Source organism: Melanostigma gelatinosum (genome assembly GCF_949748355.1).
Source record: "Melanostigma gelatinosum genome assembly, contig: SUPER_4_unloc_1, whole genome shotgun sequence".
NCBI classification, from domain to species: domain Eukaryota; kingdom Metazoa; phylum Chordata; class Actinopteri; order Perciformes; family Zoarcidae; genus Melanostigma; species Melanostigma gelatinosum.
Genome location: NW_027635325.1, coordinates 74,858 through 146,946, shown reverse-complemented (window position 1 = coordinate 146,946; position 72,089 = coordinate 74,858). Strand labels below are relative to the sequence as shown.

At 42.7% G+C, this 72,089-nt stretch overlaps 2 protein-coding genes across 2 annotated transcripts; both read right to left on the bottom strand.

Annotated features, from left to right (window-relative positions):
• Positions 1-43,171: 43,171 nt before the first annotated feature.
• On the bottom strand, positions 43,172-54,617 carry LOC306777071 (ceruloplasmin-like; the record flags this gene model as incomplete). The annotated part of the gene is made up of 24 exons (XM_079297304.1): positions 43,172-43,272; positions 43,374-43,479; positions 44,007-44,063; positions 44,164-44,303; positions 44,440-44,531; positions 44,992-45,063; positions 45,225-45,280; positions 45,420-45,526; positions 45,741-45,869; positions 46,008-46,147; positions 47,305-47,509; positions 47,971-48,183; positions 48,312-48,468; positions 48,732-48,946; positions 49,037-49,081; positions 49,199-49,339; positions 49,927-50,066; positions 50,325-50,463; positions 50,583-50,770; positions 52,294-52,369; positions 52,451-52,624; positions 53,094-53,306; positions 53,381-53,625; positions 54,457-54,617. 24 exons carry the CDS (start codon positions 54,615-54,617, stop codon positions 43,247-43,249), a joined length of 3,237 nt encoding a protein of 1,078 aa, XP_079153430.1. The 3' UTR covers positions 43,172-43,246.
• A 1,242-nt stretch (positions 54,618-55,859) lies between these two features.
• On the bottom strand, positions 55,860-58,738 carry LOC306777067 (transmembrane 4 L6 family member 1-like; the record flags this gene model as incomplete). Its single annotated transcript, XM_079297300.1, has 4 exons — positions 55,860-57,185; positions 57,612-57,754; positions 58,354-58,422; positions 58,697-58,738. 4 exons carry the CDS (start codon positions 58,736-58,738, stop codon positions 56,987-56,989), a joined length of 453 nt encoding a protein of 150 aa, XP_079153426.1. The 3' UTR covers positions 55,860-56,986.
• Positions 58,739-72,089: the final 13,351 nt, after the last annotated feature.

Here is a 72,089-nt window from a genome sequence, read left to right as displayed (position 1 = left end):
GGCAGGGGCGGACTGGCGGGAGTCGTAACTAAGGAGATCGTGACGTCGGTGAGAGAATGCTGGATGAAACTGGAACACAGCAGAGAATGTTGAGGTGTCATCTTGTGAAGGTCTGTCATTTGACAAATTGGCAGATGAACTTGCAAGCTTTTCAACCTCACTTCAGGCTTCCGGTGTCCGATGTCGGCTGCTGTGGTAATATACTCTCACCAAACTCCTGTTGTGTGAACCAGCAGCATATCTGACCTGTAACTTTGGATTCAGAATAGACTTTGACTGCTACCACTTTTCAAAATTTGGCTCACGATGTTTGGTGCCACTAGGAGGGATATATTGAAATATAGTATTTACAATCATACAGTTGTAAAATAATGAACTAACTGTGTAAAATGTTGGGATTTCCTCTAACCTCCTACATTAGGACAGAGTCTTTATGCTATCATTCACGCGCAGGTTTGTTTGGATCATATCTATTATCTGGCACCGGATTGCTGGACCTGCCGCTGTTGTGGCACATGTGCTAGTCAGCGTGAGTGTTCTCCCCGTGTCCGATGTAGTGTGATGGGGTAATATACCCTCACCAAACTCCTGTCGTGTGAACCAGTAGCATGTCTGACCTGTCACTTTGGATTCAGAATAGATTTAGTCCGTTTGCACTTTTCGTAATTTAGCTTGGTATGTTTGGTGCCACCATAATAATTTAAGGATTACCAAATCCCTCCTTGAATATCAAATTGTTAGCATTGATTCTTCACTGAGAGTTAAGTACAGTACAACGTAGAGAGCTTTGCTTATAGGAGGGATATATTGAAATATAGTATTTACAATCATACAGTTGTAAAATAATGAACTAACTGTGTAAAATGTTGGGATTTCCTCTAACCTCCTACATTAGGACAGAGTCTTTATGCTATCATTCACGCGCAGGTTTGTTTGGATCATATCTATTATCTGGCACCGGATTGCTGGACCTGCCGCTGTTGTGGCACATGTGCTAGTCAGCGTGAGTGTTCTCCCCGTGTCCGATGTAGTGTGATGGGGTAATATACCCTCACCAAACTCCTGTCGTGTGAACCAGTAGCATGTCTGACCTGTCACTTTGGATTCAGAATAGATTTTGTCCGTTTGCACTTTTCGTAATTTAGCTTGGTATGTTTGGTGCCACCATAATAATTTATGGATTACCAAATCCCTCCTTGAATATCAAATTTTTAGCATTGATTCTTCACTGAGAGTTAAGTACAGTACAACGTAGAGAGCTTTGCTTATAGGAGGGATATATTGAAATATAGTATTTACAATCATACAGTTGTAAAATAATGAACTAACTGTGTAAAATGTTGGGATTTCCTCTCACCTCCTACATTAGGACAGAGTCTTTATGCTATCATTCACGCGCAGGTTTGTTTGGATCATATCTATTATCTGGCACCGGATTGCTGGACCTGCCGCTGTTGTGGCACATGTGCTAGTCAGCGTGAGTGTTCTCCCCGTGTCCGATGTAGTGTGATGGGGTAATATACCCTCACCAAACTCCTGTCGTGTGAACCAGTAGCATGTCTGACCTGTCACTTTGGATTCAGAATAGATTTTGTCCGTTTGCACTTTTCGTAATTTAGCTTGGTATGTTTGGTGCCACCATAATAATTTATGGATTACCAAATCCCTCCTTGAATATCAAATTGTTAGCATTGATTCTTCACTGAGAGTTAAGTACAGTACAACGTAGAGAGCTTTGCTTATAGGAGGGATATATTGAAATATAGTATTTACAATCATACAGTTGTAAAATAATGAACTAACTGTGTAAAATGTTGGGATTTCCTCTCACCTCCTACATTAGGACAGAGTCTTTATGCTATCATTCACGCGCAGGTTTGTTTGGATCATATCTATTATCTGGCACCGGATTGCTGGACCTGCCGCTGTTGTGGCACATGTGCTAGTCAGCGTGAGTGTTCTCCCCGTGTCCGATGTAGTGTGATGGGGTAATATACCCTCACCAAACTCCTGTCGTGTGAACCAGTAGCATGTCTGACCTGTCACTTTGGATTCAGAATAGATTTTGTCCGTTTGCACTTTTCGTAATTTAGCTTGGTATGTTTGGTGCCACCATAATAATTTATGGATTACCAAATCCCTCCTTGAATATCAAATTGTTAGCATTGATTCTTCACTGAGAGTTAAGTACAGTACAACGTAGAGAGCTTTGCTTATAGGAGGGATATATTGAAATATAGTATTTACAATCATACAGTTGTAAAATAATGAACTAACTGTGTAAAATGTTGGGATTTCCTCTCACCTCCTACATTAGGACAGAGTCTTTATGCTATCATTCACGCGCAGGTTTGTTTGGATCATATCTATTATCTGGCACCGGATTGCTGGACCTGCCGCTGTTGTGGCACATGTGCTAGTCAGCGTGAGTGTTCTCCCCGTGTCCGATGTAGTGTGATGGGGTAATATACCCTCACCAAACTCCTGTCGTGTGAACCAGTAGCATGTCTGACCTGTCACTTTGGATTCAGAATAGATTTTGTCCGTTTGCACTTTTCGTAATTTAGCTTGGTATGTTTGGTGCCACCATAATAATTTAAGGATTACCAAATCCCTCCTTGAATATCAAATTGTTAGCATTGATTCTTCACTGAGAGTTAAGTACAGTACAACGTAGAGAGCTTTGCTTATAATTGAAGGATTACAAAATCCCTCCTTGAATATCAAATTGATAGCATTGATTATTTACTGAGCGTAAAGTACAGTAAAACTTAGAGAGCTTTGCTTAGAGGAGTGATATTTTGAAATATAGTATTTATAATCATACAGTTGTAAAATAATGAACTAACTGTGTAAAATGTTGGGATTTACTCTAACCTCCTACATTAGGACAGTGTTTTCATGCTGTCATTCACTCACTCTCTGTGCTTTCTCTCCTCACACGTTTCTATGGATCATTGTTATATCTGGACACTGGTCTTGCCTCTAACGTAGTTGTGACACATGCAAGAGTAACTTCCCTGGTTGCCCTGATCGTGACAGTGAGCGTGTACTGTCGGGGAGAGGCAGTCACGTATCTCCTGAGTGAGAGTCCTGAACGGTGACATGTCACTGTGTTGGGCTGCTGTTTCAGTAGTATCAAACAAGGGGATGGCCAGTCTTCAAATCATGTGCCAACATGCGTTTGGGTACTTCCGGTGTCCGATGTACGATGATGGGGTAATATACTCTCACCAAACTCCTGTCGTGTGAACCAGCAGCATATCTGACCTGTAACTTTGGATTCAGAATAGATTTTGTCCATTCGCACTTTTCTTAATTTGGCTTAGTATGTTTGGTGCCACTATAATAATTTAAGGATTACCAAATCCCTCCTTGAATATCAAATTGTTAGCATTGATTATTTACTGAGGGTCAAGTACAGTAAAACTTAGAGCTTTGCTCAGAGGAGTGATATTTTGAAAGAATTAATTTACAACTGTATGATTATAAATACTATCACTACCGGTATGTAAAGTTTGAGGATTTACTCTAACTTCCTACATTAGGACAGTCTTGTTATGCTCTCATTCACTCACTCATCTCTCTGGCTCTCGCTCTCTGGCTCCTACTCTATCAGCTGACAGTGGGCGATTTCGCCACGGCCTCCCTCAGCCAATCATATATTTCCTGTCAAACTTTAAAGACCTGTTCTCTTCTGTGCAGTCAGCTGTCATTTCAGTAGAAACCGATGTGACCCTCCTCCCCATTCATCATCACATCGGTGCTCAAGGTTTCTTCCACTGAGGGCAGTCCCACTCCACATGCCATCATCTCGATCTTCAGCCTGCCCCTACTGTCTTCAACAACTCCACAGAAGACACCTGGAAAGCTCTGAGGCAGGCCGCGGAAAAACCACTGGTCATAGCATCTGCACAGTCAGCATGCTGCGTCCGACGACAAAGCATGGCGCTGATGATAAGACAGGGGTACTCGAGGCCCGCGGGCTCCGGCCCGTGGGCTTTGAGTTTGACACCCCTGTCTTAAGAACTGCATTCTGGGAAGACTACGGAGTTACCCAGGTAGTAGCCCTGGCTTCTCGGAGCCAATGCTGACGGTGGGCGTTTGGACTATGGGGAAGACTCAGTCGTGCTCTTAAGCCCTGCATGGTGATAGGTGTCTCTTTGTGGGGCAAGCCAGCGCGGCCCGGAGGACTTGTTCCTCTGGAGCTTGAGTGGCTGCCGTCAGCAGAGTGTAAAGATGGTCGGCCAGTCTTCAATGCTACCAGGGGGCAGGAAGCCTGTGTGCCAGTCTGCCTCAGAGCTCACTTCAGGCTTCCGGTGTGTCCGATGTCGGCTGCTGTGGTAATATACTCTCACCAAACTCCTGTTGTGTGAACCAGCAGCATATCTGACCTGTAACTTTGGATTCAGAATAGATTTTGTCCGTTAGCACTTTTCGGAATTTGGCTTAGTATGTTTGATGCCACTATAATAATTTAAGGATTACCAAATCCCTCCTTGAATATCAAATTGTTAGCATTGATTATTTACTGAGGGTCAAGTACAGTAAAACTTAGAGAGCTTTGCATAGAGGAGGGATATTTTGAAATATAGTATTTATAATCATACAGTTGTAAAATAATTCACAAACTGTGTAAAATGTTGCTCACAAGTTTCTATGGATCATTGTTATATCTGGACACTGGTCTTGCCTCTAACGTAGTTGTGACACATGCAAGAGTAACTTCCCTGGTTGCCCTGATCGTGACAGTGAGCGTGTACTGTCGGGGAGAGGCAGTCACGTATCTCCTGAGTGAGAGTCCTGAACGGTGACATGTCACTGTGTTGGGCTGCTGTTTCAGTAGTATCAAACAAGGGGATGGCCAGTCTTCAAATCATGTGCCAACATGCGTTTGGGTACTTCCGGTGTCCGATGTACGATGATGGGGTAATATACTCTCACCAAACTCCTGTCGTGTGAACCAGCAGCATATCTGACCTGTAACTTTGGATTCAGAATAGATTTTGTCCATTCGCACTTTTCTTAATTTGGCTTAGTATGTTTGGTGCCACTATAATCATTTAAGGATTACCAAATCCCTCCTTGAATATCAAATTGTTAGCATTGATTTTTTACTGAGGGTCAAGTACAGTAAAACTTAGAGCTTTGCTCAGAGGAGTGATATTTTGAAAGAATTAATTTACAACTGTATGATTATAAATACTATCACTACCGGTATGTAAAGTTTGAGGATTTACTCTAACTTCCTACATTAGGACAGTCTTGTTATGCTCTCATTCACTCACTCATCTCTCTGGCTCTCGCTCTCTGGCTCCTACTCTATCAGCTGACAGTGGGCGATTTCGCCACGGCCTCCCTCAGCCAATCATATATTTCCTGTCAAACTTTAAAGACCTGTTCTCTTCTGTGCAGTCAGCTGTCATTTCAGTAGAAACCGATGTGACCCTCCTCCCCATTCATCATCACATCGGTGCTCAAGGTTTCTTCCACTGAGGGCAGTCCCACTCCACATGCCATCATCTCGATCTTCAGCCTGCCCCTACTGTCTTCAACAACTCCACAGAAGACACCTGGAAAGCTCTGAGGCAGGCCGCGGAAAAACCACTGGTCATAGCATCTGCACAGTCAGCATGCTGCGTCCGACGACAAAGCATGGCGCTGATGATAAGACAGGGGTACTCGAGGCCCGCGGGCTCCGGCCCGTGGGCTTTGAGTTTGACACCCCTGTCTTAAGAACTGCATTCTGGGAAGACTACGGAGTTACCCAGGTAGTAGCCCTGGCTTCTCGGAGCCAATGCTGACGGTGGGCGTTTGGACTATGGGGAAGACTCAGTCGTGCTCTTAAGCCCTGCATGGTGATAGGTGTCTCTTTGTGGGGCAAGCCAGCGCGGCCCGGAGGACTTGTTCCTCTGGAGCTTGAGTGGCTGGCGTCAGCAGAGTGTAAAGATGGTCGGCCAGTCTTCAATGCTACCAGGGGGCAGGAAGCCTGTGTGCCAGTCTGCCTCAGAGCTCACTTCAGGCTTCCGGTGTGTCCGATGTCGGCTGCTGTGGTAATATACTCTCACCAAACTCCTGTTGTGTGAACCAGCAGCATATCTGACCTGTAACTTTGGATTCAGAATAGATTTTGTCCGTTAGCACTTTTCGGAATTTGGCTTAGTATGTTTGATGCCACTATAATAATTTAAGGATTACCAAATCCCTCCTTGAATATCAAATTGTTAGCATTGATTATTTACTGAGGGTCAAGTACAGTAAAACTTAGAGAGCTTTGCAAAGAGGAGGGATATTTTGAAATATAGTATTTATAATCATACAGTTGTAAAATAATTCACAAACTGTGTAAAATGTTGCTCACAAGTTTCTATGGATCATTGTTATATCTGGACACTGGTCTTGCCTCTAACGTAGTTGTGACACATGCAAGAGTAACTTCCCTGGTTGCCCTGATCGTGACAGTGAGCGTGTACTGTCGGGGAGAGGCAGTCACGTATCTCCTGAGTGAGAGTCCTGAACGGTGACATGTCACTGTGTTGGGCTGCTGTTTCAGTAGTATCAAACAAGGGGATGGCCAGTCTTCAAATCATGTGCCAACATGCGTTTGGGTACTTCCGGTGTCCGATGTACGATGATGGGGTAATATACTCTCACCAAACTCCTGTCGTGTGAACCAGCAGAATATCTGACCTGTAACTTTGGATTCAGAATAGATTTTGTCCATTCGCACTTTTCTTAATTTGGCTTAGTATGTTTGGTGCCACTATAATCATTTAAGGATTACCAAATCCCTCCTTGAATATCAAATTGTTAGCATTGATTTTTTACTGAGGGTCAAGTACAGTAAAACTTAGAGCTTTGCTCAGAGGAGTGATATTTTGAAAGAATTAATTTACAACTGTATGATTATAAATACTATCACTACCGGTATGTAAAGTTTGAGGATTTACTCTAACTTCCTACATTAGGACAGTCTTGTTATGCTCTCATTCACTCACTCATCTCTCTGGCTCTCGCTCTCTGGCTCCTACTCTATCAGCTGACAGTGGGCGATTTCGCCACGGCCTCCCTCAGCCAATCATATATTTCCTGTCAAACTTTAAAGACCTGTTCTCTTCTGTGCAGTCAGCTGTCATTTCAGTAGAAACCGATGTGACCCTCCTCCCCATTCATCATCACATCGGTGCTCAAGGTTTCTTCCACTGAGGGCAGTCCCACTCCACATGCCATCATCTAGATCTTCAGCCTGCCCCTACTGTCTTCAACAACTCCACAGAAGACACCTGGAAAGCTCTGAGGCAGGCCGCGGAAAAACCACTGGTCATAGCATCTGCACAGTCAGCATGCTGCGTCCGACGACAAAGCATGGCGCTGATGATAAGACAGGGGTACTCGAGGCCCGCGGGCTCCGGCCCGTGGGCTTTGAGTTTGACACCCCTGTCTTAAGAACTGCATTCTGGGAAGACTACGGAGTTACCCAGGTAGTAGCCCTGGCTTCTCGGAGCCAATGCTGACGGTGGGCGTTTGGACTATGGGGAAGACTCAGTCGTGCTCTTAAGCCCTGCATGGTGATAGGTGTCTCTTTGTGGGGCAAGCCAGCGCGGCCCGGAGGACTTGTTCCTCTGGAGCTTGAGTGGCTGCCGTCAGCAGAGTGTAAAGATGGTCGGCCAGTCTTCAATGCTACCAGGGGGCAGGAAGCCTGTGTGCCAGTCTGCCTCAGAGCTCACTTCAGGCTTCCGGTGTGTCCGATGTCGGCTGCTGTGGTAATATACTCTCACCAAACTCCTGTTGTGTGAACCAGCAGCATATCTGACCTGTAACTTTGGATTCAGAATAGATTTTGTCCGTTAGCACTTTTCGGAATTTGGCTTAGTATGTTTGATGCCACTATAATAATTTAAGGATTACCAAATCCCTCCTTGAATATCAAATTGTTAGCATTGATTATTTACTGAGGGTCAAGTACAGTAAAACTTAGAGAGCTTTGCATAGAGGAGGGATATTTTGAAATATAGTATTTATAATCATACAGTTGTAAAATAATTCACAAACTGTGTAAAATGTTGCTCACAAGTTTCTATGGATCATTGTTATATCTGGACACTGGTCTTGCCTCTAACGTAGTTGTGACACATGCAAGAGTAACTTCCCTGGTTGCCCTGATCGTGACAGTGAGCGTGTACTGTCGGGGAGAGGCAGTCACGTATCTCCTGAGTGAGAGTCCTGAACGGTGACATGTCACTGTGTTGGGCTGCTGTTTCAGTAGTATCAAACAAGGGGATGGCCAGTCTTCAAATCATGTGCCAACATGCGTTTGGGTACTTCCGGTGTCCGATGTACGATGATGGGGTAATATACTCTCACCAAACTCCTGTCGTGTGAACCAGCAGAATATCTGACCTGTAACTTTGGATTCAGAATAGATTTTGTCCATTCGCACTTTTCTTAATTTGGCTTAGTATGTTTGGTGCCACTATAATCATTTAAGGATTACCAAATCCCTCCTTGAATATCAAATTGTTAGCATTGATTTTTTACTGAGGGTCAAGTACAGTAAAACTTAGAGCTTTGCTCAGAGGAGTGATATTTTGAAAGAATTAATTTACAACTGTATGATTATAAATACTATCACTACCGGTATGTAAAGTTTGAGGATTTACTCTAACTTCCTACATTAGGACAGTCTTGTTATGCTCTCATTCACTCACTCATCTCTCTGGCTCTCGCTCTCTGGCTCCTACTCTATCAGCTGACAGTGGGCGATTTCGCCACGGCCTCCCTCAGCCAATCATATATTTCCTGTCAAACTTTAAAGACCTGTTCTCTTCTGTGCAGTCAGCTGTCATTTCAGTAGAAACCGATGTGACCCTCCTCCCCATTCATCATCACATCGGTGCTCAAGGTTTCTTCCACTGAGGGCAGTCCCACTCCACATGCCATCATCTCGATCTTCAGCCTGCCCCTACTGTCTTCAACAACTCCACAGAAGACACCTGGAAAGCTCTGAGGCAGGCCGCGGAAAAACCACTGGTCATAGCATCTGCACAGTCAGCATGCTGCGTCCGACGACAAAGCATGGCGCTGATGATAAGACAGGGGTACTCGAGGCCCGCGGGCTCCGGCCCGTGGGCTTTGAGTTTGACACCCCTGTCTTAAGAACTGCATTCTGGGAAGACTACGGAGTTACCCAGGTAGTAGCCCTGGCTTCTCGGAGCCAATGCTGACGGTGGGCGTTTGGACTATGGGGAAGACTCAGTCGTGCTCTTAAGCCCTGCATGGTGATAGGTGTCTCTTTGTGGGGCAAGCCAGCGCGGCCCGGAGGACTTGTTCCTCTGGAGCTTGAGTGGCTGCCGTCAGCAGAGTGTAAAGATGGTTGGCCAGTCTTCAATGCTACCAGGGGGCAGGAAGCCTGTGTGCCAGTCTGCCTCAGAGCTCACTTCAGGCTTCCGGTGTGTCCGATGTCGGCTGCTGTGGTAATATACTCTCACCAAACTCCTGTTGTGTGAACCAGCAGCATATCTGACCTGTAACTTTGGATTCAGAATAGATTTTGTCCGTTAGCACTTTTCGGAATTTGGCTTAGTATGTTTGATGCCACTATAATAATTTAAGGATTACCAAATCCCTCCTTGAATATCAAATTGTTAGCATTGATTATTTACTGAGGGTCAAGTACAGTAAAACTTAGAGAGCTTTGCATAGAGGAGGGATATTTTGAAATATAGTATTTATAATCATACAGTTGTAAAATAATTCACAAACTGTGTAAAATGTTGCTCACAAGTTTCTATGGATCATTGTTATATCTGGACACTGGTCTTGCCTCTAACGTAGTTGTGACACATGCAAGAGTAACTTCCCTGGTTGCCCTGATCGTGACAGTGAGCGTGTACTGTCGGGGAGAGGCAGTCACGTATCTCCTGAGTGAGAGTCCTGAACGGTGACATGTCACTGTGTTGGGCTGCTGTTTCAGTAGTATCAAACAAGGGGATGGCCAGTCTTCAAATCATGTGCCAACATGCGTTTGGGTACTTCCGGTGTCCGATGTACGATGATGGGGTAATATACTCTCACCAAACTCCTGTCGTGTGAACCAGCAGCATATCTGACCTGTAACTTTGGATTCAGAATAGATTTTGTCCATTCGCACTTTTCTTAATTTGGCTTAGTATGTTTGGTGCCACTATAATCATTTAAGGATTACCAAATCCCTCCTTGAATATCAAATTGTTAGCATTGATTTTTTACTGAGGGTCAAGTACAGTAAAACTTAGAGCTTTGCTCAGAGGAGTGATATTTTGAAAGAATTAATTTACAACTGTATGATTATAAATACTATCACTACCGGTATGTAAAGTTTGAGGATTTACTCTAACTTCCTACATTAGGACAGTCTTGTTATGCTCTCATTCACTCACTCATCTCTCTGGCTCTCGCTCTCTGGCTCCTACTCTATCAGCTGACAGTGGGCGATTTCGCCACGGCCTCCCTCAGCCAATCATATATTTCCTGTCAAACTTTAAAGACCTGTTCTCTTCTGTGCAGTCAGCTGTCATTTCAGTAGAAACCGATGTGACCCTCCTCCCCATTCATCATCACATCGGTGCTCAAGGTTTCTTCCACTGAGGGCAGTCCCACTCCACATGCCATCATCTAGATCTTCAGCCTGCCCCTACTGTCTTCAACAACTCCACAGAAGACACCTGGAAAGCTCTGAGGCAGGCCGCGGAAAAACCACTGGTCATAGCATCTGCACAGTCAGCATGCTGCGTCCGACGACAAAGCATGGCGCTGATGATAAGACAGGGGTACTCGAGGCCCGCGGGCTCCGGCCCGTGGGCTTTGAGTTTGACACCCCTGTCTTAAGAACTGCATTCTGGGAAGACTACGGAGTTACCCAGGTAGTAGCCCTGGCTTCTCGGAGCCAATGCTGACGGTGGGCGTTTGGACTATGGGGAAGACTCAGTCGTGCTCTTAAGCCCTGCATGGTGATAGGTGTCTCTTTGTGGGGCAAGCCAGCGCGGCCCGGAGGACTTGTTCCTCTGGAGCTTGAGTGGCTGCCGTCAGCAGAGTGTAAAGATGGTCGGCCAGTCTTCAATGCTACCAGGGGGCAGGAAGCCTGTGTGCCAGTCTGCCTCAGAGCTCACTTCAGGCTTCCGGTGTGTCCGATGTCGGCTGCTGTGGTAATATACTCTCACCAAACTCCTGTTGTGTGAACCAGCAGCATATCTGACCTGTAACTTTGGATTCAGAATAGATTTTGTCCGTTAGCACTTTTCGGAATTTGGCTTAGTATGTTTGATGCCACTATAATAATTTAAGGATTACCAAATCCCTCCTTGAATATCAAATTGTTAGCATTGATTATTTACTGAGGGTCAAGTACAGTAAAACTTAGAGAGCTTTGCATAGAGGAGGGATATTTTGAAATATAGTATTTATAATCATACAGTTGTAAAATAATTCACAAACTGTGTAAAATGTTGCTCACAAGTTTCTATGGATCATTGTTATATCTGGACACTGGTCTTGCCTCTAACGTAGTTGTGACACATGCAAGAGTAACTTCCCTGGTTGCCCTGATCGTGACAGTGAGCGTGTACTGTCGGGGAGAGGCAGTCACGTATCTCCTGAGTGAGAGTCCTGAACGGTGACATGTCACTGTGTTGGGCTGCTGTTTCAGTAGTATCAAACAAGGGGATGGCCAGTCTTCAAATCATGTGCCAACATGCGTTTGGGTACTTCCGGTGTCCGATGTACGATGATGGGGTAATATACTCTCACCAAACTCCTGTCGTGTGAACCAGCAGAATATCTGACCTGTAACTTTGGATTCAGAATAGATTTTGTCCATTCGCACTTTTCTTAATTTGGCTTAGTATGTTTGGTGCCACTATAATCATTTAAGGATTACCAAATCCCTCCTTGAATATCAAATTGTTAGCATTGATTTTTTACTGAGGGTCAAGTACAGTAAAACTTAGAGCTTTGCTCAGAGGAGTGATATTTTGAAAGAATTAATTTACAACTGTATGATTATAAATACTATCACTACCGGTATGTAAAGTTTGAGGATTTACTCTAACTTCCTACATTAGGACAGTCTTGTTATGCTCTCATTCACTCACTCATCTCTCTGGCTCTCGCTCTCTGGCTCCTACTCTATCAGCTGACAGTGGGCGATTTCGCCACGGCCTCCCTCAGCCAATCATATATTTCCTGTCAAACTTTAAAGACCTGTTCTCTTCTGTGCAGTCAGCTGTCATTTCAGTAGAAACTGATGTGACCCTCCTCCCCATTCATCATCACATCGGTGCTCAAGGTTTCTTCCACTGAGGGCAGTCCCACTCCACATGCCATCATCTAGATCTTCAGCCTGCCCCTACTGTCTTCAACAACTCCACAGAAGACACCTGGAAAGCTCTGAGGCAGGCCGCGGAAAAACCACTGGTCATAGCATCTGCACAGTCAGCATGCTGCGTCCGACGACAAAGCATGGCGCTGATGATAAGACAGGGGTACTCGAGGCCCGCGGGCTCCGGCCCGTGGGCTTTGAGTTTGACACCCCTGTCTTAAGAACTGCATTCTGGGAAGACTACGGAGTTACCCAGGTAGTAGCCCTGGCTTCTCGGAGCCAATGCTGACGGTGGGCGTTTGGACTATGGGGAAGACTCAGTCGTGCTCTTAAGCCCTGCATGGTGATAGGTGTCTCTTTGTGGGGCAAGCCAGCGCGGCCCGGAGGACTTGTTCCTCTGGAGCTTGAGTGGCTGCCGTCAGCAGAGTGTAAAGATGGTCGGCCAGTCTTCAATGCTACCAGGGGGCAGGAAGCCTGTGTGCCAGTCTGCCTCAGAGCTCACTTCAGGCTTCCGGTGTGTCCGATGTCGGCTGCTGTGGTAATATACTCTCACCAAACTCCTGTTGTGTGAATGTAAGAAATTTGAGTAAAAAACTGTAGTTAGTAGATATAATAAAAGTGTCTAATAATTCATAATTAATAATTCATAGTTAGTCATAATCATAAGGGTTTTGAGAATGCATAATTAAGATAAACATAAGCATAAACAAACATGCAGAAGCATGAAACATCTGCCAAGTTGCAGAAGTATAAACTTTTATTTTGAAGGATTATTATAGATGGGATTAAAACGTAACTGACAGTCATTGAATGTGATAGTAAACACAGGGCCAGACAAGTGAATACGCACCTGGAAGTTAGCCAATAGCAATTGAGATAGACGGAAGGGGAGGTGTGTCAAACAGGGGTGGGAGGGGTAATTCAAAGTCTTTTTCCTCGCTCTGTCTCACCTGGAGGCTCCCGGACGACAGATGTGGTTAACCGGAGGAGCCGAGCGAGGTTTTTTGCAAATGGGGTTTTATTGTTTTAATATGTCATAGGAGTGTACACTCCATGTATAACTGTAATCGTGCTTACATCAGTGGAATTAAATTCCTTATAATTGTAAACCAGTTTTGGTAGCGTTATTATTGCAGCGTGTGTGTCGACGGCACAAGCCGGCCACATGGCTGGCTCCGGCCTCCCCTTTGTTATGAGGTAAAAATTCTTCCATAACAAATTTGGCGAACCCCAGATGGGACAGTCTTGCCGGCCTCGCTGTGTGTGCTGACGGCGGCATTAGTCAAGCAGACAATCCTGGGCCCACAATATCGGTCGGCAGAGCCGTTTCATGAAATCTGTGAGTTAGCTATTAGGAACCTTAGGGGAATCTCTGCTTGGCTAAGCGCTGCTAACGGCTAACGCTACGTTGCCGGTGGCCATGTTCCACGAGGGAGGCCTCGTTCCACTGAGGTAATGATTTGCAGTCTGAAGTATACTAGCAGGGTGAGCAGAGGGGACTAGTTCAGTGAATACTGAGATTCAGAGCGTTTGGTAAACTGCGAGGACTGGGAGCGCTGAATCGATAAGCGTTGATGGGCGGCAGCCCTGATAGGCCGAACTGCGTGTTCTTTGGGAGTGGCGGACCAACACTGCTCGGTATAGGTAAGAGCCCGATGTCCGCGGATTACCTCGCCGGCCTTACCTAGAGTTTGAGTTTTGGATGGTGTGGTTCAAAATGGAATAAAGACACTGACAAGAAGGAGCTGGTGAGCCAGGACAGCTTCGGTAGCTTTGGAAGCAACCAGGCACTGCTGCCGGGAATCGAGTCTGCAAAAGGTAAGATTGCCGCGGGGTGCTGGGAGGCTTTTGAATGCAAGATATTAAAGGACGTTCGGGTGGGTAAAAGATAAATAAGTCCGGTAACAATTGTGTCTTGTCATGTGCGTGGTTGCCGTGTTGGCGATACGATTGTGAGAACACACTGGGTGAAGGGTTATATACGACGATCGTAGGGTCTGGTTAAACCAGAGGGTTTAAGGAAAAAAACCGGACGATAAGTCCGATAATACGTGTGACTAGTCTGTGTTTTAGCAGCGTGGAAATACGTTTAAAATGATGACTAAATAAGTCCAATAATACGTGTGACTAGTCTGTGTTTTAGCAGCGTGGAAATACGTTTAAAATGATTGATATTGCATGACCGCGCTGTGAGGAGCTAACGCTAGCTACGTGTAGCTCCGGCGTTGCGGCACGCTGTATGTAAAATAAGTGCTTATACAATAAAATAACGGCTGGATTGAGAGAGGAGACAGAAGGCGTATGAGTGGAATTAAAGTGTGGGATTTTGGTGATACTTGTGTGTGCGTACGCTTTATCAGAAGCTCCGTTTTTTCGTTAGCATTGCGGATAGCATATCTGAAAAAAAAAAAGCCGGTTTCATGACAACTTCCGGTTTGGCGCAGAACAACTTCCGGTTCGGCGCAGACGGCAAGGCAAGTTTATTTATATAGCACATTTCAAAGTGCTTCACATAAAACCATTAAAAGCATCAAAACATAAGGCAAAAGAAAAGGAGATTTAAAAACAATTAAACAGAAGAAGGACTAACTGCAGGTAACCGTAAAGAAGTGTTTAGAATCTGAATTTTCAGAGATTCATTGTCTAAGAGCTGTGAGCTCATATCCTGACCTTAGTTTTAATTAAGCATTATAACTTTAGTCGTTGACTTTGGTTTTAGTTCAGCATTTTAACAAAGATTAATGGTTTCAGTTGTGTTTCTTCAATTCTTGAACTTAATTGTGACTCAGTATTGTGCAGACCAGAGTGTAAGTGCAGTTCAACAGTTTGACTTACATTGGTATTTCTGATTGAATATCTTTGAACACAGTTATTGATTTTTAAAGTTGAATTTAATATTTAATTGATTAATTATTCATTGTTTTTTAATTTCATTTTACTTCCAATTTTAAACCTTTCGAATTCTGATTTGGAACTGGATTGTGATTGTGATTCTGATTTAGATGTTGAGTTTGATTTCGGAATTCCAGCTTCAATTTTGGATTCGAGATTCCTTCACATATCCAGTATTGACTAATTTTGGTACATTTACTATTTTACATAGTTCCTAAGAATCAATTTTGACACGGACGGCGCAACATATTTGAGAGATCGTTGACCTCTCTTACACTACAGACGTATGCTAACATTTACTGCTGAACTTTTGGCAGTTCTGTGTTTGTTTTAGTCAAGGTGCATGGTTGAGTGGGTCCAGATCTGGGAAGTGGAGCAGCGGATCCCAGTTTTGGAGTCAGCGGCCACACACCATACAGCACAGAGGGTGAGTTGACTTTGGCTTCAATGACAAGTGTGTACATTTAACACACACATTAGAAACTAGACAAACACCACGCACACCCACATAACACATGCGATTGAAGGATTTAGAAAGTTACAGCAAGTTACGTTAACTATTATGCTAAAGTGTTTAGAATGTCACATGCAGGCTGATTCACTGCACAGCACATTTAGAGCATTTATTGGACAAAATATACTGCTGCTGTCTCTGTTTCTCTGTTCCCCCACAATCTGAGTTGTCAAGGGGGGAGATTCCACACTCGGACTCACTTTACTGACTACAGGAACAACGCAGTTCCGGGCACCTGTGTACAGAATAAAGGGGGGACATGGACGTGGAGACTCCAGGGGGCTGCCAGGACGAAGCAGGTCAAATGGGGTGCAGAGGAAAAAAGATAAAACGGGAGTGGAAGATGGGGAGTGGTGAGTATAAGACAGACGGTTATGTGTTCCCAAAACCCAGAAACAGACAGAGAGCAGCCACAAGTGATGATGACACCCTTGACGACACTGATGAGGACAGAAGAGAAGAGGTAAGTGGAGCAGCCGGAGGTTGTCCACTTCCCAGACGGTTCAACAGGAAAAGGAAGGCACCAGAACGCTGTCGAGAACGTCTTTATCCTGTAAAAGGTGAGATGCCACCATTAGCCCAGACCCAACAGTACCCCTTGCTGGTGAAATACAACGGACAAGCGGAGTATGTGCCATGGGGACATCGAGACATGGACACACTGGAGAAGGCACTGCCACCGCTGGGAGGAGGAGCCAGCCCTTGGATCCGTCTCTTTGAAAAACTCACGGCAGCGGATAAATTGGCACTGGGAGACATACGGGCCATGATTATCCGCACAGAGGGGACAATTAAGTTAAATGCCCTAGAAGCAGGAACGGGAACGGCCCGCAGAGTGGACCAGACCCCATTCGACAACTTCCGAGGAATCTACTGGGAAACTATGAGAAGCATCTGGCCCACGAAGCCAAACATGACTTCCCTCAGTGGATTGAAGCTAAAACCAGAAGAAGAGCTGCATCGGTATCTAAAAAGAGCTGAAGAAGAGTGGCATGAGGCCACAGGGGGGAGACATGACGGCAATGAAGCCACCACTGTAGTATGGCGACACACTGTGCAGAAGGGCCTGCCCCTACCAGTACAGACAGCGCTGGGAGGAGTGGTAGGCTTGAGCAACATGGAAGATGCCATGTGGAGGGAACACCTAACTCACTACAACCAGAGACATCTAACTGAGGAGACAAGAGGACAGGAAGATCTGGAGAGAATGACGCGGCGGCTGCTGAAACTTCAAATAGCGGCGGCCGACAGAGAAATAACTAGAAAACATCTGGCCAAGAAACAGATGGCCGTAGCCAAGGCTCAGGCCCCACAACAGCCCCAATATCCAGCTGCACCCCCGACCTCATACCAACCAAATCCAGCAGTACCAGCCCACACAGTGGTGTACTACCAACCTCCACCACATTACAGAGGCAGAGGACGTGCACGAGCATCTAACAGAGGGAGAGGTAACTACAGAGGAGGTTATGAAAGACCTGTAGGTAGAGGGAAGTGCTACGTATGTGGGAGAGAGGGTCATTGGGTGAGGGATTGTCCACATAAAAGGAGAGGAAGACAGATCAGTGCACCACCACAACATGCTCCGTTCCCACCACAACATCAGCAGTACCTACGACCAGGTCCAGCTGGACCTCCTCCCATGAGACATCAACAGATGCCCATGCTGTCACCAGGACCATGGGGAGGTTCAATGTATAGCCAAGATACATAGATGGTTGCCATGTGATCCCTTACAGCAGAGATATCGAGGTGAAGGGGGGATATGGTAAGGTGTCAAACATTTATGGTAAGGTGTCAAACATTTTTTGTAGATCCACATTTAGAATAGTTCTCAGTAAAGGTGCTACTCACAATTTTTGAGATTTAATAACGTCATGATAAACCACAACTAGACTTGCTAACTCTAGAAATTGAGAAATATACGGGAGCTCTAACTAACATGAGCCGAGTGTTGTTTCCTCAGGTGACAAACGCAGAAGCAGCAGCTGACGAAAGGAAGCAGGCTGATGTGTCACCAGGCAGTCTGGTGTGGATAAAAGTCCACAAACGCAAGTGGAGTGAACCAAGGTGAAAGGTAAAACTAGAGCTACTTGACACCACCTCACTCACTGTGCAGCAGCGAAGGTAACGAGTGTGACACTCGCAGAGACAGGAGTGAACATCAGACAGGAAAATTTGAAGCCAAAGACACCTCAAAAGAGGGGTTAGACAGTACTGAAGATGACGTTTCCCCCACAGTTTAAGCGAGGGCGTCCAGTAGGAGACTCTAGGGTCAGTGGGTTATGGAAGTCTGTATTTATTTTATTCCTGAGTTCTTAGTTCTTAGTATGTGAAATTAACCACAGACAGGAACCAGATCACATGCATGACTACATCAGGATTCGACATTTAGCCTCAGTAGCTAATCAAACCGATCTTAGACCACGTAGAGAGGCTTCTCTGACGACACTCACCTATGAAAATGTAACTCTCACTCTTATGTTCAAAGAAGGTACAACATCAACGGTCCAGTTCGACTTCTGTGAAGAAGTTTCCAGTCCCAAGTATGAACACGCCTGCGGGTGGATGACCAAAACCGTGTGCATCATAACTGACGAGTGTGGGCCTGCCACACATAAGTATGGGAAGCTGTTATCATATTATGCCTGTGATGTGTACAAAGGGGGTGGGTAGATGTAATCCTTTAAGACTTACCTAAATTGACTGACGGAGGACTTTACGTAGTACAGGGAAAGGCTACTGATAGTCCTGCCCCACAAGGGCTCATTAGGATTATTGTTAAGCCTGTAAAAAGACCAAGTTCGACATACGACTGACGCAGAGAATGAGGTAAGGGGTGGAAACTGGAATGGCAGATGGGAATTTATGGTGGGTACAATATACGGCTTCAAGTCAGTAGTACAGATTGTATTGTGTGTTCAGGACCGAGCAACCCCTAGCAACACCAGTTCCTTCAAGATTCAGACTCATAAGTCCTGAATTTAGTTATATTTTAACTCTGTTTACTGATGACACGTTGCCCCTCCATCACACTTGTCAGAGGCTACACTGGCATTACCCACCTGTATAATATAATACCCCACCTCTGTTCAAGGTTACAGAGGGTCCATTTGATTGTATAGCCTCAGATACAGCTATGGGGCCCAATGTAGGCAGTATTATTGAAGCAAATTGTAGCAACAGTCACAACGCTAGCGACTATCTATATAACAGTGTGTTAAGACAGACAGCACCTAGAGCTGATTTATGGTGATGGTGTGGAGGAAGAACCATACATCCAATCCTGCCTAAAGATTGGACAGGTGCGTTGGTGCAACTTATATTGTCATTCTATATCTTGCCTGTCACTGATGCAACTTATGGAGAACTCATCTCTCCACGCCCACATGCTAACAGAAGATCCAAAAGAGATGCCGGTGGCCCGAAGGGGGCCTTTGATGACCAAGTGTACATAAGATGTCATAAGACTGCCAAGGGGGGTGTCTAATGACTTTCAAGCCAGAAATCAAATAGCAGCAGATTTAGAATCTGTTTTCTCTCAGAGGGTGATGATTAATAAAAATGTCGATTGGATCAACTACATTTACTATAACCAACAGCGTTTAGTAAACTTCACCAGTGACGCCATATCAGGACTGCATGCACAGCTGGCGAAGACTAGTTTAATGACCTTGCAGAACAGAATGGCATTAGATATGATTTAGCAGAGAAAAGTGGCGTGTGCCAGATGTTTGGGTCTGCGTGCTGCACTTTCATTCCAAATAACACAGCTCCTGATGGATCGGTGACCAGGGCTCTGGAGGGACTGACAGCACTCAGCCAAGAGCTAGCAGACAACTCTGGTGTCACTGATCCGTTCACCGACTGGTTGGGAAGTATGCTTGGCCTGTGAAAACATACATTTTTGGCAATCGTAATTATTCTGTGTGCTGTCATCATAGACCGCCTAGTTGTCTGTGGATGGGGGTTCCCGTGCATCCGTGGACCTCTACAGGGGTTTGTTGCTTCACCGATGAGCCAGACACCAGTCCAGGCAACCAGTTATGTGACGAGGATGAGGACGAATTGGAGCTTCTGATGGCCACAGTCTAGATGAGGCCACCAGAGGGACTTCACGAGCGGTTCCTGACCATCCAGATGGACTTCTAAAACATCCAGTGAGATGTTGGAAGTTTGGAAAATAGACGGATTGTTTTGGATGAGTATTTGGAGATTAAATTTTTTGTTTAATTGGGTTATAAAGGGATTTTAGGGTGGAAAAGATTAAGAAATGTAATTTTGTCACGTGTAAAAGAACAGTCAAGGCTTCTCAGTATGTGTTCTCTAGCCTACAGACTGTATCCTGATCCTGCCAGCCCCAAGACGTGGAAGGCAGTGACTCTCAACGCACTCTATCTTGAAACGAACTGAACAGAAATACTTGAAATGATATCTGTGTGCATGAATTCTTTGCCTCTGTTTAGATAGATAGGGAGCCTCTCCCTGGATTGAGTAGGGGGGAGGTCTCCAGGGACATTTGCATAACTAACTACATTTGAGTAGCTAACTCACAGTGAACTGTGAGTTAGGGGGGAATTGTAAGAAATTTGAGTAAAAAACTGTAGTTAGTAGATATAATAAAAGTGTCTAATAATTCATAATTAATAATTCATAGTTAGTCATAATCATAAGGGTTTTGAGAATGCATAATTAAGATAAACATAAGCATAAACAAACATGCAGAAGCATGAAACATCTGCCAAGTTGCAGAAGTATAAACTTTTATTTTGAAGGATTATTATAGATGGGATTAAAACGTAACTGACAGTCATTGAATGTGATAGTAAACACAGGGCCAGACAAGTGAATACGCACCTGGAAGTTAGCCAATAGCAATTGAGATAGACGGAAGGGGAGGTGTGTCAAACAGGGGTGGGAGGGGTAATTCAAAGTCTTTTTCCTCGCTCTGTCTCACCTGGAGGCTCCCGGACGACAGATGTGGTTAACCGGAGGAGCCGAGCGAGGTTTTTTGCAAATGGGGTTTTATTGTTTTAATATGTCATAGGAGTGTACACTCCATGTATAACTGTAATCGTGCTTACATCAGTGGAATTAAATTCCTTATAATTGTAAACCAGTTTTGGTAGCGTTATTATTGCAGCGTGTGTGTCGACGGCACAAGCCGGCCACATGGCTGGCTCCGGCCTCCCCTTTGTTATGAGGTAAAAATTCTTCCATAACATGAACCAGCAGCATATCTGACCTGTAACTTTGGATTCAGAATAGATTTTGTCCGTTAGCACTTTTCGGAATTTGGCTTAGTATGTTTGATGCCACTATAATAATTTAAGGATTACCAAATCCCTCCTTGAATATCAAATTGTTAGCATTGATTATTTACTGAGGGTCAAGTACAGTAAAACTTAGAGAGCTTTGCATAGAGGAGGGATATTTTGAAATATAGTATTTATAATCATACAGTTGTAAAATAATTCACAAACTGTGTAAAATGTTGCTCACAAGTTTCTATGGATCATTGTTATATCTGGACACTGGTCTTGCCTCTAACGTAGTTGTGACACATGCAAGAGTAACTTCCCTGGTTGCCCTGATCGTGACAGTGAGCGTGTACTGTCGGGGAGAGGCAGTCACGTATCTCCTGAGTGAGAGTCCTGAACGGTGACATGTCACTGTGTTGGGCTGCTGTTTCAGTAGTATCAAACAAGGGGATGGCCAGTCTTCAAATCATGTGCCAACATGCGTTTGGGTACTTCCGGTGTCCGATGTACGATGATGGGGTAATATACTCTCACCAAACTCCTGTCGTGTGAACCAGCAGAATATCTGACCTGTAACTTTGGATTCAGAATAGATTTTGTCCATTCGCACTTTTCTTAATTTGGCTTAGTATGTTTGGTGCCACTATAATCATTTAAGGATTACCAAATCCCTCCTTGAATATCAAATTGTTAGCATTGATTTTTTACTGAGGGTCAAGTACAGTAAAACTTAGAGCTTTGCTCAGAGGAGTGATCTTTTGAAAGAATTAATTTACAACTGTATGATTATAAATACTATCACTACCGGTATGTAAAGTTTGAGGATTTACTCTAACTTCCTACATTAGGACAGTCTTGTTATGCTCTCATTCACTCACTCATCTCTCTGGCTCTCGCTCTCTGGCTCCTACTCTATCAGCTGACAGTGGGCGATTTCGCCACGGCCTCCCTCAGCCAATCATATATTTCCTGTCAAACTTTAAAGACCTGTTCTCTTCTGTGCAGTCAGCTGTCATTTCAGTAGAAACCGATGTGACCCTCCTCCCCATTCATCATCACATCGGTGCTCAAGGTTTCTTCCACTGAGGGCAGTCCCACTCCACATGCCATCATCTCGATCTTCAGCCTGCCCCTACTGTCTTCAACAACTCCACAGAAGACACCTGGAAAGCTCTGAGGCAGGCCGCGGAAAAACCACTGGTCATAGCATCTGCACAGTCAGCATGCTGCGTCCGACGACAAAGCATGGCGCTGATGATAAGACAGGGGTACTCGAGGCCCGCGGGCTCCGGCCCGTGGGCTTTGAGTTTGACACCCCTGTCTTAAGAACTGCATTCTGGGAAGACTACGGAGTTACCCAGGTAGTAGCCCTGGCTTCTCGGAGCCAATGCTGACGGTGGGCGTTTGGACTATGGGGAAGACTCAGTCGTGCTCTTAAGCCCTGCATGGTGATAGGTGTCTCTTTGTGGGGCAAGCCAGCGCGGCCCGGAGGACTTGTTCCTCTGGAGCTTGAGTGGCTGCCGTCAGCAGAGTGTAAAGATGGTCGGCCAGTCTTCAATGCTACCAGGGGGCAGGAAGCCTGTGTGCCAGTCTGCCTCAGAGCTCACTTCAGGCTTCCGGTGTGTCCGATGTCGGCTGCTGTGGTAATATACTCTCACCAAACTCCTGTTGTGTGAACCAGCAGCATATCTGACCTGTAACTTTGGATTCAGAATAGATTTTGTCCGTTAGCACTTTTCGGAATTTGGCTTAGTATGTTTGATGCCACTATAATAATTTAAGGATTACCAAATCCCTCCTTGAATATCAAATTGTTAGCATTGATTATTTACTGAGGGTCAAGTACAGTAAAACTTAGAGAGCTTTGCATAGAGGAGGGATATTTTGAAATATAGTATTTATAATCATACAGTTGTAAAATAATTCACAAACTGTGTAAAATGTTGCTCACAAGTTTCTATGGATCATTGTTATATCTGGACACTGGTCTTGCCTCTAACGTAGTTGTGACACATGCAAGAGTAACTTCCCTGGTTGCCCTGATCGTGACAGTGAGCGTGTACTGTCGGGGAGAGGCAGTCACGTATCTCCTGAGTGAGAGTCCTGAACGGTGACATGTCACTGTGTTGGGCTGCTGTTTCAGTAGTATCAAACAAGGGGATGGCCAGTCTTCAAATCATGTGCCAACATGCGTTTGGGTACTTCCGGTGTCCGATGTACGATGATGGGGTAATATACTCTCACCAAACTCCTGTCGTGTGAACCAGCAGCATATCTGACCTGTAACTTTGGATTCAGAATAGATTTTGTCCATTCGCACTTTTCTTAATTTGGCTTAGTATGTTTGGTGCCACTATAATCATTTAAGGATTACCAAATCCCTCCTTGAATATCAAATTGTTAGCATTGATTTTTTACTGAGGGTCAAGTACAGTAAAACTTAGAGCTTTGCTCAGAGGAGTGATATTTTGAAAGAATTAATTTACAACTGTATGATTATAAATACTATCACTACCGGTATGTAAAGTTTGAGGATTTACTCTAACTTCCTACATTAGGACAGTCTTGTTATGCTCTCATTCACTCACTCATCTCTCTGGCTCTCGCTCTCTGGCTCCTACTCTATCAGCTGACAGTGGGCGATTTCGCCACGGCCTCCCTCAGCCAATCATATATTTCCTGTCAAACTTTAAAGACCTGTTCTCTTCTGTGCAGTCAGCTGTCATTTCAGTAGAAACCGATGTGACCCTCCTCCCCATTCATCATCACATCGGTGCTCAAGGTTTCTTCCACTGAGGGCAGTCCCACTCCACATGCCATCATCTCGATCTTCAGCCTGCCCCTACTGTCTTCAACAACTCCACAGAAGACACCTGGAAAGCTCTGAGGCAGGCCGCGGAAAAACCACTGGTCATAGCATCTGCACAGTCAGCATGCTGCGTCCGACGACAAAGCATGGCGCTGATGATAAGACAGGGGTACTCGAGGCCCGCGGGCTCCGGCCCGTGGGCTTTGAGTTTGACACCCCTGTCTTAAGAACTGCATTCTGGGAAGACTACGGAGTTACCCAGGTAGTAGCCCTGGCTTCTCGGAGCCAATGCTGACGGTGGGCGTTTGGACTATGGGGAAGACTCAGTCGTGCTCTTAAGCCCTGCATGGTGATAGGTGTCTCTTTGTGGGGCAAGCCAGCGCGGCCCGGAGGACTTGTTCCTCTGGAGCTTGAGTGGCTGCCGTCAGCAGAGTGTAAAGATGGTCGGCCAGTCTTCAATGCTACCAGGGGGCAGGAAGCCTGTGTGCCAGTCTGCCTCAGAGCTCACTTCAGGCTTCCGGTGTGTCCGATGTCGGCTGCTGTGGTAATATACTCTCACCAAACTCCTGTTGTGTGAACCAGCAGCATATCTGACCTGTAACTTTGGATTCAGAATAGATTTTGTCCGTTAGCACTTTTCGGAATTTGGCTTAGTATGTTTGATGCCACTATAATAATTTAAGGATTACCAAATCCCTCCTTGAATATCAAATTGTTAGCATTGATTATTTACTGAGGGTCAAGTACAGTAAAACTTAGAGAGCTTTGCATAGAGGAGGGATATTTTGAAATATAGTATTTATAATCATACAGTTGTAAAATAATTCACAAACTGTGTAAAATGTTGCTCACAAGTTTCTATGGATCATTGTTATTGTTATTGACAAACATTATCAACTATGTGAAGAAGTAACAGTGAAGACGTCTATGTATTACGTTGCAGAAATCGACTAAAATGAGCATTCAGTCTCTTGAGCATCCGGTCTGCCCTCAGTCCAACATGAGAGGACGAAAAAGTAGAGCTGCCCCGCCAGAGCTGTCTCCACTCTCTTCCAGGCAAAGTCACCTGGCTTTTGGGGTCTGATCCCGGCCGACTGCCCCAACTCCCCGTGGGCAGCACTAACAGACAGTGGTAAAGGTGAAACTGACCCATATTTGTTTGGAGCATGTGGCAAGATCTTACACATAGCACATTTAATCCTTTATTTAATTAATCTTCGTCCCACTAAGATTTTAAAAAGCTCAATAGAAAACCTGGCTGAGACAAAGTGTGTGTGATTACAATATTGATCTTTAATACTTATTCATCCCAGCATTATGCTTCTTATCCTGAGTAGATGTTTTTCTTACATATAGCCAGTCCAAGTCATAAGATACACATTAACATCCCATGACTGGAAGGGAATCAATTTTTGACTCAAGGGCAATTCTAGGAGGATGCTTGTCAAGACAAATGATTGTACTTTATATCTTTAAGACCGGTACAGAGCGAGAGGAAGATGCTCCTCATCAAGCCTGGTAAACAGGCTTTTTAAAAAACAGAACCCCCGCAAAGCAGCCGGCCCGGACTCTGTCTCCCCCTCCACCCTAAAGCATTGTGCTGATCAGCTGTCTCCGGTGTTTACAGACATTTTCAACACCTCCCTGGAGACATGCCACGTACCAGCCTGCTTCAAGGTCTCCACCATCATCCCTGTCCCTAAAAAAACCAAGGATCATGTTGAGAAAATTAGCTTATTTGCAGTTTTGATAGCCACTAGGTTATGCAGATTTAATAATCATTAGTTTATGCAGATTTAATAATCATTAGTTTATGCAGATTTAATAATCACTCACGCAATACACACAGTACACGCTAGGGCAAGGGAGAAGCCAGTGGGAGATTGATAACTTTAACTGCGTCACAAAGGGATAGGCTGCCATTTTTAGATAAGGTAGAATAATAGAGGAGTGAGACAGGAAAGAGACAGCGCCCTAGCAGTGCCCATTCTCCTTGCCCCCACAGCCGACAACATCTCATACGCACTGACAGATGACTACACCTTCTGGGACGGGCCAGTGTGGGCGGATATGCTCAGGTCCCAACCAGGTTGAATACATGTAAAAACATGCTCAGCCTGCAACTTTGACTTGAACCAATGGGCCTCTAGAGGAGGGACCCTATATAAATGATTACGCTGCTATGTTGAAGCGTGTCTAAATGGTGGAGCTCTGCGAGCGAAGCTATTAGTGACCCGTGCACGTATTACTGCAGGGCTGAATAACTCTGTTGATAAATAAACCTATTGCTTTTAATATAACTATAACGCCTCGTGAGAGCTTTCATTATCCTCTTAAATCCGCTCTGAGTGTGGGAGATAACTTTATTTTTCACAACAATCACAGGACTCAATGACTACAGGCCCGTCGCCCTGACCTCTGTGGTCATGAAGTCCTTTGAACGCCTTGTCCTGTCCCACCTAAAAACCCTCACCGACCCACTCCTGGACCCCCTGCAGTTCGCCTATAGAGCCAACAGATCTGTGGATGACGCAGTCAACTTGGCCCATCACTTCACCCTCCAGCATCTGGACTCCCCAGGAACCTACGCCAGGATCCTGTTTGTGGACTTCAGCTCTGCTTTCAATCATCAACCATCATCCCGTCTCTGCTGCATGACAAGCTCTCCCAGCTGCACGTGCCCGACTCCACCTGCAAGTGGATCACAGACTTCCTGTCCGACAGGAAGCAGCACGTCAAGCTGGGAAAACACGTCTCAGCCTCCAGGACCATCAGCACCGGCTCCCCCCAAGGCTGCGTTCTTCCCCTCTTCTCTTCTCCCTGTACACCAACAGCTGCGCCTCCAGTCACCAGTCCGTCAAGCTCCTGAAGTTCGCGGATGACACTACCCTCATTGGACTCATCTCTGGTGGGGATGAGTCCGCCTACAGGTGGGAGACTGACCATCTGGTGACCTGGTGCAGGTTGAACAACCTAGAGCTCAACGCTCTAAAGACAGTGGAGATGGTTGTGGATTTTAGGAAGAACGCAGCCCCACCAGCCCCTATCACTGTGGGTGACTCCCCCGTCGACGTGGTGGAGTCCTTCCGCTTCCTGGGCTCCATCATAACCCAGGACCTCAAGTGGGAGCTGAACATCAGCTCCATCACCAAGAAGGCTCAGCAGAGGATGTACTTCCTGAGGCAGCTGAAGAAATTCAACCTGCCAAAGACAATGTTGGTGCATTTCTACAGAGCCATCATCGAATCCATCCTCTGCTCCTCCATCACGGTCTGGTACGCTGCAGCCACTGCAAAGGACAAGGGCAGACTGCAGCGCATCATCCGCTCTGCTGAGAAGGTGATTGGCTGCAATCTGCATTCCCTCCAAGACTTGTTCACATTAAGAACCATGAAGCGAGCACGAAAGATTGTTGCCGACCCCTCCCACCCTGGACATGATCTATTTGTGCCCCTTCCATCTGGCAGGAGGCTGCGGTCCATCAGAACTAAGACCTCACGCCACACAAACTGTTTCTTCCCGTCGGCAGTCGGGCTCATTAACAGAGCCCGGGTCCCCCACTGACTCTGGCATCCCCAGGACAATTTCCTTCTGGTCTCTTTCCTTCTGGTCTCTCCCCCGCACATCCCTGTCTCTCTATTTAAACACACTCGTCACTTTTAACATTCATACACTTCACTTGGTTTACGGTCCTGTTATCTGTTTTTGTGTGCACTTTATTCCATATCCTATATTCCATATCTTATTGTACATTTCAAATATGTTTCTATTTCCTGCACTGTGCTGACTGTTTTTGATAGTTAAATGTTATTTGATAGTTTATGTTATTTTGATAGTTAAATGTTGTAGCTACTGTGTTAATTAATAGTTCCAATACTTGAAACAAACAATTGACTCGCAAATGTAAGAAAAACATTTTTTTTTAAAGCAAATGCCTTCTGCACATGACACCTCGCATCGACATATAATTAAACCTAATGACAAAAACCAAAGGATTCTAATAAAGCACGTTACTTCCTTTGCAAATTTGGAAGTAAAAGCATCCATACATTTAACTAGACCATTTTAAACAGTTCATGATAAATACATAAAACATAAAACACATTTCCGTACTGTATGTTTAACACTGAAATGAATGAGTCATCAAATAAATAAATATGGCGTCAAAACTTGGTTCACCTGCTTGAATTTAACATGTGACTTTTAAGTGGTCCAGTAAAATAGACTTGACTTGCTTATAATTAGAGTGCATGATCATTGGTAGACATCTCCCTACAGAAAGCTCAACAGGGCCATGACATTTGAGACAAGACATTTCAAGAAATTGAAAAGTAAAATATTCATCAGTTGTGTTTAAGTTCCTGGGAATCTATCCATATGAAATTGCAAAGACTTGCCTTGCAGTCAAACCGGCAGCCTCTCACATTCGCTCAACCTCTTTTACTCCACATACTTGATATTGCTTTGTTCAGCACAAGCCTTTTGACTTCCTTGTAATTGCATCCACCGGCTATTTCATCATATTTTTAGCCAGAAGCCAGGAAAGCCCATGCACAGGCACGCTGAGCGATTAGGATGCCTCGAGGTGTCACCGACAGAATCACCGAAACAGCATGACCATTCTGTGAACACTTCTCCCTGAGTTGCAGCCCCTGACTGTGGTGAACAATACTGTAAATGCCTCTCAACATGAACATGACTAAAATATGTATTTAGCATGAATCAGGCAGAAAGATTGACAGGTTTTCATCAGATTGTTTTGTTACAGAGTTAATACTTCTGGGATCTCTGCTGACTATCCTCTTGATCGACGGAGTAATAAAGTATACAGACTGAATGCAGATACAACAATCATAATGCTGTTGCAGAGCATGTCCTGGCACAGAGGATTGCTGTTGAGGTTCTGGACTGCTTTGAATGGAGAGGGCAGTAAGAGATGTTGGTTGGTCACGAAGGACTGGTGGTAATATTAATGTTCTTTAAGAATGTTCATGCCTAAATGTAGCTTATAATGAAGCTTATGACTTATAATGAAGTTTAAGTTATAATGAAGTATAAGGAAGTTATAAGCTTTTCTCTATTTCAGATACAATAATGGCAAACTTCGTCTACTTCATGACATTTTTTGCAATCTTTCATCATCACTACATATTGCTTTGTAATGTGTGTAACCTTGTCTTTCTGCCTGAAGCTGCTCGCCCGTTTCTGCTTCGTGGGGCACAGCAGAACTGGCCTTACCGCACTTTTGGCTCTGGACCGACAAACCATGTGTGTATTGTGTGCACGCGTTTAACCTGAACTTTCCGGTCGTGAGGTGGGCCTGATGGCTAGGGCCCCTATAAGCATCCCATCGGTTGATTTGAATGGTGCAAGGGTGTACACTTCGTGCTAGCTAGCTAAGATGTTGAAAAGTATTATTCCTTTTAGTTCTTGTAAAGTTTTTAACTCTCACAGCACTTGAAATTTTAAAAAAATATAACAAGGTGGGTGGCCAGTAATAACCACAGACAACTGACTGGATATTAAAACAGTAAACCTCCAAAGCGTCATGAATTGCCTTCTGTTAAAAAGTAGGTTCAGGACAAAGTTATTACAATTTCCAGTAGAAAGATTGTGGAGGGTTTCTTTTTCTAGATATCTTTTCTATCTTCATTTTTTTCAAAAACTGTTGAATGACAGTAGTTCTGAGGAGCTGCGTTAGCTGCAGCACCCAAAACGACTGGTCCATTCAGGTGTAGGACAGTTGTGACACTTCCTATTAGAGTGTCCAGGATTCAGGACATGAATGAAATAAGCCCTCAGATCAAATGTATTCATCCAGAAAAGGGCTGTTCAGCAGGAACCTGCCCCCATCTCCCCTCCATTTGGAGGCTCGTCTGTCTCAGGTCTACTTATCCAACCGCAGCCATGAATTCTGGTTAAGGGCTGAAGTAGTGTCTTTGTAGCTTTTGTCTCTTTCCCTCTTTCTTATCTTTCTGACACAAAACCAAACAGGATGCAGGGTAAAAATGCTGTTGTGACAGAATAAGTGCTGATACTGTAGATGTGAAAGGTCAGCAGTAAGGAGACGCAGAGGAGGGTCGATCGGAGGATTTCAAAGCTGTCTGCCTGTCAAAGTGATTTCCTTTGACATGGGATCTTGTTCTTTTGGGAGACAAAGACAGACGTATGGGCAGACATGCAAACAGAGCACAAGACAGGCAGGAAACCACCAAGACAGTATGCAGGATGATGGAAAGACAGACCAACAAAATAGAGACATACGTGTAAAAACAAAGACAGACAGCAGCAAGAGAGAAACTGATACGCAAGCAGACCATCAAATTGGCTCATTCATCAAAAAGACAGTGAAACTCTGGACAGCTTTTTGGATGACGTTGACAATATTTCCCTCTACCTGTGCCTTTGTGCAGGAGGTAACAGATTATGATGAATGGACCATTACTTTGAGGAAAGAGAAGTCTCTAATATAAAAAATCCAGAAACATAGGTCCGTACTTTCTATTGTTTTAATGCAGTGTCTAATCAATTTGAACATGTTTAATGATTGTCCTCTCCAAGGAAACAGCAGCATTGGATGTGTGTTTTAATTAGCATGTTGTTTTACTGCCATGCAAGTCCTATCTGGGTGTGACATGATGTAGCACGACTCCGGCACTGTTCCAAAGTCCACTAAAAGTGTTTTAGTTCTATTTTGTGTTTAACAAGTAAAACAAGTTTTGAAAAAAAACCCACTTTGCTTTGCTTTACTTGTTTTAATTAGTGTACACATCCTGTCTTATCTTTCCTGAATATCAGCAGGAGGAAAACCAAGTCGTTCCTTATCCTGGATCACTGACTTCAGAGAAGATTAATAAAATCAAACAAGAAAACTAGTTTTATGTAAGTACATATAGATAAAGTCAATAATTACTCATTAAATAGCAAATTCATATGCAGGTGAGTGTAATGCTTTAGAGATGCAAGCTGCTCCAGCGAAAATAGACCACGATGTACATGTAAGCCCTGATTGAGGCCCTTGCTTCACCAGCTGTGGTGGCAGTGGATCATCTTCAGCAGGTGCGAAGGAGACAAAAGTTCACACTCCATGTCCTTCCAACACTCATAGTTGTTTTCCTCAGGCTTTTCTCACACGGCGTTCACAGCTAAATCTACGTGAATAAAGATGCTGTAATTTGTAGATATCTAACGAAATCAATTCATATGTAATATACACCGCAAAACTCCCTCAGGGCGGGTGGGACGCGAGGCAGATAGGTCCAACAAAAACCGGCCTCTCGTTCGTGCCCTGTGGGAAACAAGAAGTCAATGGTGACTTTTCCTAAACCCAACGAAGTACTTTTGTTGACTAAACCTGACTCATTCGTTTCCTATGAAGAGTGGAGTTTCTTTTAAAAAGACTGTATGGTTGTTACGAATGGAAATTGCCTCGTGTTGCTGGACTTTCGTAAGAAAATGCATGAAAAACAAGGAGTTGTTTTTAGTTCTGTCATATGGGTAGTTTTGGATGCAGAGCACGTTAAAGGCGTTTCATTTACCACACAGTCACGGCAAAAGATCCCACTGTTGCTATGTCAGCCCTCCTTGCAGAGGCCCACGACGATGTCAGGATGGGAAGGATCACATGTTGCTGCCCTTAAGGTTTGCTCCCCTCCTCACCCCAGAGCCCCAGCTCTTTGTGCCTCCAACTGATAAGACTAGACTAATACCTGCTAAACCCACTGCCTGCGTGGGAAACAATAAACTCCCTTTATTCTTACCTTTACTTGGTGCAATGGAAAATGGAATCTAGCCACGAGTCCATTGTTATTCTGAAAAGAAAACCCATTGAAGGTAAGGCTGTGTAATAGCAGAGCAATACTGTAGCTGTGTGATCTATAGGTATCTGACATGGAGGGAAAGCTGCAGAATCAAAGAGCAAAATAATACACAGAACCTTGGAAGGAAAATCACTTCTGTCTGATGCATCGTTCGGCCATTCCTCATACTGTAATTACACAGATCTTTGGATTCCCAGCCGATCTGGAATCAGACCGCAGCTTGCAGGAACATGAATAATGGAAGTCCTAAAGAAGTCTCAATTATGTTTTTATATTGGGGGAAATGAATGATTCACATCTTAATATCTTCAGTGCTAAAGAGGCTTTTGGAGATCTCTGACAGATATTATGCTGTATTAGTATTCAGTTATTTCCACCCATTCAGGTGCAGCAGCTCAGCCCTCAACCAATGAGGATTCACTGTAGGAGACAAAGTCAGAGAGGCATGTTATTGTAATCCCACCACATCCATTTATGTTTCATGAGACAGCTTCATAATATACAGTGCAGGCCAATGATGGATGGGGGGATATGAAGAGCATCAATAATAAACGAGCAGACATTGATTGTCAGATACATGTGTGTGTGTGTGTGTGTGTGTGTGTGTGTGTGTGTGTGTGTGTGTGTGTGTGGTCTCTAGCCACCCCAGGCAAACCTGGTTCTTGCGATCAGCTTTGCATGATGATTACATCCTCTACAGTGATTTACGTGCCGCTCACCATCGTGTCCTGCTCTTAACCCAGTGGGAAATGCCAATAGCCAGATGTGTTGAATGTGTTGACATGCAGGTAAGTCCACCAGGTGGGTTCATTATGGAGACAAGCACGGAACAGACAGGCGTTAAGTTATTGCCAGCTGTGGCTTACCTTCAAACATCACAGCGCTTCCTCCTCATGTCAACAGGGCTGCTTTTAGATGTACAGTGCAGCGTAGATGTTGGATAGGGCTTTTTGTTGTTGTTGTTGTTGTTGTTAGCTACTGTCTACTGTAAGTCAGGCCAACAAGCCGAGTCTGGGTGTGTATGGTAATGAAAAGGTGCATATTGAAGGCTAAACAAGTTACAATAGAGTTAGTCTCAATCCAGATTGAACCATTAGGTATGCTTACATGCTCAAAAGAAACAGATTATGCAGGAAATTGGATGACAAGGCACTGCTGTATGCACAGGTTGTATTTTTGAGTGTCTTAATTTGACCAACAGTGAAAATGTATAAACTACTTATAAACTGACTTATTTAGACATCTAGAGGTATTTTTGAGGTTTTTCAGTTGTGTTCGGACTTCGAATTAAAATAAATAAAACACAACTGAGCATACATGAAAACTTTGCTTTCATCTTGCCAAACATTTTCAGTCTGAAGAGAAAACTATAAATCTGGTTTGTCTACTCTCTCAGACCGATTATGGGAACTGGGTCTCTTACAGTACATGACATCACATTACTAGAAACCACTCATGGATTTTTCGTAGGCTCAGAATAATACAAGGTAACATTTATAACGAATTATTCTACAGATTACTCTGAATACCTGTATGTTTTGTGTTTTATTATATTAAGTGTTCAGAATGTTGCTATTTGCTTTGCATTAAAAGTTGAATCACAGAATTGAGAGTGTATTCAAGCACAAGCGGAGATCTCTATTAAGATACTGCAGTTTGGAGTCACTGCAGCTCATAATGCTGAGCTACCGATCTCTGATGATTATGGGAACCATTTAAAACAGCCAGAAACAACGATGAGCACCGCATATTAATAAACCTCCAAAGGAAATTTAAAAAAATGCTCAGAGTGCTGTTTTGTGATCTAAAGAATTTGTACAATCAGACAACTGGATTAAACACGAGTTTGACTTGTTCATGTACTCTGCTTCCAACTGTGATTTTCATTACCCTAAATGCAGCTCTAAATATCTGTTGAGTATTGCTGTGCTGCATCTGATCTATGCTACTGCACAGGGCGTTTAACTCTAAATCCAAACATGAATGTTGTAAACATGTTAAAATCAGCTGCACCATTATGTAAAAACTGCATTTTACATAATATGTGACAGGATCTGTTTGTTCTAACCATCGTTTGATTGACTCAATTTGTAGATGTGAATCAAATCAAACTGAATAAACTGCAGAAGGATCAGACTCTGAGGTAGTCTGGATTTTAAAACATAAACTCTGCTCGCTGTTTACCGAATTCAGCAAGATCGATACAAATTGTCACTGCGGAGTGGCCACACAAATCTGTATGTTTTCAACTTGCTGGGCCACTGTTCTGTGGAAAAAACAGTTTGCTTTAATGTAACCAATGCTGAAGCAAACTGCTTTATACAATCAAGATGGATGAAGTGGAGAAACTTGACGCTTTCTAACTTTTCTGCTTTATGTTCCTCTCATTTTTAAACCCTTTCTTTGGATATAAAGAATGTGTTGAAGTAGCGAATGTTTTTCATGCACTTTGAAACTGCCTCATACATGAAGTGTGAATAATGTGGGTATAATACACATCAAATAAAATACAATTCATATTTGTTTACATTTTTCAGACACACTAGCATTATATCACCACTGGTGTGAGACAGAGGAGTGATGTGATGTGATCTGATGTGGTGTGAGACTGGTGTGACACTATCTTCACAACGTTTTTTTTTTTTTAGAGTAATTATGCCTGGATATCACCATCAATTTGACAGGGATCTTTTGATCCTGAAAATGCTAGAACTGCCTCCAATTAAAGAAGATGATCTGCTTAAAAAACAATCACCACTTATGCTGTGTTTTTTAAATGAAGAAAGTGTTCAGCCTCGGGGATTGAGCATGCACGGCGACGGGAACAAGGAGTGAATGTTAAACTCCTGCTCCACCTTTGTGTCTGGTCTATGAATGTTTGATCACACCATTTAAATTCTCTCTGCATCGGGACGGGGCAAAGGTGCCAATTTTCTCTGATATTCCGGCATGGTGAGTGACAGCGAATGGGTGTCTCACTGAGTTAATGAGAGCGATCCAGAAAGTCCATTTTACTGATCGACAATGAAACCACTGACATGTTTTCACATTCGGCTCGAACATTGACAGCTAAAAACAGTGAGACGCTGGCATTAACGTCAGCACTTGATATGTTACCACAATTTCTTCACGAGCTATGCTTCGTGTGCATGTGCGTGTGCAACCAATTCACACTCCCAACTCGTCAAATAGCAGTTGGTCAGTGCCCATTGCCGTCTGAAACAGACACACCGTGCTTTCAACTAACTCCAATGTAAACCCACCCCCGTCATGATTAGATGGGCAGAGCAACTCACTTAGTATGAAGAGCAAGAGAGTCCACAAACACAGGACTTTCATCTAGGAGACCCATGTTTGTGTCCTGTATGAAACTAAAAGTAAACATTGACATTTTGTCACTTTGTCGTTAGTCACGCAACTAATTTGTCACGTGACTCACGAGAGTCATTAGTCATTTTGGCAGGTCCCATTTTTGTTCTCTAAGACAAAAAAAGATGAAAAGCATATACAGAGATTTGTAGATTAAATTAACTTCTCTATTAATCACTACAATCCTCTAGTATAGATTTTCTTGAGTCAAGGACAACCCAAAAAAGCGACAATAGCTTTTTAATCAAAGAAGAGCCTTGAGGGATGAACCAAGGACACAAGGAGAAGGCTGTGATTTCCAAAGGAGTGCTTTCTTTCAGGCTTTTAAACCACAAATCATCGCGGAAAGTTACAGAGTTTCAAGTTGTTTTCGGGAAATACAAGCCTGTTGTCATATGTAATGTTTACAGGGTTCAACACTGTAGTTCAAACGTGACAAGCGATGGTTTCAGCATAAATGGTTTGTGTCTTCGTTGGAGTTCGGTGAGGACTATTTAATCCGAAATAAAAGTAGGTCAATTCAATCACAAGATTTAGTTGTTTTTTGCTTCTGATAAACCTTTGAATTTACCTTCAGAAGGCTTGAAAGCTTCAGCAGAGTGAAGCAACCGTAGTACGGTAAGTATTTTTCTGTGTTGTGTCTCACCACCACCTCAGCTGCAAAATGATTTAAATGTCAAATTAATTAATTAATAAAAAAGACAAGGTGATAAATGAAAACAACCATTTAGTATCAAATATCTCTGCTTGGCTGCTCTATTTGGGCTAAAAAACTATTTTAAAACAGATTCACCAACCTGATGTAGAGACGAAATATCTTCTTAAAACCCACAAAGACTGACATTCACCAACGTTTCTTATTTGGGATTTGATCTTCGGTGACAACAGAATCAGCGCACACTTGCGTACATTTGAGTGCTGACACGTTTGTGCAAAATGTTGCACTTTCTATAATTCTGCACTTAAATAAGATATAAATTGCAATCATATTTTCATCAGTTATAATATTTGTAGACTTTATTTACATCTTTGGTGGTGGAGTACAGTCAACATGTGGTTAATGGAAACCTCTCGGAGTATCTAGCTCATGGTGGTGATGGGGAGGTCCAATAGTAACAGAATCTAAATGATATTCAAAGAGGGGCATGTGTGGGAAAGTTGCATTACATGTCACCATTCACCCATTTGCAGCCATTCATACACTGATGACAGGGGATACCCTGCAAGATGCCACCTGCCCATCAGAAGTAACTAACATTAATACCCACACAGAGCAATTTGGGGATAAGTGTCTTGCCCAAGGACACATTGACATGGACTAGCGGAGCCGGGGATCGAACCACCGATCCTCTGATTGAAGGACGTCCCTGCTCTGCCACTGAGCCACGTTTTAGCTTGAGAACTAACACTGCAGGGACTCTCTGACAAATTGAGGCTGATATAATGTCTTCATTAGGTGGTTAAATTAGGTGGTTGAGGGTCAGTGTGTTACTCGCAGACACACGGATGTTGATGGACATGCAATCTATGGGTGAAATCAGTTATGAGGCAGTTTTTCTATCCGACGGGCCGCTCTCCCACCCACACAGTCTGTACCTCGAGTCTGACCAAATCAGCTCTATAGACATTTCCTCAGTTCAATGTTCTTTCAATCCTTTTTAATCACTGGATTAAATAGTTTCCATTCAGTTTGATCAGGCTTAGTGCGGAGGACAGAAATGATTTATGACTTTGTGACTAAGCAGCTCACAACAATGAGTTTATACTTTTAAGGTGGGCTGAAAGGTTATCTGAAACAAAGGGGCCGTTCCTTGAGAAACTGTCCGATTCTGATGGGGAGTAGAGTGGATATAAGGTGATGCTTATGCCAAGCACAGCCTATATTAAAAATGGCCTATTAAACATGCACTTAGTCAAAATTGATGGCTGCTAATGAAGCCGGTGCATTTCAAATTGGCTGAACAATATACAACATGTAGCCTTTTAGAGGAAAGACGAAAGACAGACGGAACATCTGACAGCAGTAGATGTTGATGTCCTCCGGGGAGTTTTAATCTGCTGCTGCTGAATGTTGCTGAACAACTTGAGTCTTAAGAAGCAAAGTCCCCAGATTCCCCAGTATATTGTTTCAGAGTTTGACAGCGACAAACAAACCCAAGGTCACTCAATCACACAGGTGTTTTTCTCAGTTTTTCTGTTACCAGGAGAGTTGACTACAGACAATAGAAGCTTCAGAGCTTATAGATGTCCTTGTGCTAAACTCCACTCGAACGGTCTTATTTTAGACAAGATGACCAGCTGGCACTTAAAAAAGAAGAAAGGGAAAAAACAAGCTTTAGAATTCCAGCTGGATTTAAAATTCCCCCGACTGTCACTTTTCCTTGAGTGTTTTGGGTAACAACACGATTGAATTCTAACAGGGAGACCGCTTCAATCAATATTTGGAGCACTTTTAAGATGTCGTCTCATGGTAATGACATGGCACTAACTATTGTAAAAGTAAAACTCATCTCTCCACTGTATGTGCAGATATTGGTGTGTGGCTAACAGAGAGAGGAATTACTCTCATATATGACCTGTAATCATCTTTCAGTTATCAAAGCACTCTGTGTGAACAGAAATGTAGAAAGTATGTGGACATTTGAGCAAGGTAAGTCCCAAACATTACATCAATAGGTGATTAGGATCCTAAAAATAATAACTGAACAACTAATTTGAACCAGGAAATACATCTTGAAAGAAACATAATGCCTATTTTATTACATTTTGGCAACTAAGGCATGATTCATGTTTGAATGAAGCTTAGCAGGAGTTCAGTCAGGGAGACTCTGAGTCATTCACAAATCTCTCTGTCTCTCACTCTCCGGTTTCTTTTCTGTCTGCTGAATATCGGCTCTAGTTAAATCAACCAGATGTTCCTGAAGCCAATCATATCATTGCCGTAAAACTTTAGATAAAAGACTGTTCTCTTCTCTGCTGTCAGTTGCCATTGAAGTGCGAACGGACGCAACCCTCCTCCACCTCGTTCACCAACAGTCTTCATCACGTCAGTAGCCAAAGTTCCTTCCACTGAGCTCATCAGAAGTCCTGCTCCACGTCCCATCATCCAGATGTTCAGTTAACTCTCCTTACCGCTTCACCACCACCATCGGTGTCTGATTTCCTAATGGAAATGGGTATTGAACAAACTCAAAGTTGCTTATAGTTAGGCCATGTGTTCTGTGCTTTTTTAACTCTCAACAAATACCTCCGACAACAACTGTGCAGAGCTCATCCTCCTGCTGCTGCTGCTATGGTGTATGGATTGACTCGTGGACTTCCCAAACTTATACCTGGCCGATACTATTTATTTTGCTGACAGGTGGCTGTTTGGTGTTTTTCAACAAAGCAAGGCAGTAATGTGGTGTGTTTCACAGGGTTTATATATTCAGCGTGAGAGCCACGGGGATCACACACGCTGTCCCCTGACACCCGACCTGCTCTGTTTCCACAGAAACAAGTGCATGAATATGTTTCCTCCAGCCTGGCCGGAGGAAACAGCATCTTTTATTCTTCCGTGGTGCAAAATGGCAAGAACAATTTTGTTTTTTGGGTAGGTTTTGTTTGAAGCAGGAAGGCTATTCAGAAGTGAATCATCGTCATGATTGTCACCAGCATCACGATGGGTTTCTCACTTGGTCTCTGACACTGAAACTGTAAAATTTGGGGGTGTTTTGTTTGAAGTTTTGAAGTTTACTAGTGCACCTATACTGCGCATACTGTAATATGTTGGTGATGTATCTTCTCCATCTTCTGATTTTAACTTGTTTATGTTTTTAACTATTTTAACTTCAAAGATTCTTAAAATTTAAGAGGTTTACAATTTTATATATTTCTCTATAACACACATATTCAACACTATATCAGCAAAAGACGGGTGCTCCCAGAACAGCAGAACAGAGCCATACTGCCAGATGTACTGAACATGGAAATAAAGTGATCCTGACTGAACTCTGATTGGTGCACAGAAATTTGGAATTCACGCTGGTCTCCATGCTCCTTTTAACACCTCTGCAGTTATCAAATCATTAATTAAGCTGATGTCGAATCTGCCCAGAGAGCCTGGTGTGGGAGAGAGATACGACTGCAGGCACCACCGGCCATCTGGGGGTCATGTGTGAAGATTGGAGCAGTACCTATATTTTGCCAATCAAACGGATCACTGATGAATTGATCACATGGATATATGTTTTGTATATTAGGTGGCCCTGAGAGCTCAGTGCACAGCTGCCTCCAAGAAAAAAATATCCAAATAAACCAAACACAAGTAAATTAAGAAAGAAAACATAGATCACATAACAAAGTATGGTAAATGAAGAAAACAACAACAATGAGAATACAGAAACCTTAAAAGGTCAATTTGGGAACCGCTGCTAAAGGTACAATCCAGAACTGACTAAATGTTTGTATATTGTTGAAGTAAAATGGGAGTTACAAATGTAACTATGGTTCAATGAATTCTGGATGACCCTCGAGTCGTCACGCATTCTGTTCCTTCAGAATCTTCTTGCCCAGATTCTGAGTGACAGACAACTCTGGCGGTCAACCAGAATTCATGGACCCATAGTTACATTCAGAACTCTTGTTCTATTTAATTCTTCCTAAAACAAATGCACTGGATGACTGATACCACTAGTGTGATGGGAGAACAATTTAGGGTTTAACCAGCACTTCTGGAGCTCTTCAATACAGGGCTTAGAAGGAGGGACTGAGAAGGCATAAGGCTATGGCGTCTGCCTGAAAGAAGCACTCAAAGGAGCCGCTCCTACAGGAGCTTTATCCAGCCCCAGCCATGCTAAAGCCATCCTAATAGCTGGCTTCCTTGTGGCATGGCCAGCCTCTGATCCATATAAAGACCCACCATCCGACCCCTGAGAAAAAGCATCAGATGCCCTGTATCTCAATTATCGCTCTGCCCATCATCACACAAACTGTTGACAGTACATCATCCTCTAAACAAGGTGAGTCCCTTGTGGCGGAGTCACTAAGAGGAGCTGGCCTCCCTATTATAAGGCTGGAGATTGAGGAGGAGCTCTTTAATCTGAGCAAACTCTGATGAAAGATTACCAACATTGAGAGCCAAAGCTTCAACCTTTCTTACTTTTTTTGGTGGACCATGTGAGACCGCCTTGAGCCTCTTTGATGTTGTTGGGTCTGCAGACACACGAGCAGGCAGCAGCCCAAAATCCTCACCTATCTCTGCAAGTCTTGCCATTTTTACTGACAGTGGCATGAAACTACAGTTCATACAAGGGTCGTCAGATACGCCCGGCCTGAGGTTACATGAGTTATAGACATGCAAGTTCAACATGTCCTGAAGTGGGTCAGTCCCAAAAAATAAACACTGACTAGATGAGTGAAACAAATACATTACACAGCCAATACTAAGCAGTTACTTTTAAGAAACTACGTTCGGAACACAAATTCACAAATGTCTACACATGTCTTTACACATCCGGCCCCAGATACAGGATAACTGTAACATCTTGTTTACTTTGCTTTCTAAATGTTTTTTGACATTTCAAGGTCCACTTCCTTTCATGAACACTTGCACATGAACTCCCTGTCTCTACCAGCAGTGTTGACAACCTTGACATGCGATTAGAGGGGTGAAGGAAGCCATGGATTTTTCCTATTTTGTGATTTGTTATTTATTTTTCCTGTGAGCCCGAGCAAGACCAACTCTGGCTTGAATATGGTGTTCCTGAGTTATTGTACAGTTAAATGAAAATCGGATCTTTATGTAACTTGACTGCTTAAATTGTTTGTCTTTTCTCACCCGCCTAAAGTTAGTTTGCATCAGGTATTTAAAGCTGCCTTTAGATTCATGCACCTGTTTTGCCTGTAGGACAGTGCAGTCTGTGTGTTTGTGAACATATGTTACCATTGCTACCGTAAAGAGGTTAAACCTGTTTTATTTGGGTAACATTTGTCTGAAAGTCACAGCCTCGCATGTTGCTATAGCATTACTTTCATACTTATTATTTTGTTCTTTTCAAATCTGAATTGCAGCTTTAAATTGTCTCCTTCAGCAGGCTTAAACAGCAACATATTATGGCTCGGGTAAAGTCACCATAGCCGAGTGAGAGCGAGTATCAGGCAAAGTTTTACCAGCTGAATATGACAGAACAGTTTGGCACATCATTGAGATGCAGTACAGGTTTAGATCAGAGCTGGCATTATTGGCCACATTTCATGGTCTGAATCTTTTAAATTCCATTTCCTAGTCAGCTAATGGAGCACTGCAGGTGGCTGCTAAGACACTGATCTGCTCTCAGTTCAGTGAGTGTGTGAGCGTCTACGTGTTTGGTATGTGTGTGTGTTTGGTGATGATAGCTGATCCTCACAATATCAGATCCCTTTGAACAATGAAAAAGGGGCAAAGTCAGAATAAAGTGGCTCCTCACAAGCCTGTCAAACTGCATATTTATTTGAATATATTTGAGGATTTTATCTGAGTCTGGGACATGCTAAAATGATTCATAGCATCTTCTATTTTGGGATTAACTTCCAGGATTCTAGACTGCCTTGTCGAGCACTTTCATTGTGACACTAGACTCCAGGAATCATAGACACCGCTCACAGGATTTGCAGGACACGTGGCACACAGATGTGTATGAGAGATTGGAGCCATTCAATTTCTCATCAGTACTTGCGGACTAACTGCTCCTAATGGATCCCCTCTCAAAGGTTCCTCTGTGGGACACTGACAAGGTCAAAGGCTTATAGTTGCATCATCTTGAAAAGTCAGAGGTGGATCCAAATTTCCTAGTTCGCAGTGACATCAGCTGGATGAAAAGAGGAACTGTCAGTTGCTTTTCTGAATTGCTTCCTTAGTTTCATCTAAACATATTGGTCAAGTCAAGCCGAGCATGTGTTACTCCTGCATCCCTCCAGTGCACTTAAAGTGTTATTGTGTATAATGTTTGTAGAAAGTCAGATGATCACACTGCATCAAAAAGACATAGCCCAGCAGTTACAGACAGACACATGCATCAGCGACATCTGAGCTGCTTCACCCTGGTCTGTAGCTGTAGAGATGCAGCCTTGCAGGTCGTAGACTGCTGATGTTGCTAAATATGCATTAAAGTGATATTACTGCAATCCACTGGTGGATCAGACTGAACCCTTGCTTGTGTCAAAGTATGAACAACTTGATATCCTGATTGCAGGTTTCCGGTGGCTTTCATGTACATGCTTGTGAAACCTAACCGTACATCATTAGGCTAACATTTGTTTCAGTCCTAAGTTTTCTCTTTTACCCCTCCAAGCATGAGACCTCTAGAGAACATGTACTGCATGCTTTTTCAGTCAATTTTGTTCAGCCCACTAGGGTTTTTGAGTTATAATGTTGGAATGAAAGAAAATCTAAATTTTTTATTTTTACAAATACTATTTTGATGCTATTATTACAAAGAATCCCACGACAACATAACTAGCCTATTAAATAGGCCGTATTTGCTGGGTTGCCAATCACCCTAATAATGAACAGCGTCAGTTACTCCCATCTTAAATTCATTAGGGAAAGTTGGAAAGACTATTCAGGTATTTAGGGAATAACCTACAACATAATATTAAAACATAAAAATGTTTTTTTAAGTGTTGCTCTGAAAGACATAAAGCTGAGCAGTTTGTGTGTGAGTGTATGAACACAATGATTGGTTGCGATGCAATGGGCACCAGCTAAAATCATGCGCAAGGCAACACTACATCCCTACCTCACAGTAATCACTCAAAAGGTTATTCCAAAGGATACATGTTTCCCCTGCTGATGTGTTATGTGAGTTACATCGCTGAAGACAACAATGTTCACTTGTGTTACAAATGATTTTAGTTTCCGCACACAGTGCAACTCTACGGCGACAGTGCCCCCTGCTGCCCGACTGCTGTCATTACATGCCACACATACCAGTTATATAGAACTGTTCATTCATTTTACATTTTTCTTTATTTTTTTCAGTATTCTTACAGGCTTCAGTGTCATTTGGGAAAATATCAAAGCAGATAGACAATTTTAAAAATGCACATTTTATTATTTATGAGTTGTGATGTCTATTCTGAGATGTAATTATCTGCACAAGTAACCGTTCACATTAAGATGATTTTATGAAGAGCGTTTAATGAATTGGGTCCTGAAATAAAATGTCAGCTCATCTCGGCTGTCTTCTATCCTTTTTTCTCAACTGTTCAGCCAAAGATTCCCTTCTTCTTTGCTGTTGACGAGAAACAAACATGTCACTCTTTGCACAGCATACTCATTATCTCGCATTTCTCCAAGCCTGAATTCATGTCCCTGCCCAATTAGTGTTCTTACCTTTCTCAGTAACAGTATACATCGCCTCCATGCCACCTTTAATGTGGTCAATGACGTGACAGTGGAGCAGCCAGGAACCAGGATACTCAGGACGCATCTTTACAGTCTGAACAGGGAGAGGGTGGAAACGTCAAGTGAGTCACAAGTTTCATTTTTATTCATGTTTGACAACACTGAACCGACAGAATCCAGTTTTCCTGCAACTAACTGATGCAAAATGTTCTAACATTTTAAGTTCTATATATATATATATATATATATATATATATATATATATATATATATATATATATATATATATATATATATATATATATATATGCTGTTAAAGATGGTAGGATTGGCAAAGGAACACTTATATCATATATGCAGCAGCACAATTAAAACAATACTTTTACCTGATTTCCTTTTTTAAAAGTGAGCAAAAAATATTTTAAGTTAATCTGTATTCCTTATTTGGTGTGTCTATATGAATTTTGTAACCTGTTTTAAGAGAAGATAATATTTTAATATATTTTACAATCCAATGGATGATGAACAATAACCTTTTACGACACTGATCCCTTGAAGTTGTGAATATAATAAGACAAATTAAATCAGTTGATGCCACGTCAGGATGTTTTGAGGTTTTACCTGAAAGGTTGCTGGAAACAGCTCATACACATCCGTACGATGAGGACCTCCACCCAGCTGGAGAGAAAGAGCAAAAAATAGTTGGAATTTGTGTGTATTAGTTTGCGTAATGTGTGATTGTGTAGGCATGTCTTGCAAGTTTGTTTGTCTTGTATACCTTATATTCCACACTGTGCCCATGCCAGTGTGCGGTGTGTATGTCCACATCATTGCCCATTCCCATCAGGTACCAGTACACCTTATCACCCACCTCCATGTTTAGACCATTCCGATTTCCATACATATAACCATTGATGGCTGCATATACAGAAAAGCACACAAACAAACATATTGGAAAGACATGAAGAATATTTCGATCGACATCGAAAGTAAAAACAAATACCATCGGTCAAAATGATGCCGTTTATTTTGATAAAGATTATCTTTATCTCACCATGCATCTTGTTGCTCTCTATAAAGGTTTCATCATCCTTCAAGTTTGTGCGAGGGTTCCTGATGTAGGTCCTGATATTTTCATCCAGATACCTGGAATAATAATAATAATAATAATAATAATATTAATAATAATAATAATAATAATAATAATAATAATAATAATAATAAAAGGATATGAGGTGGGACCCGATAAAATTGCATATAAACTTCACTGTTGAACCATCTACTGATGAAATTCTCTAAACGGAAAATGTTGACATTATTAAAGTGTGTGGATTATCCTGATTATCTGTGAGAGGGTTTACAGAAAGTAAGTATTTCAAATTGACAGTGTTAATTACCATAATTGAAATTCCAATCAATTCCATTGTATGGTGGTGGCGGCATACATTTCAGACAATTTCAAAACCTCAGAATATAAAACCAAAAGAACATTTTTTTAGATACCATGAAGTAAAGGGACAAAATCAGTTTTGCATTTAAATTAGACACCTTAACTACTAAAGGTCTAAACAGTTCATAGTTAGTTTTAAGGTTAGACTCCACTTACCAACTTTCATTCTCATCAAAAACCAGGAAAAGCAGCGCGAACTCTTCCACTTGCTTTTTCATACCAAGACTCCTGAAAGAAACACAGTTTATAAAGCTGTAAATTAGCACTCTATAAAATACTTTATAATATTGTTTTGTGATGCAGAACAAAAATTCATTCCTGCCTCATCATACCTTGAAAACACACACGCACACAGTACATGCTGCATGAAATGATGCAGAGACACTCACCTGCCCCAGCTACGGCGACAGATCACCAACGGACCAATCAGACCGCTGGACAGGTCCTGTTAGGCAGGGAGGCGAGGTAAGTGTGTGTGTGTGTGTGTGTGTGTGTGTGTGTGTGTGTGTGTGTGTGTGTGTGTGTGTGCGTGCGTGCGTGTGCGTGCGTGTGCGTGCGTGTGCGTGCGTGTGTGTGTGGCGTACCTTGGTAACATCAGCAGTGGAGTAGTATGCTGACACAAAGCACTCCTCCTGCTCTGTGGTTGGTCCTGTATTCTTTGTAACGTACCACTGGTAGGAGTAAGTCTCACCTAGGAAAGACATGTTTCTAGGTATTGAATCCTATACTATGTGAAAAAAGTATATTAGAGCTAAGTGAAGGACCTTTGCAGAGTCCTTTTGGTATTCTCAGAAAATTGTAACTTTGTTACAGAATAATAATGAAGTAAATCTACAATTAAAATGTTGCATTCTGGGATTAATTCCAATATTTCTTGATGGTCTGCAAGCAGGTAGACACACTACCTGGTTGGGTGAGATGAACTGCCGGGATTTCTGTCTTGACTCCATGGGCGTGGATGGAATAAGGCCTGGACGCCATGTTTTTAAAAACCACCGTCACCTTGTCTCCCACATCAGCGTGAATCATTGGACCTGGAAGACGGGAAAGTGTTGTGATTACAAGACCAATCCAGCTGGAACATAAATCCAAGATGTTTCATACATAGTTTTTGTGGCTTTTATATTACAATCACAGTTTGTGCATTCCTGCTGCCCTGGCTGAGAGCCTACCCATGATGCCGAGGTGTTCTATATCAGCTGCTCTTTCCACTTGCTTGGTGAATTTGTTATTGGTGAACTGGCGGTAGACCACCTTCTTGTAACGGGAGCCGATAAACCCACCCTGCTGGTCCAGGAAGACAGAAGCAGGGCTGCGGAGGGAGAGAGACGGGCTTATTTTGCAGAGGATTAAATGTTGTGTGTGTTTATGGTACAATCACCTCATGCGGATGTGTTTAAGCATTCACTTCCATTTGCATGTAAATGTCTTTGTGCATGAATCTGTGTTTTGCTGTTTGGTTATCAAAAGATACAAAACACTAAAGACAACAAAAAACATTAGGTACAATATTATTTCATCTTGACATAAATAACTGAGCAGAGTTAAATGAAATAGTAAGGAGAGAAGTTTTATAAAAGTGCAAAGTTAGATTTAAAGGATAAGACTGGTGGTATTCTACTGTACATTTTTCTTATTGTTAAAAAATCCCATGAAAACACCAAAACCAACAATGTGTTAGTCCATCTCTCAGCCCCTCTGGTTCCTTCGCAAGACCTTTAATAAACACGTCTCCAATAAATAATCTCATTTTCAAAAGGCTCCATTTTCTAAAACAGCTGGGAATTTTAAGAAAACTTTACTCAAACAGGAGTACACAGAGAACTTGTTGGGCACCATTTTTATACGGATTACTCCATGTCTGGTGCTCAGCTGCATGCCGGTGTGTGGGATTGACTCAAAAATAATGTGTGTTTGTACTGAAGTAACATCTCACCAACAGCAACAATATGGCTCATTGATGGGTTTTTTAATAGTTTTGGGGCAAAACTTGAGGTCTAAGATGCATCAAGCTTAAAAGGCAATACCTCTTAGTCAGATCAATTGCATTGCTGGTTTTGGTCTTTTTCTGACATTTGTGGACAGTAAGAAATATTCAGGGAATCAACATTTATCTTATCCTTCAAGTTTTATACAATGTTTGTATAATAAAATAAACTGCATGCATGTTAAGGTAGTGCATGGTTTCCGCTGTCATCAATCTTTGGAGGCCAATTTTGCCGCCAACTGTCCGCAGAAGTCCAGATATTTGTAAGCAACTGTTTTCATGCTGTACATGTGCAGGGGACGATATTTTTTTCCGACGATGGCGAAGGCATGACCCGCCCTACTCTGCCTCTGATTGGCTTACCCTGATATTACCCTAACCCCAACCAAGCTATCTCCTCATACACAGGCAGAGTAGGTCGGGTCATGACTTTGACATCTTAGGGGAAAAAAGAAAATTGGTGTGTGCAGGTGGTACTGTACTTCTCATGACCGCGGAACATCTCAGCCTCCCAGGTACGGTTTGGAGAGTAGTCCCAGTCCATCTCCATGGCAGCGATGTAGTAGGTTTTTGAGCGCAACATAGTCTCACCCTGACGCTGAAATATGCTGCACTTCGCTACCGTGTAGTTGGCTCTCATCCCACCACGGTAATGGTTCACTGTGGCTGACACCACTTCAAACTGACCTGAAACAAACACAATCATCATATGTACAGAAATACACAATGTACACGTTCGGCTCAATAATTATCCCAGACACCCAATGTTTGAAATCATTCGGTCTCTCACACACACACACACACACACACACACACACACACACGTTATATTCTCATTCTGTTTGAATTGTGAGATCAAAACAAAGTTGTAACAATGTCACTGAAGGTTCTCACAAGTAAGAAGTACAATCATGTGTGCGTGAGAGAGAGACAGAGAGCGAGAGAGAGAGAGACAGAGAGAGAGAGAGAGAGACAGAGAGCGAGAGAGAGAGAGACAGAGAGAGAGAGAGAGACAGAGAGCGAGAGAGAGAGAGACAGAGAGAGAGAGAGAGAGACAGAGAGCGAGAGAGAGAGAGACAGAGAGAGAGAGAGAGAGAGACAGAGAGCGAGAGAGAGAGAGAGACAGAGAGAGACAGAGAGATGTATACCCATGCTGTCTGGCTCCATAGTGACAGTGTGTGAGATGTGAGGGAAGACGCTGATGGTGTCTCGTCTGTTCTGGCGGTAGATGAAGCGGTTTCCCTGGAAGTAAAGGCTGATGATGTCCGTCTCTGAACCCAGTCCTGACACGTGCCATGTTACCGTATCCCCCTTACACATGGTCAGGCCTGGGAGGTTCCTATACACAAAGCCATTGATTGCTAAAAGAGAAAGACACAGAAACAAAACATACAGTGATTAGCTCAAAAATGATAAAATCATGAAGGGAAAAAGCTAAGCTGAGCTGAGCTGCCAGTGATCAGTGTGTGAGTGTGCGTCGCCTACACACCGTGCATCTTGTTGCTTTCGATAAAGCCATCGTCCTCCTTGTTAAAAGGAGGCTCTATGGGAGCAGGGGTTAGGGACATAATGTTCTCATCCAGATACCAGCTCAGGTTCTCGTCAAACACAGTGGCCATGAGGTGGAACTCTTTTTTATAGTTTTTCTACATGAGGAGAAGAGAGAAGGATCAGGAGGAAAGGTGTCTAATTGTGATTTCATCAATACATTTCAGTCATTTCAGTTTTCTGTGTCCCTCTATGGCAGACCTCTATTGAAGCTGTTCTCCAGCCTTCTTGCCACAAGCCAGATATGTATCAGATTTAGGTCCACATATACTGCAAATATCCCCCAAATCATAACTGGAAACACCAGATTTAATGGGATGTGACCTGATCAAACATAAGTTTAGTGATGCCCTCTTCTTACTTGTATTCCTTTTTTCAGTGATCCAGGACGACAGATAAGGAGCGGTCCAACCAGTCCAGAGTGGGTGTCTTTAACAGGGTCCACTCCAGAGTAGTACAGATAGGTCAGACAGTCAGCCTCCCCTTGGACTGGACCAGCACCCAATGGCACCGTCCATTCATAGCTGTGCAACGTTCCAGGTCTGACTAGAGCAGCTGGGGGAGGGGTCACCACTCCTAAATGTATTAAAAGAAAGAGGAATATTATAATGATGTTAATGCATGCTAACTTAGACTGGCACTGTAATATTCCAGCTTTTAGCTCACTTGGTTCCCTCTTCAACTCCCGCAGTTTCTTTGCTGTATGGGACTCTGAGGAGGAGAAGAAGTGTAGGGCAGGAAAGACGGAGACATAAAACAAGATAAGAAAGTGTCTAAAGTATAATCTAGTACATTGATAACAGTGTGAGTGCATGTGCTTGTATTAACCTTCCAGTTCATTGTGATAGAGCGTCCCATCCTGTTCTATACTGTACTGAACACCATGAGGCTGTATACTGTAAGGCCGGCTGGCTTTGTTCTTAAACACCACCTTGATAGTGTCCTTCTCTTCAGCTCGCAGCACAGGACCTGGAGACATGGATGGACACAAATGGACACACAAGCACACATTTAGGACAAAGGACCATTAGATGACACTATGTTGGGAGATATCTCATCATGTTAACAAAATCCTGCCGACATATTTCAAACATTAGTGTTGGAACTGGCAAACTGTTGTTGAAGTGATCTGACGAAGTCTGTCCAAAATATGAACAAAGACCTCCTTCAACAATAACAAAGCTATAGAAGGTCAGAAGAATTTTTTTTTAAAGCTGTTTTTAGTTGTAACCCAAATATCTTTGGTTGTTTGGGACAGTTGGTTGGACTAAACAAGCAATTTGAAAATGTTTGGGAAGTTGTGATGAATAAAAAATGAAAAAGTAATCTGCAGATTAGTCAATGATGAAACAGTCCAATGTTGTATGGAAAGTTTTAACCAGAAAGGGGAGCAAGACATATAATATATTTCGTTACATACCATACTATCGATATATAGCATTTTTCATTGAGTAATAAGCATATTTGGCTGTACTAATTTGAGTTTATTTGTGCCTCCAGAGCATCGCTGACTCTGGAAAAAAAAGTGCAACCAACCCCTGCCCAGCCTGGATTACCCAGAATTCCAAGGTGTAGCTCCACTGGGCTGCGTAGCATCTTTGTTGTGAAGGTAATGTCCGTGTATTCCACATAGCGAACCTTCTTATAGCGGCTTCCAATACGGTTTTGACTTCTAGTTACAAACATATCTGCTTCACTACACAAACACACACACACACAAACACACAATACAAATTATTAGCAGGTCTCTTACAGAATCATGAAGATTAGCCTGGACAATTTCTGTGAGAGTGTGTGTGTGTGTGTGTGTGTGTGTGTGTGTGTGTGTGTGTGTGTGTGTGTGTGTGTGTGTGTGTGTGTGTGTGTGTGTGTGTGTGTGTGTGTAGGTGTGTGTGTGTGTGTGTGTGTGTGTGTGCGTGCGTGCGTGCGTGCGTGTGTGTGTGCAGTAACCAACCCATCAGTAGGCGGCGTAGGAGCGTAGTCCCAGACTTCCTCTTCAGCAGCAATGAAGAACGGTCTGAGCTCACCGTGTGGCCGGGCCTTGTGGACGATGGGGAAACACTTCTTGATCTCAAACAGAGCCTGCATTCCAGCTGGACAAAACCACAAAACAAAAACTCACAAAGAAATACTAAACAAATTTGTTCATTATCCAACTGGGTGACAAAAGGACTTGCTTGAATCAAATTAAGAATTAAGGAAGTCGGCTCACCCATCAAATGGTCATTGACAGTGCACGTCAGCAGCCAGTGTCCAGGGTTGTCAGCTACCATTTCAGCTGTAGTGCTGGAGCCGGGGAAAAGACTGATTATGTCTGTGTGGTGGTTCTGAGTGGTCAGGATCTGGCCATGGAAATGAACTGAATGCATGTCCACCTGTTGCAGATAAAATACATTTAAACTGGGTTAAGACCAGGTGCTTGCTGCTAACACCAAGACATGATGTGGGCTATTGTGAGTCCAGTTTAGCAGCCCTGCAAAAAAGTAACACATGTTCACAAATTTAGTTTTTTCAACAAACTGTCAACAGAGGCCAGATGCAATTGTAAATGTGACGGTTACTGTTCAGACTTTCACCAACAAAATGAGAACTAGAACTGCATGCACTCAGACAATAAATGTGAGTCCTATTACAGGTACTTGGTATTGTTAGTATACGTTAACATATTGTCAATATAGGCCCAGTCAGACAAAGCTTGAGCTTCTTCTAAATGTGCTCAAAAAGACAAATCAGACAATAACTACAAAAGGTTCACTCAGTAGAAAGCAGATCTCGGCAAGACGGGTCTGCTACGACCACTGCTGTATTGTGTGATTGAATGAAAACACCCCAAAATGGTTGAGAGCAGTGAGTGACGAGCCAGCAGGCAGCCAATGGCCGTATAAAATAGTTGTGAAAGTTGTTTGTAGACAGTGTGAGTCATCACAACCACGAGAGGCTCTTGAGCATGCAGCCATGGGCACCCAAAAATATCATTATGTTTGCTGCAGCAGAATGCAAGATTAGCCGAGGGGAGACACAGAGGCGCACACTCACTCACTCACTCACACACTCACTCACTCACTCACTCACTCACAGACTCACTCACTCACTCACACACTCACTCACTCACAGACTCACTCACTCACTCACTCACAGACTCACTCACTCACTCACTCACAGACTCACTCACTCACACACTCACTCACTCACTCACACACTCACAGACTCACTCACTCACTCACACACTCACTCACACACTCACTCACTCACTCACTCACACACTCACTCACTCACTCACTCACTCACACACTCACTCACAGACTCACTCACTCACTCACTCACACACTCACTCACTCACTCACTCACTCACACACTCACTCACTCACTCACTCACACACTCACTCACTCACTCACTCACACACTCACTCACACACTCACTCACTCACTCACTCACTCACACACACACACTCACTCACTCACTCACTCACTCACACACTCACTCACTCACTCACTCACTCACTCACACACTCACTCACACACTCACTCACTCACACACTCACTCTCTCACACACTCACTCACACACTCACTCTCTCACTCACTCACTCACTCACTTAAGGGTGTACACACATGCGCACACACACGCGACCGATCGCATGATCTTCGTGGAAAATATGAAAATGAAAAATTAAAGGATTAAAGGGCTAGTTGCATATTTTGAACTTTGGTTGGTTATGTGCCTCAATTAAGACTTTTTTTTTAAATATGACACATGCAACTAGAACAATATTCTGATTCGTGGGAGTAATAATAATAATAATAATAATAACAATACCATTAATAATAGTAATAGTACAATAATACTATACAATAATAATACAACTATTAACAACAGTAATAATAATGATGATGATGATGATGATATTAAAAATACAATATTTACCTCATATGCCAGTGGATCTTCTTGCCTTGGCACATGCTCAGTCCAGGCAGGTTACCATACAGAAAACCATTTATACCTGCAATTAAATCAGAGTTAAAGGTATTTGTATGTGTATGCATATGAGTATGCGTATGTGTACCTGGATACTACCACTCACCGTGCATTTTGTTGCTCTCAATGAAATCTTCATCCTCCTTCAGGCCACTGGCAGGATTTGTAATGTGCGTCCTGATGTTGTCGTCCAGGTACCAGCTGAAGTTCTCATCTGACACCATGAAGAGCAGAGCGTAAAGATAGTCTCCTGAGCTGTCTCCATGCAGGTCCAGGGTTCCTACAGAGGAGTGGAGAGAGGACATTTTAGGATAACATGCATTAATGTACTGAAGGGGAAACCTACAGTAAGTAGTGCCCCTACACAACTATTTTCTCAATTAACTTCTTACTATTTTGGATGCTGCTTTTTGGTATTGCCACAGCTGATCTCACAGATTTGACAAGAATCCAGCAATATTTTTGATAGTTTAATTTGTGGTGAAACGATTGGCTCAAAAATTGATAAGTTGATAGTAAGAAGTTAAATGAGGGAAACGTTGTTTGGGCCTTAAAGTAGGTTTCCCCTTCAGAATAAACCACAGAAAGTACAGAAAGTACAACATTTCCCTCTGAAATGGAATGGAGTGGAAGTAGCCGATATAGAAGCAGAAAATTAAAACTAAAGCAGAAGTACCTGAAAATATTACATCAGTTAAATAAATGTACTTAAGTTCCGTCACCAGATAAGTTAAAAAAGGTTCCAGTACCTCTCTTACAGACAATGAGGGGTCCCATCAGTCCTGAGTTGATGTCTTTTGGTGGGTTAACGTGGGAGTGGTAGAATCTGGTCAGGCAGTTGCTGTCCTCTAATGTTGGGCTGTGGCTCTCTGGGAGGTTCCACTCATATGTCACTGTTGTACCAGGAGCCACTGAGTCATCACGCTTCAGCTCTGGACCAGTACCGTCTGGGTAAAGGGCTCCTGAAGATACAAGCACACAGAGTCACACATATATCAGCCTGTTAAGGCTGCCCATCGATTCATTAATGCCTCACCCTCATTGCCCTTGCTGTAGTTCAGTCCATGTGAGTGGATGCTGTAAGGTCTGTTTGCCGTGTTATTCAGGTGGACGGTCACTGTGTCTCCCTCCTCGGCCATCAACAGGGGTCCCAGGTAGCCCAGCCACTCCGCCTTCACCACCTCTGTCCTGTAGGTGGCGTCGCTGTACTGCTTATACACAGCCTTCTTGTAGACGGAGCCAATGCGCTGGGGGCCTTTCTTTAAAAAGACGGAGGCTTCTCTACAGAGACAGAGAACGAGGATTATTATGGGTTGCAGTTAAAATATTACAAAAACCTGTGATTGGCTAAAAATTTTAGGGCCTTTTCACATCAGACATTTTGATTTGTGATTTTAGGGAAAGCAGAGGTGTAACTCATAACATTAACGATGGCTCTGATCTAATCAAGTTTCCCAGTAAGTCGTGACAGTATGACAGTGAGTGAGCATGTACAATATACCTTTTTTACCCACAAACACTGCTCATGATCGGACATGATTTTAACCACAAACGGTCTTATTATTTAGATTATTTCGATAAATGTATTAATTGTGGAACACAATTCATTACTGCGGTTTCTTCTTCTTCTTCTTCTTTTTTTTTAAAGCATGCTGAGCAGAGAGGTTAAAAATTACAAAATAAATAGTTCACATGAAACATAAGTAATTGGTTAAATGGGTAAAAGTAAACATGTAAAATGCATTTTGCACAGAAAGCACATCAAATATAAAGAATCACTCTCCAAAGGAAACTCTGCACTACACGTGGTGACACTGAATTTTTCTTTGATGAAGAGATGGAATAAGTGTTAAAGTAAGGCTATTTGTCATGTCTTTAAAAGTTGCCTTCTTTCGAGATACAAGGTTTTCACACAACAGTGAAGATTGTCGTAATAATATTGCAATACTTGACATTGAAGGTTAAATTGTTGAGCAGTGTGGGTCAAAAAATGACAATGCTCAAACATCCATGCATCTTAATTGAGATCATGGTATGGGGGTGAAGTGGCTATTGGAAAGACAACATAATCTTTCCAACGTAATCAAGACAATGTACTAAGTTTGTACTCACTCATCCTCTTGCAGTGTGCGGTTTTGAATGATGTTCATCCCACTTGGGGCATAGTTCCAAGACACTTCCTCTATCTTGAGGAAGTACTCTCTCCTCATCCCAGACGCACATACTGCTGCACAACACAGCAACAACACTCCCCTTAACCCCAGTCGCTGCATTTTGAAGATATAGCGCTGGCACTACCACTGATAACCTGCCCAAGGAGGACGATGACTCTTTAATTCTGTTGAGCGATCCAGAGGATGATAATGATGAAGACAAGCAGTGCAGACACCTGACAGCTGTAAGTCAGTCTGTCTGAGAGGCTTTAGACCCTCTGTGTGTCTTTATACTACCTAAGCTGACTGGTGGGAACAGCCAAGCAGGGCAGAGGGGTCACTGACCAACAGACAGGGTTTGAGCCAACCCATCACAGAGATAAGGGAGGGCGTTCCCTGACAGACTTTTTGATCAAAAGGTTACATTTGCATAAGAACAGAACATGCTATTCTTTGCAATGTCCACATTTGATGGCACAACCACGAAGAGATCAGATTTAACTTACATTTACATCAGACATTATGCAGAATATCTCATATTTGTCAGAATATAGAAAGCCAGATCTGTACCACAGTCAGTTATATTTTCCGTGCTTGTGGAAATGCAGCCAAAAATCTTGCTTAGTCATGTACACATGACTAAGCAAGATTTTTGCCAGTGATGAAAACACAGACTTTTGATCCAGTCACTACTGCTGTCCAATATTAACTGCAAGGTTGAAAATGATACAGAAAAATCTGATTCCGTTGTTTCGATTTGCGTTTGTCCTAATCCACAAAATCAGTCTAACCAAGCTAAGTAATTGAATTAAAACTAATTTGAAGTACTTTCACCTACCCCTAAAGACAATTAAGGTCAATGAATTCTGCTACCAAAACTGGTTTGTCATTGTTTTAAGGTTTAAAGCGCAGTAGTTTTTTCACAATGTGACATGGACATAAAAAGTAAAAAATACTCTCCCCACAGCCACCGTGTGATAAAGAATTGAAAAATGTCTTGTGATGGACTTGACTGCAGGGTCTGAGGCCACAGTTACTCAGTCTGTGTCCTGACATCGATCAATAACGGGCAACTCTGGAAACTCCAGGACACTTTAAACACACACACACACACACACACACACACACACACTGTTAAATGTAAGCTAATATTGCATTTGTGCAAGGCCCCTTCTCCAGATAAGTTAATGGAAACATTTTGTTTCCAGTAACAGTTTGGAGGAGGTGCAGCAGGGGAGTCAAGCATGCATACACATATACACACACAGGATATATATATATATATATGCCAATTATGAAAAGAGAACCTGTTTTTGTGGACAAAGATCAGCCTCAACTTAATGACTCACTGGATACTTAAAATGGAAATAGACATTTTTTTATTAAAGGCGGCACAAACAAACAAACATTATAAAAAATATGTCACTAAAACATATATAAAATGTCTGTTTACACTGATCTAGCTTCTGAAAGACGTAAAGAAAACAATTTACAACAAAATGCTCTGAAAATTAAAACAAATGTACAAACATAAAAATCTGCTCGTAATCCTTAAGTGATCCAACAGTGTATAAATGTTGGAACAACAACAACCACTTCCTGGTGCATCCAGATAATCATGTCAGCCAAGATGCGGATAAACAACCAAATAATGGAAATGTGCTTCTCTCCTTGCAACACCAATGACACAAGAGCTTATCTCATATGTGGCTGCCATCTTAAGTACACTAGTTTAATATCATTGGTTTGAAGTGTAATATCATCTGTTTAAGCAATAAAAACGTTAATGTAGTTATTGGGTTTCTGAAGGTACAGAAAGTATACCGCCAATAATGATAACAAAGAAAGTGAGCAACCTTGAAATTAAGAATGTAAATTTCATGAAGTGAACAGTTGTCACTCAAGTTTGAGAACAGTTGTTTTTGTATCTTCTTCTTTAAAAAAGCAAATGAAAGTTTCACACACTGCTACTTACTTCAGTGAAACCTATCCCATGTAGGATAGGACAACATACTAAATAATATTATTGATATTATTGTCGTTATCATTGTCTACTTTGTCTTTATTATTTAAGTTTACTGTATTTTCTATGGAGTATTCAGGACACACGCTCACACACATATCTACATTATTATGTACTAATAACCTGTTGCCTTTGAAATGTTGAGACTTCTGCACCAGAAAAGCTCATCATCATAATCATAATCAATGACTGCCTCGTGATTTTTGCCACTCTAAAAGGGCAAATCAAAAGCTTGAAAATATAGTGATTACACTGACGTGGCCGTCAGAAGTCCATGATACTGTAGGTGTGTCTAAGTAAGGTTGAATTGTACTCGCACACATGGTGCAGTGTGTGCAGACTTCCGCTTCCATGTGTGTCCATTAACGTCCTGTATCTGTGCATACATATTGCGTGTGTGATTTGTTTATGGGTGCACAGGCACTTGTGTCTCAGCAGGTGAGTCTACATACACGTGTGTGTTGATCTACGCGTTCAGACTATACTCCTGCTTGTAGCAACAGGGCCGGCAGATGGCGTTGACTAAACCATTTCCCAGCTGTAACAGACAGATGATGAACTCAAGCACAGCCAGGCCCAGCAACACACACAGCAGAGTCACGTTCCACTCCACGATGTGAACCGGCTGAAGACACCGTGACCACGTCTCTGGTTGTAAGAGATACCTGGGACACAGAGAGAGAAAGATCAATCACGGACAGCATTTACTACATTTATATTTTATATATTTTTTGCATTGGTTACAACTCATTGTGAGTGCTGCACCACATTCTTAAAATACTGAAATACTAAGGGGGAGAGTTGTCTCTAAGTATACATTGATGACATAAGTCGACACATGACAAGGTGTCCTCATTTACGAAATTAACAAAAAAAGTGGAGGCAAAGTCCATTGTTTTCCAGATTAGGGCACCTAGTCACATTTACCACAAAAGGCAACGGGTAAAACTGTACATTTTTACAGTTGTTTGTAGTCAGTTCATTCTGTTTACCAGTGAAATATAAAGTTAAGGACATGTATACACACATTCTTCTCTGTTTATAAACCCCCCATGCCCCAACACCCACGCACACACACAGCATCTCTCTACCTGCCCCCCTGGTCTGCAAATGGGTACGTCCATCCATAAGGAGTGAAGCACTGGGGACCCTGCACCAAGGCAAGTCCTGATATGACGAAACAGTAACCAGACCCCACCAGGCCGACCACAGCTGCCAACACTGACCCGCACATCTGGAGAGCAACACAGACACACAAAGTGATTATATAGAAGAACATGAACGTGTTGGCATGCCTTTGTGACTGTATGTGTGAATGCCTGTCTGTATAAATGTTAACGGTTTCATTTATGTGTTTAATAGATCAGATACAGAGACTGCTATAGACACACACACACACATAACAGCAGCTGTGCATGTGGCTTGAATGGTGTGAGCCAAGCTTACTTTGTTGAGATTTGAGTAACAATGGGACCCTTGTAGAATTATTATAGTTGATTAGCATTAACATTCCACCTCATAAGGACACAGTGTTGTCTGGCTTAATGACAACTGTTCAGTATTATTCTCCAAGTGGTGAGAAAGAAACAACAAAATGGCAGTAAAATGGGGACACTAAGAGTTACAATTCGTGAAAGATGTGATTTTGATCTGTGTGCAGCAAACAGAAATGTATAAGTATTTTTATATGTTTAGAGAGCAGCATGGGAAATGAGGATGCTGCTAAGCATCAGCTGAGCATCAGTGTCATTACTCCTGGAGTGTTTGATGCAGACTTAGCTTAGCATATACCTCCTGTGGATTTTGAGTGTGATGGTTTAATAAGTCCCTTACCATTAAGCTCTCATTCCAACAACAGTTACATTTCCCCAGAGTGATGAAGACCACAGCTGGAACCAGCATCTGGAAACACAGAGTTACATTTCTGAACAGCAGCATTTTTTTTTCATCATTTGAAATGGCAGGAAGTGATACACATTAAATCGTTATAGTAGTAGGCCTATATATACAGTATATATAGATGCTAAAGCTACGTAAGCTAGGCTAATAATCATATTCTACTACAAGAAAAGATTATTGATCCTGCTTCTCTTTGCTAGCAGCTAGCATATCATTATCACCACCCATACTGTATTATTGTTTTATACAGCACATACATACAGTAAACATACAGCACCTTGGCCTCGACACATGTTTTGTCCCACCTGTCAATCACCATCCTTGTTGAAAGCAGTATTGTACATATGGACGTCACCTAAAAGACAAATCGCCTGGGACGTAAACAAATGTGCAACATGAGGCTGTGTTGCTTATTTCACACTAATCGAATGTTTGCAGGCCATTTAAGACTCAGTCGGGTTCAACTTGTCAGAATTTGGCTCAACTCTCAACGGTCTTAAGACAGGGGTCTCAAACTCCCGGCCCTAATCATTTTATGTGGCCCGCGAATCCGCCAGCAAAAAAAAAGTTTAAAAAAAAAATCATTTTTTATTTCTTTTAATTTTTTAATTTTTAAGTTAGACTAATAATAATAAAAATATCCCCATAGTCGAAATTATGAGATATAAAGTCGAAGTTATTAGATAGAAAGTCATAACTATGATAGAAAGTCATAATTCTGAGATAGAAAGTCAAAATTATGAGATTGACAGTCAAAATGATGAAATAGAAAGTCAAAATTATGAGACACTTAAACAGTTAGAATCAGCTCTTTGACTGGTTACTGTACATTTGACATGGATATGTATTGTGAGCACATTGAAGACTACTTTAAACTGTGAATGCAGACAGTTATTTAACAATATGTTACGAGTAGTTACATTTACAACCGGCCCTTTGCGGGCGAGTTTGAGAATCCTGCTTTAGACACTGACCGCTCCACTTTCTGTCCGTTATTTGGTGCCGAGCAGGCAGCGCTCAGTGGATTTGTATTGGTGTGTCAGCTCAAAACAGCTGCTTGTTGACGAGAGTGGGGACACCGAACCAAACCGTGAATGTGTCCTAAACCAAAACAATGAGCTTAAAGAGGCTTAAACGTTCTGCAGAGCTGCAAAGTAAAGTGATGAATCTTTGTATCTGCCTCTCTGGAGGCTTAATTCTCACTATGAGGAACAAACATCTGTAGTCCTCTCATTCAATATAAATATAAAAGAAACATTCCTACACTACAATTTCTCTGTTAAATAACAGTAAAGTGCTGCCAGCAATGTCCTGTAATTCTACAGTATTCATACCGTGAAATGACTTAACAGCATATTACTGTAAAGTTATAATGCAGTGTATTTCTGTATTTTTTTAAATTTCTGTATTTTCATCTGTATTTTTTACGTCATTTTGAGACATAAATAACCTTATTATGAAATGACCACATGGTCAAGTATATTTTTGTATACTCCTGTGACTTCAATAAATGAAAAGTACTGAGTGTTTTCTCTTTTTTTGTTCAGAACTTAAAAGCAAAATGAATACAACAGTCTCAAGTGAACTTATAGAAAGGAAAAAGTATATGGTTCTGGCCAATGGGACAGCAGAACGTAATAAAAATCAAAAACAGCTGATAGATGCATTTTACAGGACAGGTGGCAACATTAAGGCCCATCATGATGATTTAGTCTGAATCTACTGCATGTTAATCATATGGCCGACATAACCTCACTGATAATTGAATCATTGTTTATAGTAACTGAGGTTAGCTTTAGTTTAGAGCAGTGGTCCCCAACCACCGGTACCGGCCGCACAGGAAGAATAAATATTATATTATTTCCGTTTTATTGATTATCAGAGTCTGAAGGAAGTTTTATTTTGAAAGATGACCGAATTCTCTCGCAATTTCATCCACCTGTGCCTCTTGACATGTCAAGACGCTTTGTCTCGGTCACAACTCTGCTGGTGTTTTGGATTAAACTCGAGGCTGAATATCCTGAGATCGCCACTAGAGCACTGAAAACCCTGCTTTCATTTCCAACCTCCTCTTTGTGAAGCGGGATGTTCTGCAGTGACAGCAATCAAAACAAAATGGCGGAGTCGAGTGGACATCAGGAACAGACTTCGGGTGTCATTGTCAGAACACAGGATGCAACATATTAGCGTTTGAATATGAATTTGCAAACAGAGACAGCTTAACAATGTTAAAAGGATCATTTGTGGAGTTACTTGCAACAGCTTAAACTTTTGTTGTGACTTGTTGCATGCAGTGGTGTATAAAGTACCCAAAAGCCATACTTGAGTAAAAGTAAAGATACCTTACTGGAAAACGACTCCAGTAAAAGTAAAAAGTCACCTATTAGAATACTACTTGAGTAAAAGTCTTAAAGTATCTGATATTTATTGTACTTAAGTACAAAAGTACTTAAGTACAAAAGTAATTTTCTGATATTAAATGTACATCATAACCTGAACATTAAATGAACATCATAACCTGTTCATTGAAAGTAAAAGTACAAGTAAATGCTGTTAATAAAAAAGCAAAGGGTCAGAATTTTGAGAATTATCAAGTTTATTCTTTTAAGCGCTGTGGCACCATGACCAAGGACATGGAGCTGTGTTGAACATAATTGGGTTGGCTGTGATCCATTCAGGAGCAACAATGTTCAACATAATATATTGTACATAAGTATACTTTTGCATCTACTATGAACTTATCATCATAATTCTCTGAAAAGCAATATGACACTATGAAGGAGTTGTAACAGTGCGTTTATAAGTCTGCTCATTAGACTAGAGGATGTAGAGGACAAATGCATAATATTATGTTCAGCAAAACATATCCACTTGATGCATCAGGTCAGTGTTTAGAGAAAGGACACCTGCCTTGTAAACTCCTATGGGTCTGATTTGAATACAAAGGTTTTGCTCAAGCTGAATCTGCAATTGGGCGACTGCTACCATCATAACTCCATCTGATCATCCACAACATGACTCAAATATCAAAACATGATCAATACTAAAGCAGCAACACAGTCATTACTTGAAACTGAAAAATGTCCTGTTCATCTTCAAAAGAAGTTGGTTTTTAAAATTGCGAGAATTCAGTCTCGCTCTTCTTGGGCTGAAGACTAGTCCTGCTATGCTAAATAGTCTTTCACAGGCCGCTGAGGCAGGTAGAGGTGTGTTCAGCGTCACAGACAGCTTGCGCACAGCTGCGAAGGATTTCCCTAATGCTAACGCTAATGCTAATGCTAACGCTAATGCTAACGCTGCGCTCTCTCGGCTCCCGTCACAACTGTCAACACTTCCTCAGCTCACTAACTCGCTAGCGATCCACTGATGTTGGTCTTCGTCACCACCGTAGTTTGTTGCGGGAGTAGCAGGTGCTTCCATTTCTGCTTCCATCATGAAATCAGTCATCGTAGAGTGGAATTATACTCATGTAGTCGCCCGCTAGCTTATAGCATGTAGCATCCTGGCATCACTGGGAATCAAAACGCCGCAGCTTTGAGAGCACTTGTTTGCAATTGTGCATTAACGTGATTAACCAATGATTTAACTTGCTGCTAGGACCACTGATTCACCAAACCTGCTTGCTTGCAGTCTGTGTTCCACCACAGTCCCCGACGCTGCTCTCATCATTCATTTTGTTTCTAAAGATAGATTTGATTTTGTAGCGAGTAACGAAGGTTTCAGGGGAAATGTATCGGAGTAAAAGTATCAGTTTTCTTTGCAAAATGTAGTGAAGTAAAAGTAAAAGTCAACATAAATATAAGTAGTAAAGTAAAGTACAGATACCCAAAAAAACTACTTAAGTACAGTAACTAAGTATTTCTACTTCGTTACTATACACCACTGGTTGCATGTATGATTTAAAATATCTGCAAAGCAATAGACTAAATTATTTTTTTTAATATACAGTGTTGTATCATTACTGCTAATGGGTCATAATGTGTGGAGTTTTGTGAAAACATGCTGAACACTGGACCAGCAAATAGTGAATTCATAGAATAGAACAGAATGGAGTGGTCTCGTGTGACGTCACAGTTTAGCTGTCGGCCATGTTGGAGTACACACAAAGCCACTGGCATGCACGGCTGAGTCGCATAACCTATCGATCATGGTGAACTTTTGTGCTGTCTTTGGTTGTGGCAGCAGAGCTGATAGACAAGAAATCATTCTTTCGTTTGCCAGCGGTCATTACACATCAAGGAAATGACACGAAGGAGCTATCCAAGCGACGTCGCGAGAAATGGCTGTCACGCATCTCTCGAGATATAAAGGAATGGAATTTGGCGTACACTAGAGTATGTGCGGATCACTTTATAAGTGGTCAGTGATTTTATTTACAAATTCGTTTGTGAACAGTATTTAATAAAGGAAATATAAATTAAACTTGGACATGAGAAGGTTACCGAAGCTTCATCGGCCCGTGACAGCAGTCGGTGCCAGAGACGTGTCGAGCGTGTACAACAGGCGAAACACAGAGATGCAGCCTCAGCATTGCTTGATATGAGTTTAACGTCAGATCATATATATATATATATATATGTGTGGGGGGGGGGGGGGATGAAGTTAGGAGTTAGTTGAAAGTGAATTCCTACACACACGCACACAATGACATGCACGTACAATGTAAACAAACACACGTGTCTGTTTGCGCTGAGTAAACATTGAATATTGCTAAATATCTGACCAGATCTGTATATATTTATTCTTCCAATGACGAGATGAGAATTGTCGATGACCGTTGCTTTGACGTCTCGGACCCGTCCACTGACAAACTGATTATAAGCGTCGAGCCCTTTGTAGCACTCCAGCTCGTCTTTTGTGTAAGGACTGGGGGTGTTCACGAGATATGCGTAGATGTTGGCGTAGTTTACCGATGGAGATAAGTAGGATCGGCACTGAAATGATCTGCACTCATCGTATAGGGATCCAAGTTACCAATAACCTTCAATTTGGCCAGGTAGCGAACCTTTGATGCACTATCCAGTGATTCAAAGTATGGTATTTTCGCCGCACTTCCTTGTTTACGCGCCGCCATGTAGGATCTGTATGTACTCCAACATGGCCGACCGACCTCGTAACCAGGGGCGGACTGGGGGAAAAAAGTGGCCCGGGAGTTTACTGTCAGACCGGCCCACTCAATGCATCGCACGTATCGATGTCAGTGGCCTACTTGGAAAAATACCCATACACTTAACATTATTTTCGATGATTACAAAGAAATTACATCATATATGTTTTTTTTATAATAATACTCCAAGGTAGTAGTTTGCTCGATGAATATGCTGAACTTTGGGCTAGTATCAGATGGTTATACGTATAACTACAGAGCCTTAAGGAATGAATGTCAGCAGAGAAAGACCACACAATAAAGAAACTGGAATCAGAGGGTAGAATTAGTTTGAACTATATTGAAATGAACAGAACATACGATGGGGTGTGAACATCAGTGGTATCAGTAGTGTTGCATGCTGGGTGTGTGATTGTGTGTGTGTGTGTGTGTGTAGGGGTGTTGAAGGTGCATAACAAAACAATAAGTTAAGTAACAGAACCTAAACTAACTCTGCCAGCCCAGGTGCATTATAGTCACATAGTAATAAAAAACAATATCAGTATACTCATGTGTTATTATTACCTCACTACACGAGTAGCAGCTCACTCTTTTCTGCAACACCGTCTATGATTTTCTCACTGTCCAGCATCTGCAAAACATCTGTCTGAGTAGCCATCAACATAAAAGCCTCCAGGTGCTGTTGAGAGCTGGTTAACTTAAACATTATTTGACATAAATTATTAGAAATGATAAGATTGCCCTCTTTACAACTACCACCATGGATAGCTTGCTCATCGATTGTAAGCAAGTAACTACGGCTAACATGTTAAATTAAATAATCTCGATGATGCGAACAGCGCCAGCTTGCTTATTTGACCAGATCATAACGGTCTCAATTTTGGACATTTATCATTTATCTAGCTAACGTTAGCTAGGCTAGCTTGTAGCCGAACACCTCATCTGTGAAAAGCAAGCTAACATTGGCCAAGTCAATGCCACAACTTACCATCATAACACTGTCACCAGTCGGTGGTTTCCCAAATAAGTCAGAGATTTTTAAATATTTTGATGCACCTTCCTCCAGATATCTCTTCTTTTTCTCCCTGAGCTTTTCAGCTCCACCTTTAAAGGATTTACGTTTTGGTACCGGTGCCATGCTGCTAGCTCGCACTCAAAACGGCTTGTCTCTGAGCGAGTGACGCAAGCTGCAGATACATGAATCCGTGACGGGACGCTACGTCAATAACTGACAACGCATGGTCAAATCAACGTAATTAACACAATGACAGCCACAAAGTCATAAGAACCAGTCACATATATTCATATGACAACAAAGCACATCAATCCAGCAGACCTGCAGCGGATCCACGCATTCCACCACACACAAGAGCACGAGCCATCAAATATTATTCATAAAAACGTTACTGCAGATGTAAAAAAACAAACGCAGTTTGTCACTTACCAAATTCTTTGTTGACAAAGAATTTAATCCCAGTACATCGTTTCAGTTCCAGTAAGAAGTCCTTCTCGATTCATGGACGCCGTGACAGTCGAGCCGCCCCTGTATTTCGCCGGTCTACAGCGGCCATTCGCACCTCCGCGGCCCCGCCCCGACCGTCGCCCGGCACGAGCGCACGGCGCAGACCGCGGTTATGGAGAAAAGTTTTTAAAAGCACCGTAGTGTCCAGCCGTGCTATGGCGTCTCAGATCGCGAGGAGTAGTATAATGTCAGTCTATACTGTTGATACAGTTTTCACTGATTATTGACTTTCGGTATTAGAGTCAATTGAACGTGTTCTGTGAAGCATATAATATAGTCGGGGCCGGCGATGTCAGAGACCGGCCCAAACCCCGTCGGCCTACTGGGAATTCCCCCGGTATCCCCGATGGCCAGTCCGCCCCTGCCCCGCCCCTTAGTTACGAGTCGTAACTAAGGGGCGGGGCAGGGGCGGACTGGCGGGAGTCGTAACTAAGGAGATCGTGACGTCGGTGAGAGAATGCTGGATGAAACTGGAACACAGCAGAGAATGTTGAGGTGTCATCTTGTGAAGGTCTGTCATTTGACAAATTGGCAGATGAACTTGCAAGCTTTTCAACCTCACTTCAGGCTTCCGGTGTCCGATGTCGGCTGCTGTGGTAATATACTCTCACCAAACTCCTGTTGTGTGAACCAGCAGCATATCTGACCTGTAACTTTGGATTCAGAATAGACTTTGACTGCTACCACTTTTCAAAATTTGGCTCACGATGTTTGGTGCCACTAGGAGGGATATATTGAAATATAGTATTTACAATCATACAGTTGTAAAATAATGAACTAACTGTGTAAAATGTTGGGATTTCCTCTAACCTCCTACATTAGGACAGAGTCTTTATGCTATCATTCACGCGCAGGTTTGTTTGGATCATATCTATTATCTGGCACCGGATTGCTGGACCTGCCGCTGTTGTGGCACATGTGCTAGTCAGCGTGAGTGTTCTCCCCGTGTCCGATGTAGTGTGATGGGGTAATATACCCTCACCAAACTCCTGTCGTGTGAACCAGTAGCATGTCTGACCTGTCACTTTGGATTCAGAATAGATTTAGTCCGTTTGCACTTTTCGTAATTTAGCTTGGTATGTTTGGTGCCACCATAATAATTTAAGGATTACCAAATCCCTCCTTGAATATCAAATTGTTAGCATTGATTCTTCACTGAGAGTTAAGTACAGTACAACGTAGAGAGCTTTGCTTATAGGAGGGATATATTGAAATATAGTATTTACAATCATACAGTTGTAAAATAATGAACTAACTGTGTAAAATGTTGGGATTTCCTCTAACCTCCTACATTAGGACAGAGTCTTTATGCTATCATTCACGCGCAGGTTTGTTTGGATCATATCTATTATCTGGCACCGGATTGCTGGACCTGCCGCTGTTGTGGCACATGTGCTAGTCAGCGTGAGTGTTCTCCCCGTGTCCGATGTAGTGTGATGGGGTAATATACCCTCACCAAACTCCTGTCGTGTGAACCAGTAGCATGTCTGACCTGTCACTTTGGATTCAGAATAGATTTTGTCCGTTTGCACTTTTCGTAATTTAGCTTGGTATGTTTGGTGCCACCATAATAATTTATGGATTACCAAATCCCTCCTTGAATATCAAATTTTTAGCATTGATTCTTCACTGAGAGTTAAGTACAGTACAACGTAGAGAGCTTTGCTTATAGGAGGGATATATTGAAATATAGTATTTACAATCATACAGTTGTAAAATAATGAACTAACTGTGTAAAATGTTGGGATTTCCTCTCACCTCCTACATTAGGACAGAGTCTTTATGCTATCATTCACGCGCAGGTTTGTTTGGATCATATCTATTATCTGGCACCGGATTGCTGGACCTGCCGCTGTTGTGGCACATGTGCTAGTCAGCGTGAGTGTTCTCCCCGTGTCCGATGTAGTGTGATGGGGTAATATACCCTCACCAAACTCCTGTCGTGTGAACCAGTAGCATGTCTGACCTGTCACTTTGGATTCAGAATAGATTTTGTCCGTTTGCACTTTTCGTAATTTAGCTTGGTATGTTTGGTGCCACCATAATAATTTATGGATTACCAAATCCCTCCTTGAATATCAAATTGTTAGCATTGATTCTTCACTGAGAGTTAAGTACAGTACAACGTAGAGAGCTTTGCTTATAGGAGGGATATATTGAAATATAGTATTTACAATCATACAGTTGTAAAATAATGAACTAACTGTGTAAAATGTTGGGATTTCCTCTCACCTCCTACATTAGGACAGAGTCTTTATGCTATCATTCACGCGCAGGTTTGTTTGGATCATATCTATTATCTGGCACCGGATTGCTGGACCTGCCGCTGTTGTGGCACATGTGCTAGTCAGCGTGAGTGTTCTCCCCGTGTCCGATGTAGTGTGATGGGGTAATATACCCTCACCAAACTCCTGTCGTGTGAACCAGTAGCATGTCTGACCTGTCACTTTGGATTCAGAATAGATTTTGTCCGTTTGCACTTTTCGTAATTTAGCTTGGTATGTTTGGTGCCACCATAATAATTTATGGATTACCAAATCCCTCCTTGAATATCAAATTGTTAGCATTGATTCTTCACTGAGAGTTAAGTACAGTACAACGTAGAGAGCTTTGCTTATAGGAGGGATATATTGAAATATAGTATTTACAATCATACAGTTGTAAAATAATGAACTAACTGTGTAAAATGTTGGGATTTCCTCTCACCTCCTACATTAGGACAGAGTCTTTATGCTATCATTCACGCGCAGGTTTGTTTGGATCATATCTATTATCTGGCACCGGATTGCTGGACCTGCCGCTGTTGTGGCACATGTGCTAGTCAGCGTGAGTGTTCTCCCCGTGTCCGATGTAGTGTGATGGGGTAATATACCCTCACCAAACTCCTGTCGTGTGAACCAGTAGCATGTCTGACCTGTCACTTTGGATTCAGAATAGATTTTGTCCGTTTGCACTTTTCGTAATTTAGCTTGGTATGTTTGGTGCCACCATAATAATTTAAGGATTACCAAATCCCTCCTTGAATATCAAATTGTTAGCATTGATTCTTCACTGAGAGTTAAGTACAGTACAACGTAGAGAGCTTTGCTTATAATTGAAGGATTACAAAATCCCTCCTTGAATATCAAATTGATAGCATTGATTATTTACTGAGCGTAAAGTACAGTAAAACTTAGAGAGCTTTGCTTAGAGGAGTGATATTTTGAAATATAGTATTTATAATCATACAGTTGTAAAATAATGAACTAACTGTGTAAAATGTTGGGATTTACTCTAACCTCCTACATTAGGACAGTGTTTTCATGCTGTCATTCACTCACTCTCTGTGCTTTCTCTCCTCACACGTTTCTATGGATCATTGTTATATCTGGACACTGGTCTTGCCTCTAACGTAGTTGTGACACATGCAAGAGTAACTTCCCTGGTTGCCCTGATCGTGACAGTGAGCGTGTACTGTCGGGGAGAGGCAGTCACGTATCTCCTGAGTGAGAGTCCTGAACGGTGACATGTCACTGTGTTGGGCTGCTGTTTCAGTAGTATCAAACAAGGGGATGGCCAGTCTTCAAATCATGTGCCAACATGCGTTTGGGTACTTCCGGTGTCCGATGTACGATGATGGGGTAATATACTCTCACCAAACTCCTGTCGTGTGAACCAGCAGCATATCTGACCTGTAACTTTGGATTCAGAATAGATTTTGTCCATTCGCACTTTTCTTAATTTGGCTTAGTATGTTTGGTGCCACTATAATAATTTAAGGATTACCAAATCCCTCCTTGAATATCAAATTGTTAGCATTGATTATTTACTGAGGGTCAAGTACAGTAAAACTTAGAGCTTTGCTCAGAGGAGTGATATTTTGAAAGAATTAATTTACAACTGTATGATTATAAATACTATCACTACCGGTATGTAAAGTTTGAGGATTTACTCTAACTTCCTACATTAGGACAGTCTTGTTATGCTCTCATTCACTCACTCATCTCTCTGGCTCTCGCTCTCTGGCTCCTACTCTATCAGCTGACAGTGGGCGATTTCGCCACGGCCTCCCTCAGCCAATCATATATTTCCTGTCAAACTTTAAAGACCTGTTCTCTTCTGTGCAGTCAGCTGTCATTTCAGTAGAAACCGATGTGACCCTCCTCCCCATTCATCATCACATCGGTGCTCAAGGTTTCTTCCACTGAGGGCAGTCCCACTCCACATGCCATCATCTCGATCTTCAGCCTGCCCCTACTGTCTTCAACAACTCCACAGAAGACACCTGGAAAGCTCTGAGGCAGGCCGCGGAAAAACCACTGGTCATAGCATCTGCACAGTCAGCATGCTGCGTCCGACGACAAAGCATGGCGCTGATGATAAGACAGGGGTACTCGAGGCCCGCGGGCTCCGGCCCGTGGGCTTTGAGTTTGACACCCCTGTCTTAAGAACTGCATTCTGGGAAGACTACGGAGTTACCCAGGTAGTAGCCCTGGCTTCTCGGAGCCAATGCTGACGGTGGGCGTTTGGACTATGGGGAAGACTCAGTCGTGCTCTTAAGCCCTGCATGGTGATAGGTGTCTCTTTGTGGGGCAAGCCAGCGCGGCCCGGAGGACTTGTTCCTCTGGAGCTTGAGTGGCTGCCGTCAGCAGAGTGTAAAGATGGTCGGCCAGTCTTCAATGCTACCAGGGGGCAGGAAGCCTGTGTGCCAGTCTGCCTCAGAGCTCACTTCAGGCTTCCGGTGTGTCCGATGTCGGCTGCTGTGGTAATATACTCTCACCAAACTCCTGTTGTGTGAACCAGCAGCATATCTGACCTGTAACTTTGGATTCAGAATAGATTTTGTCCGTTAGCACTTTTCGGAATTTGGCTTAGTATGTTTGATGCCACTATAATAATTTAAGGATTACCAAATCCCTCCTTGAATATCAAATTGTTAGCATTGATTATTTACTGAGGGTCAAGTACAGTAAAACTTAGAGAGCTTTGCATAGAGGAGGGATATTTTGAAATATAGTATTTATAATCATACAGTTGTAAAATAATTCACAAACTGTGTAAAATGTTGCTCACAAGTTTCTATGGATCATTGTTATATCTGGACACTGGTCTTGCCTCTAACGTAGTTGTGACACATGCAAGAGTAACTTCCCTGGTTGCCCTGATCGTGACAGTGAGCGTGTACTGTCGGGGAGAGGCAGTCACGTATCTCCTGAGTGAGAGTCCTGAACGGTGACATGTCACTGTGTTGGGCTGCTGTTTCAGTAGTATCAAACAAGGGGATGGCCAGTCTTCAAATCATGTGCCAACATGCGTTTGGGTACTTCCGGTGTCCGATGTACGATGATGGGGTAATATACTCTCACCAAACTCCTGTCGTGTGAACCAGCAGCATATCTGACCTGTAACTTTGGATTCAGAATAGATTTTGTCCATTCGCACTTTTCTTAATTTGGCTTAGTATGTTTGGTGCCACTATAATCATTTAAGGATTACCAAATCCCTCCTTGAATATCAAATTGTTAGCATTGATTTTTTACTGAGGGTCAAGTACAGTAAAACTTAGAGCTTTGCTCAGAGGAGTGATATTTTGAAAGAATTAATTTACAACTGTATGATTATAAATACTATCACTACCGGTATGTAAAGTTTGAGGATTTACTCTAACTTCCTACATTAGGACAGTCTTGTTATGCTCTCATTCACTCACTCATCTCTCTGGCTCTCGCTCTCTGGCTCCTACTCTATCAGCTGACAGTGGGCGATTTCGCCACGGCCTCCCTCAGCCAATCATATATTTCCTGTCAAACTTTAAAGACCTGTTCTCTTCTGTGCAGTCAGCTGTCATTTCAGTAGAAACCGATGTGACCCTCCTCCCCATTCATCATCACATCGGTGCTCAAGGTTTCTTCCACTGAGGGCAGTCCCACTCCACATGCCATCATCTCGATCTTCAGCCTGCCCCTACTGTCTTCAACAACTCCACAGAAGACACCTGGAAAGCTCTGAGGCAGGCCGCGGAAAAACCACTGGTCATAGCATCTGCACAGTCAGCATGCTGCGTCCGACGACAAAGCATGGCGCTGATGATAAGACAGGGGTACTCGAGGCCCGCGGGCTCCGGCCCGTGGGCTTTGAGTTTGACACCCCTGTCTTAAGAACTGCATTCTGGGAAGACTACGGAGTTACCCAGGTAGTAGCCCTGGCTTCTCGGAGCCAATGCTGACGGTGGGCGTTTGGACTATGGGGAAGACTCAGTCGTGCTCTTAAGCCCTGCATGGTGATAGGTGTCTCTTTGTGGGGCAAGCCAGCGCGGCCCGGAGGACTTGTTCCTCTGGAGCTTGAGTGGCTGGCGTCAGCAGAGTGTAAAGATGGTCGGCCAGTCTTCAATGCTACCAGGGGGCAGGAAGCCTGTGTGCCAGTCTGCCTCAGAGCTCACTTCAGGCTTCCGGTGTGTCCGATGTCGGCTGCTGTGGTAATATACTCTCACCAAACTCCTGTTGTGTGAACCAGCAGCATATCTGACCTGTAACTTTGGATTCAGAATAGATTTTGTCCGTTAGCACTTTTCGGAATTTGGCTTAGTATGTTTGATGCCACTATAATAATTTAAGGATTACCAAATCCCTCCTTGAATATCAAATTGTTAGCATTGATTATTTACTGAGGGTCAAGTACAGTAAAACTTAGAGAGCTTTGCAAAGAGGAGGGATATTTTGAAATATAGTATTTATAATCATACAGTTGTAAAATAATTCACAAACTGTGTAAAATGTTGCTCACAAGTTTCTATGGATCATTGTTATATCTGGACACTGGTCTTGCCTCTAACGTAGTTGTGACACATGCAAGAGTAACTTCCCTGGTTGCCCTGATCGTGACAGTGAGCGTGTACTGTCGGGGAGAGGCAGTCACGTATCTCCTGAGTGAGAGTCCTGAACGGTGACATGTCACTGTGTTGGGCTGCTGTTTCAGTAGTATCAAACAAGGGGATGGCCAGTCTTCAAATCATGTGCCAACATGCGTTTGGGTACTTCCGGTGTCCGATGTACGATGATGGGG